At 46.7% G+C, this 58,755-nt stretch overlaps 2 protein-coding genes across 2 annotated transcripts in view; both read right to left on the bottom strand.

The window, feature by feature from the left end:
• Positions 1-7,148, bottom strand: part of LOC138827159 (zinc finger protein 570-like) — a 23,938-nt gene extending 16,790 nt beyond the window's left edge. The window contains exons 1-3 of the mRNA XM_070022640.1: positions 7,038-7,148; positions 4,412-4,539; positions 2,894-2,970 (exon numbers count right to left, since the gene is read on the bottom strand). Coding sequence (XP_069878741.1) covers positions 2,894-2,970; positions 4,412-4,539; positions 7,038-7,148 — 316 coding nt within the window. The remainder of the gene's footprint in view (positions 1-2,893; positions 2,971-4,411; positions 4,540-7,037) is intronic.
• Positions 7,149-11,714: 4,566 nt separating this feature from the next.
• On the bottom strand, positions 11,715-36,970 carry LOC138827160 (phosphatidylinositol 4,5-bisphosphate 3-kinase catalytic subunit delta isoform-like). Its single transcript, XM_070022641.1, has 23 exons — positions 36,887-36,970; positions 23,998-24,144; positions 21,969-22,197; positions 21,659-21,888; positions 20,782-20,961; positions 20,481-20,630; positions 20,062-20,151; positions 17,981-18,202; positions 16,686-16,782; positions 16,469-16,599; positions 16,097-16,147; positions 15,857-16,024; positions 15,653-15,774; positions 15,392-15,535; positions 15,118-15,217; positions 14,856-15,034; positions 14,645-14,757; positions 14,389-14,467; positions 13,924-14,091; positions 13,270-13,393; positions 12,838-12,983; positions 12,403-12,535; positions 11,715-11,852 (listed from the first exon to the last, which is right to left on the bottom strand). Exons 1-23 carry the CDS (start codon positions 36,968-36,970, stop codon positions 11,715-11,717), a joined length of 3,225 nt encoding a protein of 1,074 aa, XP_069878742.1.
• Between the last annotated feature and the right edge of the window lie 21,785 nt (positions 36,971-58,755).

Genomic DNA, 58,755 nt, shown 5'->3' on the forward strand with positions numbered 1-58,755 from the left:
CTAGTAGTAGACAGGTACTTTTTTTTTTTTGTCCATCCTGGGTGTGGGGCTTGACTAGGCACTGTCCTTGAGCTCTTCAGCTCAAGGCTAGCACTCTACCACTTGAGCCACAGCGCCACTTCCGGTTTTCTGAGTGGTTTATTGGAGATAAGAGTCTCATGGACTTTCCTGCCTGGGCTGGCTTTGAACTGAGATCGTCAGATCTCAGCCTCCTGAGTAGCTAGGATTACAGGCGTGAATCACTGGCACCAGGCGACAAGTACTTTTGTAGCATGGTTGGATGATGTTTTTGGGCATGCCTGGCTTATACCTTAGATTCAGGGCCTGAGGGTTGTCTTTGAGCTTTTTTGCTCCAGGCTAGTGCTCTACTCCAAGCCACAACTCAACAGCCAGCTTTTTAGTTGGTTTTGTATTCTTTGTAATCGATTGGATTCTCGTAGACTTTCCTGCTAGGGCTGACTTGGAACTATGATCCTCAGATCTCAGCCTCATGAGTAGCTAGGATTAGAGGCGTGAGCCATCAGTGCCCAGCTTCACTGTTCTATTTCTATATATGTATATGAATTCACCCTCACTCTCTACCATTCCTTATTTCTTTTAATCAGATTAACTATTCTGGGGTCCTCCCTTTACTTGTCCACACCCCTTCTCCCCCACTTGTATTACTCAACTACTTTAAGTTGGTTTCTGTAGACAGTCTTCATACACACACATTATGTGTATCACTGTTATCCAGTGTCTAGCTTTCCTGTTTCTTATTCCAACTCCTCCTTGGCATCCCCAGATAGTACAGGTATGCATACGTATATCTTTTAGAACTCCATTTCACATGACAAAAAAAACACATAACTTTTGCTTATATTAATCTAATTTAGTTCAATTAACAAGTTGATAGGTATAAGTGCCCACCCAGAAAACCACTCGGACACACAGTCATAGAAGAAAGAAACGTTTAATGTCAGCTAGAGGCTGACAGGCTATCTCTTGCAGTATAGAGAGTAGCAAACTACTCTCATAGTTGTAGAGATAGATACAGTGTCAGGAGTCTGAGGGCAGAAGAAGGGGCTAGAGCAGGAAATCTTTGTAGTCACAGCTGGACACTGGAGATACCCAACCATCAGGGGAAGACATTCTATAGCTGGGTGGCAGCCAGGGGAAACATTGCATCACAGAGACAATACATTCTATATCTAGCACGTGGCAAAACCAATATATCCTATAGCTGTCATGTAGCCAGGGGAAACATCTTGGAGCAGAGACAATACATTCTATAGTTGGCACTTTGTGATCATAGAACCAGCGTGAGACCGAGACTAGTATCCAGACCCCATTGTTCATGTACCAGGGGAGTAGACAACTAGGGCAGGGCCTGGCTTGTGAAGCACCCAGGGCGAGGATTGTCAACCCAAACGGGGGGGGGGGGGGGTGAATAAGCTTATAATATCAGTTCCATCCCTTTGCCAGTGAATGGCGTATGATCTTTCTTGTTTATAGCTGAATAAATGTCTATTATGTATGTGTGCCACATGTCTTTTTTTTTTAATCTTTTTTTTTTTTGCCCTGAACTCAGGGCCTGGGCACTATCTCTGAGTTTCTTTTGCTCAAAGCTAGCATTATACCACTGGAGCCACAGTGCCACTTCCGGCTTTTTCTGTGTATGTGGGTACTGGGGAATTGAACCCAGGGCTTCATGCTTGCTAGGCAAGCAGTCTACCACTAAGCCACATTCCCAGGCCCCCCCCCTTTTTTTTGTCTGTCATGAGGCTTGAACTCAGGGCCCTGTCCCTTAGCTTCTTTTGCTCAAAGCTAGCATTCTACCACTTGAGCCACAGTGCCACTTCCGTTTTTTTCTGTTTATGTGATGCTGAGGAATCAAACCCAGGGCCTCATGCTTGCGAGGCAAGCACTGTACCACTAAGCCAACTTCCCAGCCTCCCCTTTTTTTAATCTTGGGGTTTTTTGTTTTTGTTAGTCATGGGGCTTGAACTCTGGGCCTGTGCACTGTCCCGTGTGAGAGCCCAAAAATCCAAGCTGTGAGACCCCAAAAGGATTGGGTGTGGAATGTCTTCTCCCTATATACTCTCAGAAGGCTGAGAGTTTTCCTGGAAAGGTCAGTCAGTCCTGGCTTAGGGGAACTCAGATTCCACCCTAAACTGTGTGGGAGCCTTAGGGTAGAATTAGGTTTATGCAAATTGAAGGCTGTTTACCCATCACCTCCTGGGACTTCCTTTTCTGCGGTTTGAGCCTGCTGAGACTGGGCAGATGACTCATCCACTCAGTGCTGTGGGGCCCTTAGTTCCTCACTGAACCCCACCCTAGTCCCACTGAAACCCCACCCCTCGATCCTCCAGGGCATGGGAGGGGCCCATCTTTTGGCAGTCCTGTAGTTGAGCCACTAGATAGGAAAAGACTGGTTTCTAGATTTTCTGTTCTAATGGATACTTACTTCTAAACTGACATTTATTAGAGATTCTCATCCCTAGCAGTGACTTGCCACATCTTGTGCCCTTATCAGAATGAGGCATGTTTAGTTTTTGGCTATTCATTGTAGTCTGAAGGGCCATCCTCTGGGAATTGGTTTTCCTTATGGCATCTTCCCTTCATGTGAGAGAGATGATGGGCCTTGGTGAAGCAGTAGCTCCCTGTGAAGCCAGATAGACTAGGAAAAATAGATACGGTCTCCTAATAGCAAATACAGGAGATAATCCTTCATGCACTTACCTTAAGATTAAGGGGAACAAAAGTCATTTTGGGGAAATGAAGCAGGATAACGTATAGAAACAGGTCTGGTGTAGGCAACTCAGAAATATGATATCTAGAAATTTAGAAATGCTATTTTTGCTTCAAAGAGAGGCAATTGAATACATTCTTTCCTAAGGGATGCATTTCTCACCCAAGAATTCACAACTGCCTGACAGGATGCCCCAAAATGCAGACAGCAGGATGACTCCTTGTTTCAAGGATAAGGATCTGTTTTATGGCAGGATGCATTCTTACACAGAAACTTATAGAATAACACCTGGTGTAGTTAAAGCAAAGACAAAAGCACCTAGCTTTGCATAACTTAAAGCCATACCCCCCTGCCTTTACCCTATAAATACCCAACAGCTCAAGGAGCTGTGTGTCTCTCTGGGAGTCTCCTTGTGCACGTCTGTGTCTGCGTCCTTGTGTCCCTATGAAAGCACCCACATTCTGCTAGAGTGTGCCCTTGCCCTTCTGTTTGTCTGCTTTTTTGTCTGTTTGTGTTTCCTTGCTTGTTTACTTAATAAAGCTGCCAAGTTTTCTTACCATTGTGACTTGTCCAGACATTCTTTTTTTTTTGGGGGGGGGTCCGGTCGTGGGGCCTGAACTCTGGGCCTGGGCACTGTCCCTCAGCTCTTCAGCTCAAGGCTAGCGCTCTACCACTTGAGCCACAGCGCCACTTCCGGTTTTTTTCTTTTTGCTTATGTGGTGCTGAGGAATTGAACCCAGGGCCTCAGGCATGCAAGGCAAGCGCTCTACCACTGAGCCACCTTCCCAGCCCCAGAAATTCTTATTCTGCGATGGAAGTCAAGGACCCTACGTGAAGAGTTCCTATATTTAAAGGGGAGCTTCACTAAACCTCACCTCTGTCCGGTGACACCTGGATATAGCATGGAGCAGGCTTTAGTGTAGGTGATGACTTCACATCTCTGGGTTCCTGCCATACTTGCATGGCATTACCCGTAAGCATGTGTTTCCAGAGTTAGGGACAGTAGCCCACAGTGTGCTCAGTGCCCACCAGTGACAGAGATTGAAGAGGCTGGTGGTGCTGGTAGGAAATGTTGCTGTGCCCTGGAGTGATAGGTTTAGGGTAAGGCCACTATCACCAGGGACTCTGATAGGATCTCTGGGCTCCTAGGCTTTAGGTAAAGATCTCAAAGCCTCTATTCCAGGCCATGTACATGATCATAAACTAATTTCTTCATTCCTCTTCCATGTAGAGTGCAAGGCTTACAGGATTTGGTTTGAACTAACCTGCATGTCCAACCATTGAACTGGTACCATCAGTAACACTGCCTTGAAGATGACAGGAGCATCTGTGCTATGCACATGACCCCTCATTTCTCTCCCTTCTTCAGAAGGTGGTGACCTACACATGACAGTTTTTCTCAGGCAAGCTGGCTGGTCTAACAGTCCATTCTGGGAAGCTGGTAGATAAGAAGGTGATTGACTGTACACCTGCAAAGCAGAGCTAGACCTCTAGGTCCCTGATGATGGCGGCTGAGACGTGCAGATAACACTGCATTCACCTACACAGCATGTGCACGTGCTACCAAGACACACATGGGAGGTGCTGGGGTAAGATGGTCATTGAGTTGGATGCGTTTGCACCTTGGATGTTAGCCTTGTGTAAAAGAGTGCTTGTCTCATCTGCACTTTGCTTTCTCACATCAATTCAAATCGCTGCAGGCAGTCTGCTAAAGCATGCATGAGGTCAGCTCCACATCTGGAACCTTCTCCTCTCCCCTCACTCAGCATAATTTCAGATCCAAGCAAGCCCCAGTCGGTTGGTGTTGACTTTGGAGGAAGACAATGTTGGAGAGTTGGACAAGGCCATGCAGCACGTGTCCTATATAAACTCCAGGCAGTTCCCCAGGCCTGGTAGCCAAAGGCTCAGAATCAACAGCCTTGTCAAGTATGTCTCCTTTTTGTTTTTTTTACAAACATTTTCACTCAGTGACCCTGGAGAAGAAACTGTGTCCACTTAGGCTTTTTTTTGGAGGGGTGCTTGTTTTTCAGTGGTACCGAAGTTTGAATTTGGAGCTTTAATACTTGCTAGACAAGCACCCTACTTCTTGAGGCATAGCCCTAGTCCTTGTTGCTTCATTATTATTCAGACAGCAACTTGCACTTTTTGCCAGGGGCTAACCTCTGACCACGATCCTGCCAAGATACTGCTTCACACTTAGGTTTTAACGCATACTTACTTCCTTTCTATAAGAAAGGCCAGCCATCACTTGCTCCTGAGGGATTGGAAAACATCTGTGGTCAAGTTGGGAAATGCATTCCTGGAAACGAAGGGCCACTGTCTGTACCCTCTAGGTATTGTGAAATCCCGTGGGTCCCACCTCCACAAACCCTTGCAGTTATGGGTTGCAAAGGGCTGCCCAGGCCCTGGCAGTCACCTCCTCTTCCCTCCTGCTTGTTTTTTGCTGGCAGGTGCAGCTCACTAGCATCCATCATTCTGCCCCAGCAGCTTCTGAGTTTGAAAGCTCAGAAGGGGTTTTCCTCTGGTCTGAGCATTGGATCATCAGCACCATCATGAGAGAAGTGGAGCCCAAGAGGAATGGGGCTGAAAAAACCCCCACAGGTGAAAGAGTTCTGCCTTGCCACACTTGGCTTTAGCCAGAAACCCATTTGCTGCAATTTACATACTGAGCTCTTTTTCTCTGTGTATGTGTGTGTGTGTGTGTGTGTGTGTGTGTGTGTGTGTGTGTGTTTTGGGGGGGGGTGTTAATGTTTCAGTGCTATGCATGGATCTGTTTCTGCTAGGATTACTAATGCCCAATTTTACTGTGTTTGCAGTGGCTGTACTCATTCCATGCAGGGCTCTGCTATAGTTCAGGCCTGTGTTGCTGGCTTAGAGTGGTGGTTTCTTGGGATTGTGGAGGCACCCATTCTAGAAAGAACATCCTCCAGGGAGTCTGGGAGTGTTAGTCTTTTTTTTTGGGTCCGGTCGTGGGGCCTGAACTCTGGGCCTGGGCGCAGTCCCTCAGCTCTTCAGCTCAAGGCTAGCGCTCTACCACTTGAGCCACAGCACCACTTCTGGCTTTTTTCTTTTTTGCTTATGTGGTGCTAAGGAATCGAACCCAAGGCCTCAGGCATGCAAGGCAAACGTTCTACCACTGAGCCACCTTCCCAGCCCGGAGTGTTAGTCTTGTTGAGAGTAAAAGCAGGTCCCTGGCTGGATGAGGTGCCCACACTGGCACTGACAGCCGGCTGGCCTGATCCTCCAAGGTTGGTGGCATTCACTCTGGCTTTTCGGTCACCAGACTCTACCACAGCTTCTGCCTTGCTCAGGCCTCTATGTTCGGTGAATGGACTCAAAGTTGTTTTTAGTGATGGACCGTCTCTACTGTGACCTCAAAGGCAGCAGAAGCCTGAATTCACAAGGCTGATGAGCATTTTAAATGGGTTCAGAAGGCAACAAGTAGTTGTGGTTTGCTATCTCCCATGTAGATAGGACAAAGGAAAAAGATGCTGTATACCTAGTGTTTCCTCAGTGACCCAGCATGGACCTGCTTTTGCTCACTATGCTCTATGCAGATATCCTCTTGGGTATATCACGTGTCTCAGTGTGACATCAGTTTCTAAGTGCAGTTGTGAGGCTTGAATTTGAGCCACACCTCTTGCCCTTTTGCCTTAGTTATTTTTGGCCTTGTGTCCCACATTTCTGCCCAGGTTAGCCTAGATCCCTATCCTAAGCCTCTTTTATTTTTTATTTATCAGTCATGGGGGCTTGAACCCTGGGCCTGGGCGCTGTCCCTCAGCTCTTCAGCTCAAGGTGAGCGCTCTACTTCTTGAGTGCCACTTAGGGTTTTCTGGGTGGTTTATTGGAGATAAGAGTCTCACGGACTTTTCCTGCCTGGGCTGGCTTTGAACCACAATCCTCAGATCTCAGCCTCCTGATTAGCTAGGGTTACAGGCATGAGTTACTGGCGCCAGGCTGCCTCTTCTTGTGTGACTTGGCTGGCAGGCATGAGCTATTGCACTGGCTTCCCGCCCTCCTTCATTTTTCTGATCATAAATGGTAGTTTGTCTGCTCCCATCATGGTCTAGGGACCATTTAGTGTGACTTGTCAACTGCTGACTCTTGTTCATTTCATCTCTGGGATACATGGGGTGCGATGCTGGTCCCAGTCAGCAGTTACTCCCTCTCTCTCCACTACAGATGAATGATCCACACGGCCAACCCTGTGGAACACTCCAACCACGTGGCTGTCCAGCTATAGTTCATTCACTCTGAACATCACTCCTTCGTGGACCTGTCAGGTCACAACCTGGCTAATCCTCACCTGTTTACAGGTAGGAGACTGGAGAAACTCTCGAGCCCAAACACTGGCTTGCACGTAGCATCCAGACGGATACCTCATTTCTGTGTCCTTGTTACTGTCACACAAGGACATAAAGCCCACCCATAGCCACAGAGCAGATGTGAGAGTTGAGGAGCCTTTTCTTGTATTCCATCCTAGTCTCTGAAGGTCAGGTGAGCCATTCCCATCAGCCCCTTTGACTTACCACAGCTGTCAGATTTGCCTCATTTTCAGATCTCTTTACAGTTACCCCCAGTACTGCCATGGTTGTGATCGTAGTGTGTGTCAGCTTCCTGGTTGTCATGATTTATCCTGGGAGTGTTTCAGATCCAGGCCACACATCAGCACACCATGCAGGACCAAGACACAGGGAAGGAGAATGAGATGGACTGGGATCACTTTGTCTTGACCGTAACTATAAACCACATGGAGGTAGGAGCAGACTGGCCTGACTGCAAAGCCTAGTCATGGCCCCTTTGCATCCACATGCCCATGTCACATAGTCTGAATCACAGCTCTCCAAGGCCAGGGGTACTCATTTTCAGATGGGTGACCCAAGGCTCAGAGGCCTGTTAAAGGCCTCACTGCCTGGTAAGTGTACAAACACACATTGGGCTCATTGCTCACTGCTGCTTAATCCCCGCCCCCCAGCCAAAAACAAAACAGTTCTCAGAGGGGAGCTGGGTACCATCCCCAGTGGGATGATGGTACCTCATTTCACTGGAGAGTCCCTGGGGGCATTTCCCTTCCCTCATGGTGATAAACCATAAGCTAGGCTTATACTAATGTTTGTTCCCCAGAGATATGAGGACCAGCACAGCAGTGAAGAGGAAGAGAGTGAGGATGGGGAGGAGGAAGAGGATATCACCAGTGCTGAGTCAGAGAGCAGCGAGGAAGAGGAGGAGGGTAACCCTGGAGACAGCCAGTGTACTTCTTGGCAGCAGCATCTTGAATAGGACGGCTCCATACTCAGCTACTAATGCGCATCCTAGCCACCTGCGATCCACTTCCACCTGTCCTCCATTCTCCAGACTCCACCAGCTTTCCCCAGCCCAGCGGGTCCATGGTGTACAAAGTTACTTAGGCCCTAGGTGTGCAGACTCACCCCATTGCTCATCGTCCACATGCTTGGTGTGTAGGACTTTAGGCTCCTGCTCTCTATACTCCTGCCCAGTCACTCTGCCACTATGCCAGGAGTGGATGCCTCCTCCCTGGCCGTACCTCGCTGCCATGGGGGACCCCGCAATGCAACAGTCCCACATGTGGCCAGAGTCCCCTGTGTGTTGGCCCCTTTATCTCCAAAAAGCAGCAGTGACTTGGTGACAGGGTTAGAAGTGCTTACTCTTGGGCTGGGAAGATGGCTCAGTGGTAGAGCGCTTGCCTTGCATGCCTGAGGTCCTGGGTTCAATTCCTCAGCACCACATAAGCAAAAAGAAAAAAGCTGGAAGTGGTGTTGTGGCTCAAGTGGTAGAGTGCTAGCTTTGAGCTGAAAAGCTGAGGGACAGCGCCCAGGCCCAGAGTTCAGGCCCCACGACCGGACCCAAAAAAAAAAAAAAAAAAAAGAAGTGCTTACTCTTACCAGGTAACCGTGTTTTAGTTTTTGGGTTTTTTTTTTAAGAAAGTTCTAATTTTTTTTTTCTAAACTAGTACATGTACAAAATGGCAGAATGGGGATTAATGTGTAGGTGACCAACAGACTTTTTTTAAATATTTTGTAAATAAACAGGGATTCTGTATGCCCTTTGTGCTTGTGTAGTCCAGGAATATAAAGTTCAGAAATCCAGGGGAGAGGCTGGAGAGGCCTACCCCACACCATCCTTGTCCAGTCTCCTTGTATGGTCAGAGTCACAGGCTTTGGGATGTTGCTCATGGGACTGAACTAGGGGTCCCTGTTTGGAATCTAGAGGTGGCCAGGGCCTTGGAATGCTACCTGTTCTTAGTTCGGTGTTGGGGGTGAGAATAATGCAGTTCCTTGGCTTCTTACATACACTTACCCTGCCCGGCCACCCTGTACACAGTAGCCTGGACTTTGTGTGCACAGCCCTGGAGATAATGCTTTCTCTGCTGGGGCAGGTATGTGTAGAGCTCACAGAGCACCACCATGTGCACACGTGCCACCTGATTTGTTGGGAGTCAGTGCAGACCTGGGAGATCTGCATTCTTCCAAAATGAGAGCCCAAGGCCTAAAGGCCAAGTGTTAGGGTATCCCCCAAACAGCCCTGCCTTGTTCTCCTCTCCTCCCTGGGGTCCTTGTGGGCTGTCCTTGCCATCTGACTGGTGGGGAAATCTGTACTCTGGTAGCCAGGAGCCCTGCTTTTGACTCCGTAGTAAGGTAAAAAGAGAGAAAGTAGTCAGATGTAAACCCATGCAAGCTTTACCCTGCCACAAATGGGGGATCATTTTTGCACACTATCCTGGGCCCCTCATGGTTATTTCTGAGGATACAGCTGTTCTGTGTTGTGTATGGCCACCCTTCTGTGTCCTGCCCTTGTAGCTGTTGTTTAGGTGATGGAAAGAGGCTGACACAGCAGTGTCCTCTTTCAGATGTATATATTGATGATGCTAGGTCGGAAAGTATGTATACTACAGTAAAACTCTGGTTCTAACTCCAGCCACACTGAGCTGATTTCTGCCTTGCTTCTATTTTAAGCCTGTATTCCCTGGTTGCTATTGGAGCCAAGAACATAAGAACATATAAAGGCTTTTATTTCTTTTCACCTGCCTTTACCTCCTTCAAGGTTTTCACAGGCCTGTTTCAGCCCACAGTATTGATACAGAACTTGCCTTCCCAATGCAGAAACATGACACGACTTAAAAAAAAAAAAGAAAATATTCTTCTCACCAGGTATACGGACTGCACACCCAACCCAGAAATGTCGTGGGTGTGCAGAAGCTGCAGGCTGCATCAGGGAGAACCAAAACTTGAATAAATAACACATACACATATACGAGGTTTTTTCCTATCTCAAAGCAAATGAGGTGTTCTGGGGAAATGCAGCAGCACTGAGTTGGGGAGCAGCGTATGGCAACTGGGAACAAAGCAGGGACTCTGCAGTGGTATACCAGTTGCTGCTGGATCCCTGGATCATCAAAATGGAGAAAGCTGGCTCTGGGCTTCTTAAGGTGTGAGCCTACACAGAAGAGCAGGTGCTCTGAGCTCAGCAGTGAGCCAACGGGTCCTGAGTCAGCTGCCAGTGCACCAGGAGCACCACTGACCCATGCATTTTGTGCTAGTGGCACTGGGATGGAACCCAATGCCTCATGCTTGTTAAGCATGCTTTGGACTGGTGAACTGTGTTCTCAGCCCACTATAGGCTTTTTGAATCCTAGGTTCAGGGCCTGTCAACAGAGCGTGTTTTGGAAGACTGAGAAGCCCAGAATCTGACCTTGTAAACTTGCTCTGACCCAGCCCTTTGGGAAGCCCAAAGCTAATCCTGAATTGTTTTGAACTGAATACTTGGAGCACAAATGATTCCACTGACCCATTAGGCCATACTCCTGCTGTATGATGACTCCTTAGCAGGGCTGCAGGTACAGTCTGAGGTGGCCCACTTCCCAGTGCTCTGACTGGGGACACTGGGAGAGTGTTGCTGCCCTGCACAAGCATGCATTTCTATTGATGGCTATTGGTTCCTTAAAAGGTTCTCAAAAAGGTCCTAACTAACTTGGAGAGATTCTGTTCTGTTCAGCCCTTCACTAAAGCCTAAGAGCTCCTTGCCCCATCATTGCACAAAGGACTCCACTGTGGCTTCCTTTCACCTTAGTTTGTGACCAGGTGAGCGAAATCTACCTCCAGGCTTCTCTGTAGGGCCAGCATATATGATTACTCTTGGTGGGAGCCTCATTATCCCCAGCTCCAGAGACTCAGCGAGAAGTTTGGCTGTTTCCTTACCCACAAATAAAAGGGGGCGAATCATGTCACTTCAACTGTGAAGAGCAAGTGTCCCTCACTCTAGAAGGTACCCCACTTCCTCAGGAGCTGCCCCAGAGTTTGGTTGGTGAGGGACACAGAGTGGGCCACATAAAGGTGGCAGAGGTGAGCTGAGGATGGGAGGTACCAAGATCTAGGCAGTCTGGCAGGAGCCTGGGAAGGCTTTTGCTGGAGAAGAATGATCATTGCCAGGACAAGATCCACCAGCTAGAGGATATTGGGTGGCAGTCCTCAGTTGAGAGGAAGGTACCATCTTTTTTTTTTTTTTTTTTTGGTCATGGGGCTTGAACTCTGGGTCTGGGTGCTGCCCCCCTCAGCTCTTTAGCTCAAGGCTAGCACTCTACTGCTTGAGCCACAGTGCCACTTCCAGATTTTTCTGCTTATGTGGTGCTGAGGAATTGAACCCAGGGCCTCCTGCATGCAAAGCAAGTGCTCTACCACTGAGCCACCTTCCCAGCCCGAAGGTACCATCTTGAGGTGCCCAACTCACAGGGCTCTACTTGGAGGGCAATACCCCTTCCCTGCACAAGGTGCATTTCTATTTATGGCTGTTTGTTTCTTAAACACTTGGAGTCATAAATAAATACCAGTGTAAACAAAAGGCAGTTGTGAGGTTCTTTCCTATGAGGTGCAGCTCAGGCTTTTCGGCCCCTTTTAGGATGACTGAGGTGCGTCTACATCCAGAGATAGAGAGGACCAGTGTGTCACACGTAGCCGGGATGGGGCTGCTATTGCCTGTTATCTTTGGACACATTGTGCGCCATCCAGTTCACTTTGGTCTTCCAGCTCTCACGCAGCGCTTCATTGAACTTCACCCGGAAGTGCTTTAGGGCCTCTTCCTCTGTTTTTCCCAGGGCCAGAGAGTCCTGAGACAAGAGTCATCACAGCATCAGACTCCCCACTCTGATTCACAATCCCATCTACCTGCCTGTTCTTCCCCTAGGGGATGGGAGATTCACTGCAGGGAGTTAGGAGGGCTCCTAGCTGACTCATTTCTAAACTGCCCTGGCCTGGATGATTGCCATGGGGTCTTATCCTGACTTTGGACCGGAGGGCAAGGAGGTGGAGGGACATGGCCCAACCCACCACTCAAAAACTCCGATGTGGGGAGAAAGAAGCCATCTTGTAGATGTCAAAGAAGCTTAGCCCATGTAGCCCTTGTGTATACCAAGGACATGGTGACCAAGGAAGGTCACAAGGCGGCTCATCTAACTGCAGCTCTGAGTCTACCTTGCTTGATGGCACTGGTCACTTCTCACCAGACTGTGATGCTGGGATGTGGAAGAGCCATGAGGACCCCTCTAGCAGGAATACCCTATGGGATCCTTTAGCCCCCATATTGCTCAGGCAGGCATTAGGAACCCTACATGGCTATTCTTGATCCCTGCCTGCCTGGTGCAACCCTGCCCAGCCCACCTTGAGATACTGGATGTCTTTGGAGCAGCTGAGATCGGGCAGGCCTGCTGCCCGCATCAGAGCAAAGAGGTGGAGGAAGAGGAGCCCGTGGTGCCGCAGGATGGTGTACGCTCTTTCACAGTAGCCCCGGAACCTGCAGGAAGCAGAGCAGGTGAGGCATCCTTTCTGCCATTCTAGCCCAAGGTCAGCATCTTGCCAAGCAGCTGTCCTTACTCCAGGGCACAGAGCCCTTGGTTCTTCTAGCTAAGCCCCAGATTGCTTCCTGCATGGCCCATGGATCTCTAGAGGGCATCCAGGGCTGAGGTTCCTCTGTTGAGAACATACAGATTCCCTATAACCCACCAGTCATTAAGAGCTAGGGATCAGGCTAAGATCCTGTTTCTTCCTTTTTCCAGAAACCTCTGAGCTCTCCCCAGGGGCCCTGATCACCTTCACCTTTCAAATTTCTCACTGTTGTTTGTCTTCCCCTGCTGAATCACGTGGACAAAGTCATAGGTGAGGATGAATGGGACTCGCTCGCGGTTGATTCCAAACTTGGTCTTGAAATTCCCCAGAAAGTGGCCAAAGTCAATATGGAACAACTGAGGGAAAGGAAGAGAAATCAAAGAGGCATCAAAGAGAGGCATCAAAGAAAAAAAAAAAAAAGGCTGGGGATGCCATTCTGTGGTAGGGTCTTGCCTAGTATGCATGCAACTGGGGGTCCATCCCCAGCACCTCAGGGAAGGGGGAAAAAAAAAGCATAGCAGAGAATAGTTCCCAGGGAGAAAGGAAGCCAGCCTTGCTCAGGGACATCTTCTAGGACACTGAACAGGCTATGGGGTCTGGAGGACAGCTACCCAGAGGGTAGCTGCCTGCTTTGTCCCCTACCTGCCCACTCTCCCGGATCATGATGTTGTCACTGTGCCGGTCACCAATGCCCAACACATAGGTGGCCACGCAGTAGCCAGCACAGGAGAGGGTGAACTCCTCGATGGCTCGATCCAGGGCCTCCCTGGGTAAGAAGATTGAAAGCAGTGGCCACAACCATTTTGCAGCCCCTTTGAAAGGTGGATTCTTTCCCCTCCCTTGAATCTGGCCTTAAAATGCTTTTAATCAGTGGCACTATGCCAGAGCTTTAAGCCTAGGGATAGCTTGAGATCTTGAAGCTACCTTCCATGATCTGCACATGGCCACCATGGAGAGAAGCAGAGGTTGATATCCTAAATCGAAAGAGGCCACATAGAGAGGCAAAACTGACAAGCATTTGACTGACACCATCTTAGACCTCCAGGCTCAGGCAAAGTCCTAGGTGATAGCAGTTGTGTAAAGCCATTCTAAGCAAGGCCAGTAGAACCATTCAGCTGAGCTCAGTGAGAAATAGTGGTTAGTTTTAAGACCTGAAGCTTTGAATGGACTTGCACAGCAATCACTAATTGACCTGCCCCGACCCAGATGGGTTAGATCCTGCCTCAGCTAAGTAGCATGGAGATAGTACAAGGCCAGCCCTTCCCACATGGTATCTCTCAGAAAAGACAGACCTACCCAGGGTTCTTGGACTTGAGCCAGTTGAGCAGGGCATCCTTGTTGAAGGCAGCCGTGGCTGCCATATTGCTGTTGTTCAGCTGGATGTTGGCTATGGTGTCCGAGTGGAGCACTACCTCAATGAGACCAGTACGGTCACCAGTGGGGAGGCAGCCATAGGGGGTCATCCTACACGAGTTGAGGGAGGTGGGAAATGCCATGGTCAAGGGCCCTTCATAGGCTCTTAGGCCCCAGGCATTTGAGGCATACATACAAAACTAATCACAGGGAAGCTGGGTACTGGTGGCTCATACCTGTAATCCTAACTACTCAGGAGGCTGAGATCTGAGGCTCATGGTTCAAGGCCAGCCCACACAAGAAAGTCTGTGAGACTCTCATCTCCAATTGACTACCAAAAAGCTGGGACAATTCTGACCAGGGATCCACCACAGGCACAGTCCCACGCATGTGCAGGGACATCCCTACCTCAGGTCCAGGCCCTCCTGCTTCCACAGGATGTCCATGAGCTGGATCATCTGCAGGGTTAGCATGTCCTGCCGGAGGTCTGCAGAGGCCAGAAGAGGAAGAGCACAAGGTTCTCCACACCTTTTGTGCCCAAGCTCCATAGTCTCAATATGCTGTTGTTTTCAGCTCATTCCCCAGGTGTCCCAAGAGACAGGACAGGACAAGGGAGGGATGGGCGTCCAAGATCTTAGTAGGTCTCTTGGCCCATCTGACTCACCATCCCCATTCTTAAAGATGATGCCCATGTTGCCTGCGTAGCCCGCCTCCTCGCTGCTGTACATGATCCACAGAGGCTTCATCTTGGAGTCCATGAAGGTACACTGCTCCACACTGCGGCCAAACACAGGACAGTTGGCAGGGGTCATCGAGAGGTCCCAGAGGCCTGGATAGGGGGCTGCCCCATGGGAGGAGAGAGGCCTGGGTCTTACCAGACTTCCTCCAGCAGGGTGCTCGGGTCCAGCGGGGACTGCAGATGGGAGAGGGCCTCCATGTAGGTGTCCTGGCGCATGCACAGGTGCATCAGTTCCTTGGTCTGGGGTTTGGTCATCTTCTGGGAGCTCACCTTCACAAAGTCATTGAGCGCCTTCAGCTTGCTCAGAGCTTCCCCCTAGTGGGAACAGTGGGAAGACAGCCTGAGCAGGTGGTTCTAGAGAGTGGAGCCCCACTGGGGCTGGGGCACCAGAGCCTCACCTGTTTCATCAGCATCTTCATGTGGTGGGTACAGCCCCTGCAATAGGCCTCCAAGATGAGGCCGAAGCGCAGGGCCACTGATGGCACGTGCATCTCAGAGCTGGAGGGAAAGGAAAATAGCTGAGTCTCCCCAGATAGAGCCACACAGCCCCTTCCCAGCCCAGAGGAGGGGGCAGGGGAGCCTGGGCTGGACACCCAGGCCTGCTGGACACACAAGGTCAGCAGGGCCTTCCTGGGAGGTTCCCAAGGAGCCAGCCAGAGTCTGTCCAGCTACCGAAGGTGCCAGAAGAGGAAGTGGCCGATCTTGCGGTTGGACAGGGCCCGGTCTAGCAGGAATTTGGTGAGTTCGCAGTCTAGGTAGGACTCATACTTGAGCACTTGTACCAGCTGCAGCAGGTACTGGGAAAGCTCGTCATCCCTGCAGGGGAAGAAGGCCAGAGGTCTGCAGCCGGTGGTTACAAGAGGACAAAGCTGGCCTGGCCTGGAGCAAGCTGTTCCAGTCTGGGCCCAGCCATCACATGGAGCCGGCACTCACGTGAGTTTCCGTAGGGACTTGATGGCAAAGGAGCCCACGTGGCAGTCAGGGAAGCTGAAGTCCAGCAGCTCCAGGGCGCTCAGGACGGGCAGCTCAGGCCAAGAGCGTAGTAGGTAGAGCATCTGGGGAGTGGGGGTGCTTGTGGTCAGGTGGAGCTGGGTGAACACTGCCTGTCCATCCCCAGTTCTTCTCCTGTTTTCCCACCTGTGCCACATCCTCATGTTTGTTCCACTTGGTGACCAGCAGCAGGCGGGCCAATGCCTCTGGGAAGTGCTCCTGGACTTTGTGCCTCAGTTTCCACACCAAGTCTTTCTCATGTTCATATAGTTCCCCAGACCCCTGGCGCTCCAGGATTTCTCGCAGCTGCAGCTGCTGAAGTATACAGGCCATGAGGGGTCCAGCTCCCCCCCCCATCTCCACCCCTTGCCCAGGACCCCCACTCACCTCCTCCTCAGTGGCATGTGCCTTCTCCTCATGATGGCCCAGCTCCAGGATCTGCAACAAACCACGCTGATCTCAGTTCCTGGGCCCCCAGCGCTGGGCATCTGTACTTCCATTCTGTTTTGGGCACTGCAGAATGTTTAGCAGCATCCCTAGTCTCTACCTTAACATGTCAGGATTCCCCCCCCCTCCTATGAACTATGACAACCCACAATGTCACTGGACATTACTCAGTGTTCCCTGGTGGGCAAAAGGCTCCTAGAAATCCCCAGATGGGCAGCAGGCATTGGCCACACATCCTGACATGGCTTGAGTCTGCCCTCTGAGGAGCTGCAAAGGCTGGACCCTGCAGCCTCAGGACAAAGCCTCACTCACCTTCTCCAGGGCAGGGTAGTAAACAGGGTGGGGGGCCACCTCAGGCAAGCAGATAAGCAGTGTAGAAGCACTCTTGGTGTTGGGGTTGCTGCACACGGTGCCCACAGGGTTCAGCAGCTCTCCTTTCTCACCTGAGCATGCAGACAGACGGAGTTGTACAGGGCAAGCATTAGGCTCTCACCACCGGCGCACCGTCAAGCCTCCAGCCAGGGCCCACCTGGGACAGACGGCCACATGTACAGGCAGCACTCTCCAGTCTTGAGCTGGTTCTTATAGTCAAACAGCATGAGGTTGGCCCAGGCAATGGGGCAGTCCTGGAGAAAGACACTGGGAGGTCAGGGTTGGCTAGGTGAGCCAACTCAGGCTCATCTCACAGGGGGAACAGCCTCTAGACCAAACAGGAAAAGAAGACCCAATCCTCTGAGGTCCCTCCAGGGAAGCCAGGGAAAGGGAGGGCCCACTGACTTCCCTCCCTCCCTTCCTTCCTTCCTCCCTTCTTTCCCACCCTTCCTTCCTTCCTTCCTTCCTTCCTTCCTTCCTTCCTTCCTGCCTGCCTGCCTGCCTGCCTGCCTGCCTGCCTGCCTGCCTGCCTGCCTGCCTTCCATTTCTTCCTTTCTTCCTTCTTTTTTTAGGCCAATGCTATGGTTTGAACTCAAGGCCTAGGCACTGTCTCTTTTTTTTTTGGGGGGGGGGGTAATGGTCGTGGGTCCTGAACTCTGGGCCTGGGCACTGTCCCTCAGCTCTTCAGCTCAAGGCTAGCCCTCTACCACTTGAGCCACAGCGACACTTCCAGCTTTTTATCCCCTGCTTATATAGTGCTGAGGAATCGACCCCAGGGCCTCATGCATGCAAGGCAAGCGCTCTACCACTGAGCCACCTTCCCAGCCCCTGTCTCTTATTTTTTATTCTTTCACTCAAGGCTGGCACTCTACATTTGAGTCATACCTCCACTTTTGAATTTTTGCTGATATTAAAGCTCAGAGTCTCACAGACTTTCCTGTCCAAGTTGGCTTGGAACTGTGATCCTCATATGTTAGCCTGCTGAGTAACTAGGATTACAGGCATGAGCCACCAGTGTCTAGCTTTGATTCCTCTTGCTTGTTGTGGTCCCAATGATGAAGCCAGCAAGGCCCATTCCGTTCTTGCCTGCTTTCCTGCTCCTGGCTTCTAGAGAAAGTCCTGAACCTGCTCCACCAGCCGCTGTGTTGGCCTAGCTCACTTGGCATGTATCAGAAGGCCCAGGCATGCCCTGGGCCTGGTGACTCAAGATTTAGCCACAGTCCCTCATATATGGCCACTCGCTGCCCCCTGAAGACACCCAGAAAGCTGCTCCAGGATGCTGCAGGCCTGTAGCTCTGGGTCAGGCTATTCATGAGTTGTTACTTGGGCAGAGCAAGAAAGCAGACCGTAGACAGGCAGGGAGGTGGCGGGGTGGGGCAGGCTCTCCTAGTGGAACCCGTGTCTCAGGCTGCCTGCGTGAGGCATAGTCCCTTCCCAGCCAGCCCTACCTACCGCCTTCTTGGACTTCTTCTTGGTGGAGCGAGCCTTCTTGGTCTTCTCCACCACAGCGTAGAGCATGATACAGAGCCGGGTCATGCGGGGCAGGTCACAGACGTTGATGTCAAACTCTAGCCGCTGCTGCCACACGGGTTCTGAGCACATGCTCACCTCTGAGCTGCACACTGTCTTGCACAACAATTCATTTCCATGGAAGAGTCCGGCCTGCACCACCAGCTGGGGAAGGGGAAGGGCAAGGCCATGGAGCCGAGGCCCTGGGCCCCTCTCCCTTCAGAAGCCACCCATGAATGAATCCCTTCCTCAAACAGCCTTGCATTTTTTACAGGGTTGGGGTGGGGGAAGAAGTACTGGGGTTTGAATTCAGAGCCTTGCACTTGATAGGCAAATGCTCTACCACTTGAGCCATCCCTCTAGCCCTGAAAATGCTCTAGTTCTCACAGGGGTCTGGATCCAGAATTCCTACACAGAAGAAGATGGTCCCGCAAAGACCATGGGCCAGAGTTGGACAGGTGGTCAGAATGGGGAGCCACCGTAGTGCAACATGGACAACTGGATCTCAGACCTGAGATCAGTTTCCTCATTAAGGCTGGGGGACTCTAGGTACCCTTCTGGCTCTAACACCCTCTAGCTTCCTTTTCTTGGAGTCTCCTCCCACCCAACGTAAGTAAGGAGGGTTTTCACTGCCAGCCCCACCAGTGCCTCTTCCATCCAATCTATGCTCTGCCCTGCCAGCTGTCTTGAGAGTGCCTTCTATCCAATCCATGTCCCCCACCAGGCCTACTCAGCCCTGGTCAGCTTGAAAAAATCACTTCAACCCAAAGTGATCAGGCTGGGCACAGATGGCTCCCAGCTATCATCCTAGTCACTCAGGAGGTTGAGATCTGAGGATCACAGTTTGAGGCCAGCCTGGACTGTCTCATCTCCATTAAACTAATGAAAGTAGAGCTGTGGCTTAAGTGACAGAGCACTGGCCTCAAACAAAAGAAACTCAGAAACAGCACCTGAGTTCAAATCCAAGGACTTAACCAGGCAAGAGGCCGAATCTCTGTGGATCCAGGTATCACCTCTTGCAAGTCTATAGAAAGAGCAGCCAGGTATAGGTGGCTCACATTTGTAATCCTAGCTACCCAGGAGGCTGAGAGCTGAGGATCAAGGTTCAAGGCCAGCCTAGGGGAAAGTTTGCAAGAATCTTAGCTCCAAAAAACCACCAAAAAGCCAGAGGTGGAGATGTGGCTCAAAGTGCTAAGAGCTAGCCTTGACTGCAAAAGCTAAGACAGCAACCAGGACCTGAGTTCAAGCCCCAGAACTGGTGGGAGCACACATGCACACACATACATATACACGCCAGGCAGTTGGGCTATGGGGTATATGGAAGTGCTTTTAACAGTATCATAGGCTGCCAGACGGTCCTCACAACCCAGCTCACTGGGGACAGGCCATGTGTCCCCTCCAACTACAAGCACTTCAGGGTGTCCCCTGAGAGTACCCTGTGCCCAGCTGGAGCACCCCCTCCTTGTGCCCCACACCTTTGCAGCCTGTACTTCCTTCATCCCCACAATCTCTACCAAAGTCAAATACCCAGAAATGTGCTCATCCTGGTTTGCATGAATCAGCCTCTGGAAGGTGAGCCACTCCCCTCCCTTCTTCCTGGTGGTTGTTTGTTTGTTTGTATTTTGTATATCCTGGGTCTTGAACTCTGGGCCTAGCGCTGTCCCTCAGCTCTTCAGCTCAAGGCTAGCGCTCTACCACTTGAGCTACAGTGCCACTTCCGGTTTTCTGGTAGGTTATTGGAGATAAGAGTCTCATGGATTTTGCTACCTGGGCTGGCTTTGAACCTCAGATCTCAGCCTCCTGAGTAGCGAGGATTACAGGCATGAGCCACTGGTGCCTGGCCCCCTCTTCCTGTTTTGTAGCAGCTCATAGCCACTTCATGCAAGGGATGCTGGGTAATGTGGTCAGGTGGCTTTCATGGGACACCTTCTCCCTCTTGTTCCCCTGCATCCTCCTCCAACCTACAAACACATTGCTTATGCAAGACACTACTGGCTTCACCTGGCCCAGAAGCTCCTACTTACCTTCATCCTCTCATCTGCATTCACTTTGCTTCCCTGGATCAGATCGATGCAGAATGCCTTCTCCAGGGACCACAGCGACACCAAGGAAGGCTGGGGAGGGGGGAGCAGGGTTTGTCATATGGCCCAAACACTTGTCCCCAACAGCATCCTTCTCCAGAAAACCTGCCCTGCACATTCCCAGGGCCCCCCCTACACCCCAGGATCTGCATAGAAAGGCCACTCATTGCCCAGGCTGCACAGACAAGCCTGGTACCAGAGTATCTGTGAAGATGGCCACCCTTCCCAAAGTCCCAAGTCTCTACACAGACTGACCAAGAGTTCCTGGACCTGTGGCCATCTTGGGGTGTTGCCCGATAGGCTGCTGGACCACAGGAGGGAGGAAGGAAAGAATGGGGGAAGAGAACAACTAAGTGTCTCACCTTCTTTGCAGGAATGGGGGGCGGCTTGGTGCATGGTTTCTGAACCTGGGGGGTGGGGTTGCTTTGCTCATCCCGCATGGTGAGGATGGAGGAGGAGTGGACCATGGTCAGGTGGGGGGTCCGTCCACTGTGCAGGCAGCCACAGATGTACTGGGAAGGGTGCAGGGTAAGGTGCCCATGGGGTATCACTTCCTATCCCAGGCTTTGGGTCTCAAGAAAGACCCAAAATACAGCGCTCCTCCCCCAACCCTGCTATGTCCAGGGTGGAGGATGCAGGAGGACAGAGGGCCCCAGGCCTCACCTGGAACTGGCAGAGGGGGTAACCGCCATAGAGATATTCATGCCTCCCATTCACCCGCAGAGTATAGTCCTCAGGCTGCTCCACTAGGCACTGTGGAAACATCTTGGCCTTCTTCCGGAGGGCACAGGCCATCAGTGCCAGGGGTTTATCTTTGCTGGACACTTGGAAAGTGAAGCTTTCCTGGGGGGAGAGGGAGGGTCGGTCCTGTACCCCACAGGCCTCCTGAGCTCTGGGGACACAGCCCACCCTGAACATGAGTCTCATGGGGGAAACACCAAGCTGGTGCTGAAGATATCTAGCCAACACCTAAATGCTGGTCCAGTGAATTGATGGACCAGTGATGGAGGCCATTGGGTCCACCTGCCTTGTCAAACTTGCCCTGTGGGACATTTGTCTATGCCCTCCACATGACTGGGGACCTGGCAAACGCCATCTTATGCTACTGACAAAAGGTAGATTTGCCAGGTACCAGTGATTCACACCTTAATCCTAGCTACTCAGGAGACTAAGATCTGAAGATCGTGGTTCAAAACCAGCGTGGACATGAAAAGTCAATGAGATTTATCTCCAGTAAACTACTCAGAAAAAGCTAGAAGTAGCACTTGGCTCAAGAGGTAGAGAGCTAGCCTTGAGCAAAAGAAGCTAATGGACAATGGCTAGGCCTTGAGTTCAAGCTCCAGACACACACACACACACACACACACACACACACACACACACACACACACACACACACACACACACACACACACACACACACACACACACACACACACACACACACGATAGATTTGGGGACTTGTGGGTGAATGAGGAGTTTACTGGAAGACAGGATCTCATAGGCATGGCAGCGGTGACACAGGGGCCATGGCCTCACCTCACTGCCCTCGAACTTGACATTAACCAGCAGGGTCTGGTTGGGAGTCCTTGGGGTGCCAGCTCCCAAGCTCCTGGCCAAAGGCTCCAACTGCAGGGGAAAGCTGTACCGCAGCCAGGCCTCCCAGCCCAGCTGCTGGCGGTGTGCGGCCGCCTCTTCGCAGAACTGGCGCATCTTGTCTCGGAAGTCATTCACTTCTGGGTCCCGCAGGGAGTCAAACTCATGGAGGCCTGTTGGATGAGGCCAAGGAGTGAGCACAGAAGCACCGGGGGGGTCCATAGTGGGGTGACAGGAGCCGCTGCAGGGGTACCTTTGCCGATGAGGAGACTGATCTGCGAGTTGATGAGCTTCTTCACATGGTCACATTCCCGGGCCACCAGACGCAGCACAGGCAAGAAGGGCTGGACATCGCATAGCCGACGCTGCTCGTCTTCCAGCTCCTGCTGCTCGGCTGTCTGGTTGACGCAGGTGAACACATAGGCCTCAGGGTCGCTGAGCATGTGGAAGAATGGCTCGTACTGGGCATGGTGCCACAGCACCTGAAGAGAACAGGCCTGGTCAGTCCCCGCCAGAAGGCCCAGCCTGCACAGGAGGGCAATCAAGGCCCTGAGGAACACAGCCTAGGACCCAACCGTGTGGTCAGCAGGCTTCCTACTCTGGCCTTGCCAAGGATGCCAGGATGTGCTGAGATCCAAACCTAGGTGGTGCACACTGCCATCCCTCCACACAGCAGGTGCACAGATGCCTGGCGTGACTGGCAGGTATCTCCCACCCCCAACTGATTCTCTGTCTTTTGTGCCGGTCCTAGGGCTTGAATTCAGGGCCTGGGTTGCTGTCCTTGACATTTTTTTCTCCTCCTTCTCCCCCTCCTCTTCTCCTTCCTCTACCTCCTCCCCTTCTCCTCCTCTCCCTCTTCTCCTCTTCCTCCTCCTCCTTCTCCTCCTTCTTCTTTTGCTCAAATCTAGTGCTCTACTAAATCTAGTGCTCTACTCCATTTCTGGTTTTCTGGTGGTTAATTGGAGATGATAGTCTCACATTTTTTGTTGTTGTTATTGGTCATGGGGCCTGAACTCTGGGCCTGGGCACTGTCCCTCAGCTCTTCAGCTCAAGGCTAGCAATCTAACACTTGAGCCACAGTGCTGCTTCTGGATTTTTCTGTTTATGTGGTGCTGAGGAACTGAAACCAGGGCCTCATGCACAAAGCAAGCACTCTATGACTGAGCCACCTTCCCAGACTCAAATGGACATTTTTTTTAAAGAGTCTCATGGCTTAGTGGTAGAGTGCTTGCCTTGCCATGCACGAAGCCCTGGGTTCAATTCCTTAGTACCACATAAACAGAAAAAGCTGGACGTGGCACTATGGCTCAAGTGGTAGATTGCTAGCCTTGAGAAAAGAAGCTCAGGGCCAGTGTGTAGGCCAAGAGCTCAAGCCCCAGGACTGGAAAGAAGGAAGGAAGGAAGGAAGGGAGTCTCAGGACTTTCATGCCTGAGCTGGCTTTGAACTTTGATCCTCAGATCTCAGCCTCTTAAGTAGCTAGGATTACAGGTGTGAGCCACTGGAGCCTGGCTTACGTGATATTTCTAAAGCAAAGGGTTGTAAGGCTCATCAGTGGTCACAGAATGACTGTGTAGTCCTGGTTAAGAGCCACTGTCTCTACTACCATCTCGTCTAGTACCCAATAATCTAGCCATCAAGCGAGAGGAAGTGCACACTGTTAAAGGGGAAGCTGAATTCAGAAGAACAAGTGGAACTTAACTGAAGTTTAAAAATGATTCTTGCGCTGGGAAGGTGGCTCAGTGGTAGAGCACTTGCCTTGCATGCAAGAAGCCCTGGGTTCGATTCCTCAGCACCACATAAGCAAAAAGAAAAAAGCCAGAAGTTGCGCTGTGGCTCCAGTGGTAGAGTGCTAGCCTTGAGCTGAAGAGCTGAGGGACAGCGCCCAGGCCCAGAGTTCAGGCCCCACGACCAGACCTCCCCCCAAAATAAATAAATAAAAATAAAAATGATTCTTGGGCACTTTACACCATTTAAAATTTGCATCTAAGCCAGGCTCCAGTGGCTCCATGCCTGTAACCCTAATTACTCAGGATAACTGAGATCTGAGAGGATCACTGCTTGAAACTAGCAGAAAAGTCCATGAACCTCATGTCCAATTAACCACCAAATGCCAGAAGAGCTCTGGCAGTTGAGTGAAAAAGCTAAGGGACAACTCCCAGGCCCCAAGTTCAAGCCCCAGTTCCAGCACCCACACACACATAAAGTCCCATCTAAGAACTCCCAAGTCTGAGAAATGATGTCTGTCCTTTCTCTGCACTCCAGACTTGGGTGAAGACCATACCTGCTTGATGGTGCTGAGGTTGGCATTGCGGGACACTGGGAAATTCAGGTAGACCCCAGTGGGCAGCAGGAAGTCCACCATCACGCTCTGATTCTGCTCCTTGGTCCAGAATTCCATAGGGCAGCCCACCCCAGGGAATATCCTGCCCTGTCACTTCTCACAGGCCAGCTGTCCTGAAGAGAGAGAGGCACAGGGGAATGAGCTGGAAATCTGTGTCTCTACAGCAAGAACTTCCACCTGCCCAGGCAGATTATGGCTCCTATGACACCTGGCTTCTGTGTGGATTCCCAGATGCCTCTTACCAGGGGCTGTGATGCCTTGGGAACAGATCCACACACATCACAAGGACACCGTCCCAGCCACCAATAGGAGCAGACCAGAGAAGGCAGGGAGCTGTGTGGACCAACACTGCAGAGCTTTGAAACTTTCTAATCAGGAATCCATTGGGTGTTTTTTTGTTTGTTTTTTTGTCGGTCATGGGGCTTGAACTCTGGGCCTGGGCACTCTTCCTGGGCTCTTCAGCTCAAGGCCAGCACTCTACCACTCGAGTTACAGTGCCACTTCCGGTTTTCTAGTGGTTTATTGGCGATAGGAGTCTCACAGTCTTTCCTGCCCAGGCTGGCTTTGAACCGTGATTCTCAGATCTCAGCCTCCTGAGTAGCTAGGATTACAGGCATGAGCCACTGGCGCTCGGCAGGAATCCATTAGTTTGACAATGGATTTGGCCATGTAACAACTGGCTGAATATCTGAATCATTCCGACCTCCCATCAGCCTCCTGGCCCCAAAGTAAGCCACAAAAATCACTACTGAAGTGATTCAAAGTATATGAGCAACCCCATCCTCCAGTTACCACATCCCTTCCCTCACCTGCCACTTCCCCTTCTAGTCACCATCTGGAATCTACTTGTTTATAGTATGTGTGTTTTCTATACTTTTATTATGCTAATTATTTACAGATGAACAATTCCTAATTTTTTTTTTCATGTCACTACTAAGGCTTGAACTGAGGGCCTGGACACTGTCCTTTAGCTTTTCTGTTCAAGGCTGGTGCTCTACCACTGGAACCACACCTCCACTTCCACATTTTGTTAATTGGAGATATAGGTCTCATGGACTTTCCTGACCCATCTCTGGGGAAGGGGGGGTGGGTAGGGATGGAGAATGATAAACTCGGCTGGCTGGGGCCTGTAATCCTAGCTTCCTAGGAGGCCAACAGAGGGGCCAGTCCAGGCAAAAAGCTCAAGATACCCACACCTCAACCAATATACAAGAAAAGCTGGGCATGGTGATGTGTGCCTGTCATCCCAGCCAGGTGGGAAGCTGGGAAGTGTAAGTAGGAAGATCACAATCCAGACTGGAGGTATGATTCAACTGGTAGAGCTCCCAGCCATGCAAGCAAAATCCCCAGTATCACCAAACCAAACCAAACAAAAGCAAAAAGATAGGGAAAGCAGGAGGCAAAGTGAAATTTCATATCGTCTACTAACCCAATATACCCAAAAGATGGCCATTATCATGTGTAATCAATGGAAAAATTACAAATAAGATACTTTATTTACTCCTTTTGATACTGATCATTGAATCTGAGTGTGGACGACATTGCATTCTGGTTGCTAGGTTTTCAGTTAGATTTAGAAACGTAGGTGATAAGTAGCTTCCTCAGACTGTGTCAACACTCTTCTAGTATTCATGTATCAATTTTTAAATTTAAAAAATAATAAACAATTTTTTTGCAGTACTAGTATTTGAACTCAGGATCTGTGCTTGTCTGGCTAGAGCTCTACCAGTTGAGCCATACCTCTAACCTGGCTCTTTGCTGATTATTTGGGAGATGGAGTCTAAAATACTTTTCTGCCTGGACTGGCCTTCACCCATGATCCTCCAGATCTCAGCCTCCTGAATAGCTAGGATTGCAGGTACAAGCTACTAACACCCAACTAAATTAATGTAAATTAAATATTGTTTCAAAATTTCATTCCTTAAAATAAATTCCTCAATTACAGTACTGCATTAAAAAAATCACATGGGTATAATCTGACAGGTACAACCACATCATCTGCTTTCCTAACTAGCATTAAATTGTTCTTCAACCTGCTAACCCAGGCTGCCTTCCCCAGCCAGTGGCATGGTCATTTGTTTCCAAGTTGGTGGATATTTTCTCTCTTTCTTTCTTTTTTTTCTTTTTCTTTTTGCCAGTCATGGTGCTTGAACTCAGAGCCTCGCCACTGTCCCTGAGCTTCTTTTGCTCAAGGCTAGCACTCTACCACTTGAGCAACAGTGCCACTTCTGGTCTTTTCTGTTTATGTGGTAGTGAGGAATCAAACCCAGGGCTTCATGCATGTTAGGCAAGCACTCTACTACCACTAAGCCATCTTCTCAGCCCCTGGCAGATATATTAATTTGAATTTCTATGATTATCTGCCAAACAGTAATCCTCTGCAAATAGCCTGTTTAATACCTTGGCCCATTTTCTGATGAGGTTAATCTTTTCCTTCTTGGGTTATTCTACATCCCAGCGCTTTGTGGATTACAATCTGGGAATGCCTTCTCTTAATTGGTGTCATCTTTTCAGTTTTGTTAATGGTGTTTTTTGTGGTAAGCTAGCATTTTTTTAATGTTGATGCAGTCAACAAACTTGTTCCTTTCATTTCCTTCCCTTCCCTTTTCTTTCTTTTCCCTTCCCCTTCCCCTTCCCCTTCCCCTTCCCCTTCCCCTTCCCCTTCATCTTCCCTTCCTTCATCTTCCCTTCCTTCCTTCCTTCCTTCCTTCCTTCCTTCCTTCTTTCTTCCTTCCTTCCTTTCTTCCTTCTCTCCTTTATCCCCCCTCCCTTCCTTCCTTCTTTCTTTCCTTCCTTCCTTTGTGATACTGGGTTTAAAATCAGGGCTTCACACTTGCTAAGTAAGCACTCTACTGCTGAGGTATGCTTCCAGCTCCATTTTTTTCTAGTTATTTTTAAAATAGGGTATTGCTTCCTGTCCAGCACATGCCCAGCCTGTGGTTAGCTCCATCAGGCTTCCTGTTATTGCTGGGATGGAAAGCACACACCACTGCATCTGTGATCCCTCCATGGAGAGTCTCTCAAACTTTGCTATCTGGGATAACCTGGGACCACAAGCTTCCTCATCAAAGTCTCCCATGTAGCTTAGGATAACAAGCGTACACCACTGTGCCCAGCTATGAGAAGGACTCTGGTGAACTTTTCTGCCTGAACTGGTCTCAAACAGCTATCCTCCTATTCTCAGCCTCTCTAAGTAGCTAGGATCACAGGCATGAGCCACTGTGCTTGGACAGTCTTTTTTTTTTTTTGGTGCCAGTACTGGGGCTTGAACTCAGGAACTCTCACCCTTGCTTGGCATTTCTGCTCAAGGCTGGAGTTTATCACTTGAGTCAGTTCTACTTCTGGCTTTTTGGTGGTTACTTGGACATACTTGGACAGACTTTTTGGCCAGGCTGGCTTTGAACTTTGATCCCTAGCTCTCAGCCTCCTGAGTAGTTAGGATTTAGAGGCTTTAGAGGCTTGAGCCCCTAGCACCTGGCTTTTTTTTTTTTTAGGTAGGTCTCATGTAGACTAGACTGGCCTTGATTTGGTATCCTCCTACCTCTGTCCCCCAAGTACTGGGATTACAGGCATGCATCCCTATAACTGTTTTTTTCTTTCATGTTACATGGTTTGCTGGGCCATGGAGAACACAAGCCTGGGCTGGGGTGTGGCATATTTAGCATGCATGAAGTCTTGGGTTTGATCCTCAACAGCAAAATACCCTAGCACAAAATAAAAATAAAAGCTTTTGTACCAATAGAAGGTCACATTCTCCTGAATCTGAGTGACTTCTGTCATAGTCACAAGAACACACATGCTTTGGGCGGCGTCCTCTGGGTAGCCATGGCAACGCGCTGGGGCCTTACCCTTGCTGGCTACTGCTGCTCTGAACAGCAGGATCTGAGCCTTACCATGTACCACTGGGCATCACTGAGCCTCACCATTCATCACTGAGCCTCAACAAGCCTCATCATGCATCACTGAACCTCACTATGCATCACTGGGCATCACTGAGCCTCAGGGTTCATCTCTGAACTTCACCATGCATCACTGAACCTCACCAAGCCTCATTGTACATCACTGTGCATCACCGAGCCTCAGCTCACACCACTGTGCATCTTTGTGCATCCCTGAGCCTCACAGCATTTCACCCAGCCTACCATGCACAACCAAGCCTCACTGCGCCTTACTGAGGCATCACCCTGTGTCACCCCGCATCACTTTGTTGGGCAAAACCCTCCTTACTGATTCAAACCTTGGGGAAGGCAGTTGAAAGTCCTGGAGCAGCCATTTATGGTGCTCTACTTCACCCAAGGAGGTGGGGAACCTCTGGCTATTGCATCTGGGGAGGTGAAGATGAGTGTGCACAGGAGCTCCAGGGGTTCCAACCAAGGCTTGACATCCCTGGCTTGCCCTATGCACTGAGGAACCCAAGCCTTCCACTGCCCTTCCCCAGCTGGGAAGGCGGGAAACGATTCCAGATGGCCTTGCTCCTAACAGCACACCACAATGGCCATGACCTTGGTACATTACCAATGTGAAGGGACAGGAGGGAGGGGCTTCTGCCCTCTTTCTGGCCCCAACTCAGAAGGCATGCACACCATCTGAGCCTTGTCCTTAGGGGAGTAGAGATCCAACATCTACCTACCAGTAGGATGTGACTTCCATTTTTGTCTCAAAAATGTTGGGCTGGGAAGATGGCACGGTGGTAGAGTGCTTGCCTTGCATGCATGAGGCCCTGGGTTCGATTCCTCAGCACCACATAAGCAAAAAGAAAAAAAGCTAGAAGTGGTGCTGTGGCTTAAGTGGTAGAGCACTAGCCTTGAGCTGAAGAGCTGAGGGACAGTGCCCAGGCCCTGAGTTCAGGCCCCACGACTGGATTCTCAAAAATGCAAATTGGAAAGCAAAGGAAGGGGTGACATTGTCTAAAAAAAGAAATGTACTCACTACCAGACTTATGAAATACTAAGTCATCTGTACAATACCCTAATAACAATAAAATTACACACACACACACACACACACACACACACACACACACACACACACACACACACACACACACACACACACACACACACACACACAGGGAATTGGGCCAGGGGCTATTACCCTAGCTATTCGAGAGGCTGAGATCAGAGGAGCACAGTTTGAAACCAGCTTGGGTAGGAAAGTCCTACCTCCAATTAATTAGCAAAAAAGCCAGAAATGGAGCTGTGGCTCAAGTGGTAGACCAGCAGCCTTGAGTGAAAAACCTTAAGGACAGCATCCAGACCTTAAGTTCAAGGACAAGAAAATAAAGAATGCAAATTGGCCCATCCAATCTACAAGATGTACTACACTAATTAATTCCTGTACCCTGGCACCTGGCAAATCTCTCCCAGGAGCCCATAGATATGTACTAAAAGACAGTGATTCAAGAGGAAGTGTACTCATTACCTCACTCATGTAACTGTAACCCCCTGTATAGTATCTTTACAATAAAAAAAAAAGACAGTGAGAAAGGGTTTATAGAAGCACCATTAACAACAGCCCCAAGACTGGAAACTTCTCTAGTATATATCAGCACAGGATGGAAAATTAAATTGTTTTCCCTTCCCAATGAAATGTTGGAATGCAACATGATGCATAATCTACAAATACATACAATCATATAAATAAATCCCACAGAACTAGGGACTAGTGGCTCATGCTTACAAACTTAGTTACTCAGGAGACTAGGATCTGGTGGATCACAGTTGGAAGGCAGCTAAAAGACCACTAGAATCCATTTCCAACTAACCAACATAATGCTGGACTGTAGGTGTGGCTCAAGTGGTAGACCACCAGCCAAGAGCAAGAAAGCCAAGTGAGAGTATAAGACCCTTAGATCAGATAAACGGATAGATAGATAGATAGATAGATAGACAGATAGATAGATAGATAGATAGATAGATAGATAGATAGATAGATCCCACAGATAGATGGATGGATCTAACAAGCATAAAACCTGGAACAAAAAACAGGCTTATGATTGCAAACATAGGACAAACCTATAGTCCTTTTTGTTTTTGAGATAGCATTTCTCTCTCTATAATCTAGGCTGACTTCAAACTCAGGATCCACCTGCCCCAGCCTCATGAGCGCTGGGATTACAGGCATGCATCACCATGTCCAGCTTCAAAAAAATTGATGTTATTTTTTGTTTTTTCTTTTTGTTTTTTGTTTTTGTTTCTTGTCAGTCCTGGGGTTTGAACTCAGAGCCTAGGTATTGTCCCTCAGCTTTAGCTCAAGGCTAGCACTCTACCACATAAGTCACAGTGCCATTTCCAGCTTTTTCTGTTTATGTAGTACTGAGGAATCGAACCCAGGGCTTCATGCATGCTAGGAAAGCACTCTACCACTAAGCCATATTCCCAGCCCTTGATGATTTTTTTTGACATGTGACTTCTTTCTGGGTAGCAGAAAAGCCAGACTGCCAGAACCATTTTCTGCTTGTAGGGGCAGAACTCAAGAAGAGAACAATGAATAGGAAAACAGAACTCAACTACATGGAGAGTACAGCCTGGGTCTTTCATGCAGAAATCTTTAGTTCCCTGGGTATAGCCATACCTGCAGCTAGTTCTATCCCTGGCATTTACAGACCTATCAGTCAAAAAACTGTACCTCTATCCCTTTGTGTGTGTCTTTTATCTTATGGCAACTGAGTTCAGATTTCTGCAAATAAGTACTGAACACAACATGCTCCTCAACTGGAAGCATCTAGCATTTGCAAGATTCTTTCCCTGGAGGCGGGCCCATCCCTGATAGCCAATCCCCACCATCTCTGCCTAGAAGAATCTGGAAGAATCCACTTGACCTGCTGGGAGGGGGGGGCATTCAACCTGGAAGCCCCTAAGTGAGCTGTTGACAAACAGAAAACCTAAACTACTGGTTTTTCCACAAGACAAAAAAAGCAAAGCTCTTAGGTATCCACTGCAAATCCATTCATTATAGGAACACATGTCCCAGGAACTAAACAGGAGCTCTCTGGCTTGTTAGCAACCCCTGGAGGATGCTCCGTGGTCCCTGGCCAGCAGCAGGGGTCACACAAGGAAGGATGCTAAGGGTCCTTTCTTCAGCATCCAGGGAGAATAGCCAGGGCTTTCCAAGGCACTGCCAGCCAGAGACCAGGAGGCCAAAGACTGAAGGAAGAAATACCTTCCACTGCCCACTAGTGAGCACCACAGATAAGACACATCATAGAAGGGTGGATGCAGAGGAATGAGGAGCAAGCATGGGACAGAGCCTTCGAAATAGGAAAGATATAACAATATGCATAATAAAAAGCGCTAGGGAAAGATCAGCAAGGATACCTCCTCAGGAATTCAGGCCAGGGAATCAGGGCCAGGAAAGAATTCACCAGAGGGTGGCAGGAAGATGAGTCCCTTGGAGGAAGCAGGCCAGAAGTACCTGATGTGGACGGTTCTAGACTCTCTAGGTTCAAGGGCAGAGCCTAGAAGGCGGCGCTAGGGAGGGATGAGCACTCAGGCAGGATACTGGGTGGAAATTGGGGTGCAAAGGGGCGGGGAGGGGAGATGGGCACAAAGAACAGTTCAGGCTCTCACAAGTAAAAGCACGTTCCAAACAGCCTGGTCGTGTCTGGAGTCCACTGGGGGCTGGTCTATCCCACCAAGGGTGGCACCCAGATACCCCGGATTCCATCTTCAAGAAAGCACAAAAGGATGCCAACCAACAGGGAGGGGCTTGCACCCCACAGCCCCCTCCAATCACTGGAATGATCCCCTAGCCTCGCCCTCGGCGTGTGTATTCATGTGTGTGTGCATGTGTAGGGAGGTGTGCACTGTCTGCTCAGGACCTACCCTTTCCCCGAGGCCCCGTGCGCCCCGACCCCAGTGGCCATCCACCATGGCCCAGGATGACCAAGTCCAGCGCTGGTGCCAGGCCCCACGCTGCAACCCAGCAGATGCCCCCGCGGGTGGGCTCCAGACCCTGTGTCGGTGCTAGGGGCGGGGCTCGGTTTCCCTGGAGACTGTTGCCCAGGAGACGTGACAGACAGGTCCTGAGGGTGCCTGCGGACTGCACAGGGCAACTGGAGATGTGCTCTGAGGGCAAGTGAGGGGTGTGGCTGGGGGCGTGCAGCTGTGGTTCAAGTGGTAGAGTGTCATCCTTGAACAAAAAGATACACAAGAGTGTGAGGCATTAAGTTCAAGGCCCAGTACTGTCATAGAAAATAGATAAATAAGCATCACACAATGAAATCTTCCATAAATCACACCTAAGTAGGCAGTGGCTGTGTTGACAAGGCAGACAAAAGCAGACCACTCACTGGTGTCTGCTTCTTACTCCATTGCACACACCCTGGATGCCACTGCATGTTGGCACTGCAGGACAATGTAAGAAATGGCAAACACTTCACACCTAGGGTATTCCAGTATCACAGCTGGGACCTTGGGCTCCAAAGGATTAAGCAATCCTCCCAAGTCACTCAGCAGATAAAAAGAAAATCAGCTGATGAAAACCCAGTCCTGACTGGGAGGAAGGTCTTATGCTGCCATGTGGCAATCCTTCCGTGACCCAGGTCATACCCTGCTGCACTGTCACCCAGAAATGCACAGCTCCCCAAAGTTTCAGTAATAGGCTTCTGCTCTTGCGTCCCTATTTGCAAGAGAGCACTTCTGGCTTTTACAGCAGAAAATAAAAAGAGCCAGGCCCCAGTGGCTCACACCTGTAATCCTAGCTACTCAGGAGGCTGAGATCTGAAGATCTTGGCTCAAAGCCAGCCCAGGCAGGAAAGTCCATGAGACTTATCTCCAATAAATCATTCAGGAAATCAGAAGTGGTGCAGTGGCTTAAGTGGTAGAGCACTAACTTTGAGCTGAAGAGCTGAGGGAAAGCATTCAGGCCCAGAGTTGACGTCCCATGATCAATAAAAAAAAGAAAGGAAAGAAAAGCAGCCCCATCCCACAAAAACTTTGGGTTCAGTGAGGCAATTATGGTCCCTAAGAAGGACATGAGGACACAGGGCAAAACTGAGTTCTAAGGTTGAGAATGTGGCTTAGTGGTAGAGTGGTTGTCTAGCATGCATGAAGCTCTGGGTTCGATTCCTCAATACCACAGACACAGAAAAAGGCAGAAGTGGTGCTGTGGCTCAAGTGGTAGAGTGCTAGCCTTGAGCAAAAGAAGCTCAGGGACACACTGTGCCCAGGCCCTGAGTTCAAGCCCCAAGACTAGCAAACACACACACACACACGTCCCACCACCACCAAAACATGGAGTTCTATTGCCATCTGTGTGTGTGTGTGTGTCTGTCTGTGTGTGTCTGTGTGTGTCTGTGTGTGTGCCAATCCTGGGGCTTGAATTCAGGGCTTACTGTTTTTGCCAAAAGCTGGTGCTCCACACTTGACCCATAACTCAAGCTAGTTAACTGGTGATAAGAGTCTCAGGGACTTTTCTGCCTAGGCTGGCTTTGAACCTCAATCCTCAGATCTCTGTCTTCTGAGTAGTTAGCATTACAGGTGTGAGCCAACTGTACCTGGCCTGCTTTCCCCTTTCAGTCCCCTGTAAGTCCAAAACATGAGGGGCTGTGTAGTCAGGTGAGTCATGGCCCTAGACAGGGAAGGAGGTCCAGACAGGGGGAAGGAGGTCCAAGCAGGTAAGAGTCTGGGTGAGCAGGAGTGAAGGAAAGCAAGAGAGTTGAAGTTTTCTTTTCCATCCTAGGACTCCGGGTGATGAAGAGGGGGACAGATACTGCTGCCCAATCACAAAGTTGGATAAAGAGGGGCAGAAAGGTGCCTTGGAAATATAGTCCTGCAGAGACCACTGGGGACTGAAATCTTGGCCTGAGATCACCCCAGGGACGTGGCAGAAGCAAGAAGGGGAGCTCAATAACTTCCCCCAGAAAATGAAGAAAGAAATACCGTACCCCCCTCCCCCCCAAACATCTTAACACCTGAACATGGCACCTTAGATGGAAAAAATGTCACTGTAGATGCAGCCATGATTTCCTCTTGGCCCTATACCAGAGACCATGTGTTTGCAGATCAAAGAAGAGGCACAAATGGAGAAGCCAAGGGAAGCCAAAGGCAGGTGAGAAAGGATGGCAGCCACAAGCTAGGGCCACTGGGAAGGAAAGATGCTCCCAGAGAACCTCACCAGAGAACAGCGACCACTGGTGCCTCCATTTCCCACCTCTGGCCTCCAAACCATCTAAAAAGACATTTTGGTTATTCAAAGCCAAGTGCATAACCCCACATGACAGAGACCACAAGAAACAAGTACAGCGTCTCCCCAGGACGCTCCCAATCCCAAATAAGCCACTTGAGAGACTACTCTCTCCCACTCACTACCCAACTCTTTGGGCTCAGAAAGCAGGAGCCATAGGAAAGCTGGCCTCGCCAGGAGCAGGATGACCCTCGCCCATGTGGCATGGCTTAGCACGGCATGGCAGGGGGTGGCATTCTGGGGAAGAGAACCTTCTCATGCACCAGCAGCCAGCCAGATGGGGAACTTTCTCAGACCCCAGGGACTGTCCTGGCTCCCTGGGAATGCAGAGTGGGGGTTAAATTTTGCTGTACTACACAGAAAGTATTTGGCTGCAAAGAAACAAGAGGTAGGAGGTACCCTCTTGGTTTTTGTTTTGTGTTGTATTGTTTTTTCCACGTTGAAATGACAGCATTTCTGATATGATGGCTGGGGATTTATTTCCACCAGCTTTGTTAATAATCATGTGTGTGTGTGTGTGTATGTGTGTGTGTTCTAGGGCTTGAACTCAGGGCCTACGTACTGTTGCTTAGCTTTTTTTTGCCCAAGGTTGGCACTCTACCAACTTAAACCTTCTGCCTTTTTTTTTTGGTGGTTAATTGGAGGTAAGAGTCTCATGGACTTTCCTGCCCAAGATGACTTTGAACTGTGGTCCTCAGATCACAGCAGCCTAAGTAGCTAGAGTTACAGATGGGAGCCAATCATTCTGGTTTTGTTAAGTGTTCACTGCAGGAGAGAAGGGCAACTTTGCAACCTGCCATATTATCATGACAAAGACCATATTTCTCTCCCTGCCATGCAAGCCAGGCTTCTACCATCTTCCAAGCTGGCTGCTCCATATTTTATCATCCCATGTGTCTCTTTTCCCTGACCACCGCTCAGCTAGACCGTCCATCCCCTCTAGCCACTTTGCTGGGAACTGTGTGTCCCTCCACACCTTACAAGGTTCTCAATGGCTTTTCTAAAGCGCCCACATTAAGGAAACATTTGCTAGGGTTATGCCCTACCATCAGCCCACAGAAGCAGCTGACCCTGGGGATGGGGGTGGGGGGGGTGGGGAGTTGCCCAAAATGGCTTTGAAAATAATCACCCAACCAATCACCCAAGGTAAAGTGCTTCTTTCTTCCTTTCATTTTTCTTTTCTTTCTTTTCTCTCTCTCTCTCTCTCTCTCTCTCTCTCTCTCTCTCTCTCTCTCTCTCTCTCTCTCTCTCTCTCTCTCTCTCTCTCTCTCTCTCTCTCTTTCTGTCTGTCTATTGTGCTTGAACTCTAGGCCTGGGCACCGCCCCTCACTTTTCAGCTCAAGGCTAGCACTCTACCTCTTGAGCTGCAGTGCCACTTCCGGTTTTCTGAATGGTTTATTGGAGATCAGAGTCTCATCGACTTTCCTGCCCAGGCTGGCTTTGAACTGAGATCTTCAGATCTCAGCCTCCTGAGTAGCTAGGATTACAGGCGTGAGCCACCAGTGCCTGGCTTTGTAAATTATTTCTTGGGTGTTTTTTTTTTTTTTTTTTTTTGGTCGGTTGTGGGCCTGAACTCTGGGCCTGGGCACTGTCCCTCAGCTCTTCAGCTCAAGGTTAGTCCTCTACCACTTGAACCACAGCGCCACTTCCGGCTTTCTCTGCTTATGTGGTGCTGAAGAATCGAACCCAGGGCCTCATGCATGCAAGGCAAGCGCTCTACCACTGAGCCACCTTCCCAGCCAGGTCAATTGTTTCTTAAGCTGCATATTCAACTGCAATTGAAGAAAGCCAATGTGAGGCTGGAAACCAACTTTACACACACACACACACACACACACACACACACACACACACACACACACACACACACACACTCCTCGTGGCTTTATTTGTGCATCTGTGTCCCATGAACCCTAGGAGGAGGGAAGGTCTGGACGATTCCCTGCCTATCTTCCTGAGGCCTTGCTCTTAGCACACCCTCCGCTCCACACACAACTGTGCCCCCAAGTCTCAGGGGTTAAGGGTATGGCTTCTCAGGACAGCAGGTGCAACAGCCTGGCTGCTGAGAGTATGGTGGAGTTGGAGCCCTGCTGGTCCCTTTTAGGAAAGCCTAAACCAAAGCAAAGACACTGGATGTACCGTCAATCCATAAGTAAACCAGGGAAGTGAGTGAAACCCAGTAGTGGGCGGCTCAGATCTCCCCCCTCCCTGACTTTTCCCACCTTTCATCAGTCTGTTCCTGTCTCTCTAACCTCTCCAGGGTAGAAAGAGGCTGCTCAGACATCCCCTCCCCCCCCCCCCCACAATCCATGGAAGGTCGTCCCCATCTCAAGGCCTTGATTTCAAGGATGACACGCCCAGGAGGAAGCCTAAATGAAAACAGGAAACTTAAAAAAAAAAAAAGACTCATCCAGACTAAATCAAGGTAAGAGTTTTTTTAAAAAAACCAAACAGATCCGGAAATGCAAAACCGGAGATGGCTTTGCCCCAGCCACGGGGGCTTAGCAGACGATCTGGAGGACGATTTCGCCCTTGAGGGGGGTGGAGCACTAAACCCCAAAAGTAGCCGGAGAGGGAACTCGGAAATTACCCCCAACCCAGCCCATCATCAAAGCTGCCAGGGTGCTAGGCAGTATGCCCGTACAGTTCGGGGCTCCCAACGGGGACCCGTTCGCTGAGCTGCAGTGGAGCCTGAGATGGGTAATGCTACCAGCTGCTGGGCACCCATCCTGACCCCTGGCCTCACCGATCAGGCGCGGGGGAGCTGTGTGCGTCCCTTGGAACGCAAGCTCCAAGGGTTGTCAGCGTCCCCGAGGACATCTTTGGCAGAGATCTCTCGACTCCCCAGCCCCAGGATGCCCATAGTCCGCTGACCAGACACAGGAGGCGCCTGGGACCAGAGCGCGGGCACTGTGCACCCCAGGTCTGGATCGCACCGGGGGTCCGTGCCCCCAGGTTCACCCTGGGTCCTCATTGCACAGACCACGTCTGCGCGCGCGCACGCGCGCGCGCGCGTGCGTACCACCCCGGATCCAGAGCGCACGGACCGTTCCCGCGAGTCCACACTGGGTCCGGAGCACGACTGGGGTCCAGACTCCCTTCGGGAGTCCCGAGGACAGAGGCTTTGGCCCCCTGATCGCCATCGATCCCATCCTCTCCACACGAGTCCCAGCTCAGCCCGGCCACGCACTTACCCATCGGGCGCAGCTGGCACGGGCCGGGGCAGGGCGGCTCTGCGGGACGGGGGGACCAGTGAGGCTGGAGGCGAGGCTCCAGCGCGCTGGGCGGCTGACAGCCCAAACTCCCCCCCCCCCCCAACTTGCCACTTAGTTTCCCTTCTACTCGGAACAGGAAAAACACCGGGTCATCCGGGTCATCCTACGTTCCCGCCCCACCCCGCCCCGGATTCTTGCCACCTTACCTTCCTCCCCTCTCACAAGCTTTCCACTAGTTCACAGGCAAACCACCAGACAGGCGGCCCCAGCACCCCTATATTTACTGGTCAGAGAATAGAGGTGGGGAGGAAGCGGAAGGACCCAAGAGAGAGTGGGGTCATTGCAGTACCATACCAAAGGAGCACGTTAGCAACACCACAAAGGTAGCCCCAGGCCCAACGCGATGATTTCAAATCCCACTAGGATCATCCCTCAGGAAACCTGCTCAGGACCCTTTTTGTTTCTTTTCTTTTTTGTTGGTCGGTCATGGGGCTTGAACTTGGGGCCTGGGCGCTGTCCCTCAGCTCTTTAGCTCAAGGCTAGTGCTCTACCACCTGAGCCACAGCACCACTTCTGGTTTTCTGGTGGTTTATGGAAGATCAGAGTCTCAAGGACTTTCCTGCCCGGGCTGGTTTTGAAACTCAGATCCTCAGATCTCAGCTTCCTGAGTTGCTAGGATTACAGGCGTGAACCACCAGCGCCCGGCCCTCAGGACTGCTTTACTAGGCATGGAGGTGAAACAGTAATGAATAATAATAACCCGGGAAGGGTAGCACACATCTGTAATCCTAGAGAACCAGGAGGCTGAGATCTGAGAATCATGGTTCAAAGCCTCAAAACCGTTTGTGGCAAGAAAGTCCCGGAGACTCTTACCTCCAATTAAACACCAACCAACCAACAAACCAGAAGTGTTGCTGTGGCTCAAAGTGGTAGGGTGCTAGGTTTGAGCTAAAAAGCTCAAAGATGGTCTGGGAATGTGACTTAGAGGTAGATCGCTCACCTAACATACATGAAGTCCTGGGTTCAATTCCTCAGTACCACATTAACAAAAAAATAATAAAATAGATTTAAAATAAAACAAAAAAATCTTAGAGACAGCACCCAGGGCCTGAGGTAAAGTCCCATGACTGACAATAATAATAATAATAATAATAATAATAATAATAATAATAATAGAACCCTGGACCTTTGTTACACAAAGTTGTTTTGGTTTCTTTACAGAATTGAGAATTGAACACAGGATCTCTAGCATGCTCTCCAAGGGCCTCAAGGGCTAAACCCAAGACAGTCCTTAGCCTTTTAGTTCTTATTGTGGGGTTACTTTGTGATTATCGTTGTTTGCTTTATTTCTGTTGGGCTTTGTGCTTGTTGGGCAGAGACCTCCTACTTTGTCCTGTCATCAGCTCATTTTGCTCTGGCTTGTCTTGTGTTGGTCCTAGGGATTGATCTCAGGGTCTGGGCACTGTCTAAGAGCTTTTGTGCTCAAAGATAGCATTTTCTCACGTCAGCTTTTCTGCGATTTCCTTCCCCAGGGCTCATTTTTGAACCACGATCCTCAGAACTCACTCTCCTAATTAATTAGGATTATAGGCGTGAGCTATCAGTGGCCTGGCCTCTTAAATCAAGTGCTGGAAGTGTTTCCTAGACTGTTTCTTCTCTTAGGTCTCCACAACATCAGCCAAATTAATCTCTTTACGGTGTTTTGCCATTCCTAATCTATGGATACAAAATCTGAGGCTCTGAAGATCAAATCACACTCAGAGACCACAGAATCAGCACTTGGACACCTTCCAGATCTTTTAACCAGGCATGTGGCTTCTTCTAAGTTTCACCTTCCTGAAAATAACTGTCAGAACTTATATCCTTTCTGCTTAGAGTACCAGGATGCTCAGAGTAACTAAGTTGGACATTGAAGAACTGTTACAATCATCATGATGGTTCCTCTCATTCCTGGTAGAATGATGTCCTGCCTCTTCCTCTCTGTAGTTCTGATCTCTCTTGCTTTATTTTTAACTGGTGTCTCGTGTGTGTGTGTGTGTGTGGGTGGGTGGGTGGGTGGGTGGGTGTGTGTGTTGAACTAAATGAAACAAGATAGTTATATCAGAGAATTTATAGCAATCCTAAGGAAAATGGCCCATAGCTGTGAGAAAGCTGACCCATACTATCCTTTTCTCTGAAGGCCAAGAAGGATCCAGACTCCATGTGAGGGAAAAGAGGTCTCCATTCTGCAGGGTGTGGCTTGTTAGTGGACAGCAAGCAGGGATAGCCCTCAGGCCTTCTGCACAACTTCCCCTGCCAGGCCAACCAACTTCTGCAGCATCCCCCACAAGCAAGTGGCTTTGCTCAAAGCAGCCTTGAGTGGTTTTGCCACAGACACCCACACATGCCCACAGCCAAGTTTATCTCTGGGCAGTGCCAAGCATCTGGTTACAAACTGGGGCAAGTGACAAGCCAATCTATAAGAAGCTTCAGGCACTTGCCTCCATTCCCCAGCCTGGCACAAAGCCCAATCCCAGCTACTCAGGAAGCTGAGATCTGAAGATCACAGCTCGAACCCAGACTGGGCAGGAAAGTCTTATCTTCATTTAACCACCAAGAAGCCAGACATGGAGCTGTGGCTCTAATACTATTAGCCTTGAGCAAAACATGCGAGGCATAGTGCCCAGGCCCTGAGTTCAAGTCCCAGTACTGGAATACACACACACACACACACACACACGCACACGCACACTTTGTTAAGGGATTTCTGGATTTCTACCCAGTTCCTTTGGCTTCAATTGAAAAAATATTAGTAACATTTACCAGTTATGAGCTAGCACCTTCCCTGAGCTCCAGGAAACTGCTATTACAGTGCTGTGTGACCAAAAGGAACACAATCTCTTTGTGCCTCCATTCCCCTTATCTAGGAGAGTACCCAAGTTTTAGAACTTTTGCTAAGATTCAATGACTTAATTCTGCAAATTGTACTAGACAGAAAGAACTCCTAGGAAAGTGGGAGGTTTTCAGTTTTTAATTCTAGATTTTCTAGAGTTGGGGGCAAGCAAGGTGGCTCACCCAGTAGAGTGCCTGACTGACAAACACACACTCAGAGTTCAAACCCAGCATTGCCAAAAAAAAAAAAAAAAAAAAACACATTCTAGTTTAAATATTGGGTTATTTTTCAATTCTAGAATAGTCTTTGGGCATTGTATAGTTGCTCTGGAATAGTTCTTTACCACAGCAGCAGATGAAGTTTGTGACACATTTCTGTGCTGCTGTCAAGCTTCAAAATAAAACAGGGAGACAGGTACCCATGGTTCACACCTGTCTGTAATCCTAGCTACTCAGGAGGCTGATATCCAAGGATTATGGTTTGAAGCCAGCCTGGTAAGGAAAGTCTGTGAGACTCAGCTCAAGTGAACCACCAAAAAGCCGGAAGTGGAGCTGTGGCTTAAGTGGTCGAGTGCTAGCCTTGAACACAAAAGCTCAGGGACAGCACCCAGGCCCCGAAATCAAGTTCTAAACAAAATCAAAAGCAAATACAAAGAACCCAGGGTTGTGTGTGGGAAAGTAGCTCAATGGTAGTGTGTGAAAGACGCCAACTGGGTTCAATCCTGATTCCAGTTGGGGGCTGGATGAAAGGGGTCAGAATGACCCAGAGGGCCCAGGGGAGGCCCCTGGGGAACCAGGCCTCAGGACTCAAGGCTAACTGATGGGTTTATGGACTCCAGACAAGTCATCAAGTTTTGAAAAAACACAAATTCCTAAAGCCCAGGCTATTTTGCTTCAAATCTCAACCTTACACCTACCAGCTATACATGTACACAAGAGTGTCTGTGATCACTTCAGTCTGGGGTTCCATCCCATGTTCAGGAACAGTGCCTAGGCTCTGAGTTCAAGTTCTAGTACTTAAACATTTAATAGTGTTCCTGAAGCCGGGCGCTGATGGCTCACGCCTGTAATCCTAGCTACTCAGGAGGCTGAGATCTGAGGATCAAGGTTCAAAGCCAGCCCAGGCAAGAGAGATTGTGAGACTCCTATCTCCAATAAACCACCAGAAAACCGGAAGTGGCGCTGTAGCTCAAGTGGTAGAGCGCTGGCCTTGAGCTGAAGAGCTGAGGGACAGTGCCCAGGCCCAGAGTTCAAGCCCCACGACCAACCAAAAAAAAAATTGTGTTCCTGGCCCAGGACAGGAGTAACTGCTGGAGGGGGCTGGACTCCACCCCCATCCCATGCACTCATAGCCTGTGGGTGACCCAGGCTTTGCTACTGTTGACTCCTGCAGCCTGCTGTGTTTGCTCTGTACTTGCTACAGTTGATTCTAGATTAACGATGGCTGGCTACTGGCCTGCCTCCTCTCTCCCAGCAGGGAAGAGAAACTTTGAAGCCAAAAAATAAGCCACAGTGAGGTGAGAGCCATGGGCACCTGGCTGTTTTTGTATCTTTTTGAGGTGCTTCTACATTGGATTTATGAACATACCTCTCACCCTTATGTCTTTATTTTTCACTCCAGGAGTTTGGGACACAAAGTCTAGTTCCATCACTTGAGCCATGCTTCCGGTGTTTTGTGTCTTAGTTACCAGGTCTGCTTTTGCCCAAGCCTGGCCTCAGCACGAGTTCCTATCTCCCTCTCTTGAGTAACTGGGATTACAGATGCAAAACACCCAACCCAGCTTGGTTTTTTTTGTTGTTGTTTTTTTTCAGATATGATCTTGTTAACCGTATCCTGAATCGGCCTCCAATCCTGATTCTCTTACTTCAGCCTCCTAAATATCTGAAAAAATTACAGATAATAGCCATTGCACCCAGCCAGTGGGGTTTAGAGCTTGAAGTCAGGACCTGGATGTTATCTCTGAGCTGTTTTGTTCAAGGCTAGTATTCTTCCATTGGAACCACAGCTCCACTCCTGATTGTTTTGGTAGTAAATTGGAGATGGGAGTTTCACAGATTTTCCTGACTGGGCTGGATTTTTACCACAATCCTCAGATCTCAGCCTCCTGGATAGCTAGAATTACAGCAGGAGCTACTGGTGTCCAAGCCAAACTTCCTTCTTTTTATAAAGACTCAGTGCCAGTGTGACCTCATCACAAATTATTACATATTCAGCCGGGGGCCAGTGGCTCACGCCTAGGCCCAGAGTTCAAGCCCCACAACTGACAAAAATAATTTAAAAGAAAAAAAAAGAAAATCTAAAAGTAGTGGCATGAACCACTGACTTCTGGCTAATCTGGTTTTTTTTTTTTTCACTGTACTTACTCCTGTGTGGGCTTTGTTATTTTTTTTAATCTGGTCTTTAACTTTCCTACTGAACTGAAAGTTATTTTATTTTCTTCTCATGTTTCTCCAGTGCCTCATTGTGTTTGGAGCACAGAATGTATATAGTGTGTATTGAGTACCTTTTCTTCTCTTTGTTGTGCTTTATGAATTGTTCACATTCTTCCATGATAAACTTTATGTTTGAGAACAACCAAAAATGACTCATCTACACTGTTTGTTTTCAGTATTTCTTGTGATTTTCAATACCTGAAGCATAAGCATTAAGATTTATTGCATACTTGGAAGACAAACCTTAAAACCAGCTCCAGGCTGGGAACATGGCTTACTGGTAGAATGCTTGTTTAGCATGCATGAAGCCCTGGGTTCTATTCCTCAGTATCACATAAACAGAACAAACCAAAAGCAGCACTGTGGCTCAAGGGGTAGAATGCTAGCCTTGAGCGAAATAAGCTGAGGAACAGTGTCCAGGTCCTGAGTTCAAGCCCCAAGACTGGCAATAAACAAACAAAACAAAACCCACCAATCAGCTACCTCACATAGTATTTCTGGTGTTTTATTCATTCAGATAACCACAACCATAAGGTTTTATTTCCTTTATAGAAATCTAGCAAGTCAATAGCCTTATGAAGTGGCACCAGGATAAACAAGATAAGCTTAAAAGTATGAAAGGTCATGAATGGGAAGTGTTTGGAGATAATGCAAATACAAGCATGAACTTTGCTTCTGTAAGTAATCAAAGAATGAAAGTGACTTAGATGCATTAATTTTAAAACATCATTTATATTTGCTTATCCACAAAAGAAATTATGGAAGAACTGAATCAGATGAATTTAATATACTTGGAAAATTGTGTTTCAATACCAAGCCAGAGGAAACTGATATTTTGTTAAATTACTACCAGTGTGATATATATAAAGATAGGTATAAAGAGTCACAGATTATTATTTCTAACAGAATGTGTTTAAGGGAGAAGTTCTATGAATACAGTGAATGTAGAAAAGGCTTCAGTAAGAAGCTAAGTCTCCTTAAACATCAGAGCAGACATGTAAGAGAAAAAGCTTATGGTTGTGGTAAATGTGGCAAAACTCTTCCCCAAAAGCATAGTTTATCACACATCACAGAACTCATACAAGAGAGAAACCTTATGACTATAGCCAATGTCAGAAAGCCTTCTCTCAAAAATCACAATTCACATCTCATCAGAGGACACATACTGGATAGAAACCATATGAATGTGGTAAGTGTAGGAAAGCTTTTTCCTAGAAGTCATATCGCATATCTCATTGGAGGACAAACACAGAAGAAAAGCCCTATGGATGCAGTGAATATGGGAGGGCCTTCAGTGAAAAGTCAAAATTCATTATCCACCAGAGAATTCACACAGGAGAGAGACCTTTTGACTGCAGAGATTATGGGAGAGCCTTCAGCACGAAGTCACAACTTGTTACCCATCACAGGACCCATATAGGAACAAAGCCTGTGGATATAATGATTGTAGAAAATCCTTCTTTGAGAAATCAGAACTCATTAGCCATCAGACAATTCACACTGGAGAGAAGCCCTATGCATGCAGTCAATGTGGTGATACATTTAGAGAGAGGTCAAGTCTCATTAATCATCAGAGACAGGAGAGAAACCCATGGATGCATTCAATGTGGGAAAGCATTCTCCCAGAAGTCATATGTCATATCACATCAGATGACACACATAGGAGAGAAACCCTTTTTATGCAGCAAGTGTGGAAAAGCCTTCTGTAGAAAATCCCAGCTTGTAAGCATCAGAGATCTCATATAGAAGAAAAACTATGAATGTGAATGTGGGAACACCTTCAGTGAAAAATTCTTACTAATTATCAGAGAATTCATACAGGAGAAAAACGCTATGTGTATAGTGAATTCAGGAAAGCCTTTTGTCAGAAGTCACACCTGAGGACACACCAGAGGACACACACTGGAGAGAAACACTATGAGTGCAATGAATATGGAAAAGCCTTTGGTGAGAAGTCGAGTCTTGCAACACATCAGAGAACTCATACAGGAGAAAAACTCTATGAATATAGGGAATATAAAAAAGCCTTCTCTCAGAAGTCACAGCTAAATACTCACCTGAGAATTCATACAAGAGAAACCCTATGAAGGCAGCCTTTGAACAAAAGTATTGTTTGAGAAGGCAGAGCTAAATAGAGATTGGAGAACTCATATAGGAAAAACACTTTATGAATGCAATGAATGTAGAAAAGCCTTCAGTGAGAGATCAAGTCTCATTAATCATCAGAGAATACATTAAGGAGAGAAACCTTTTGAATGCAGTGAGTGTGGTAAAGCCTTCTGCTAGAAGTCAAACCCTATACCTTATGCCATAGATATAGCTATGGGTACTAATATTCCTTAATTTTAAATTAAGGTTGACAGGCATTCATGCTGAAGTATGAAGATTTTTAAATGTTTATAAATTGAATCACTGAAGTATCAGAGAAGGAAAAATTTCAGCAGTATGCTTTATTTTCTACTGTCATATATAGGTTTTGCATCTTGGAATTACATATAATTCTTTCTTGTTGGTTATGGGGCTTGAACTGGGGGCTTGAGTACTGTCCCTGCACTCTTCAGTTCAAAGCGAGCTCTCTACTGCTTACGCCAAGCACTACTTCCAGTTTTGTGGTGATTAATTGGAGATAAGAGTCTCACAGACTTTCCTGCCTGGGCTGGCTTTGAACTGTGATCCTCAGATAGCAGCCTCCTGAGTAGCTAGTATTACAGGCATGAGTCACCGGTGTCCGGCTTGCATATAATGTTAATGGGAGCATGAAATGTATATCCTTACAGTGCCTCTGATATATGTTAAGACATTATATACTATTGGTTTTTCTTTTTTCTTTTTTTTTTGTCGGTCGTGGGGCTTGAACTCTGGCCCTGAGCTCTGTCCCTCACCTCTTCAGCTCAAGGCTAGCGCTCTACCACTTGAGCTACAGCGCTACTTCCTGGTTTTTCTATTTTAATGCTATGAAAATTGAAATGGAGCATGGCTCATTACTGAACAGGTAGATTAAGTAATAATAATTACTCAATTTTTCCTTATCATTTATTGGCATATATAGGAATCACTTTATTGTTGACCTTTCTCATCACCAACATTATTATTTTATTAGTTTCCTGCATTCTTAGATTTTGGGAAACATTTTATAGAATCTTGTATATGAAAGTAAGAGCCACAAAAAAAAATCTTTTCTTATGTGCCAGGCATGAAGGCACATACTTGTAAGCTCATCAACAAGGAGACTGAGCTAGGAGCAGTTCAAGTTCAAGGCCCTTTCTCAAAACAATACAAATCAAATCTCATTTAGAGATATGTCTCCAAACCTAATGTATACACATCTTAAGTACTATGTAATACAAGTATCACTTGTATTATATTTATTCTGATTAAATGTAGACACTTTGGTGCTACCATTTTTGATGTTCCATAACTGTCTTGTAAAAAGTGTCTACTTTAAAAAATTAGATGGAGAAACCAAGTATTTAAACTCATTGTTTAAATGTAATATAGGGAGAATTTTGTGGTGAAAAAATATTCTTGAAATATCAAGGAAATCTGTTTTGCCTTCCTTAACCTTTCTATGTTAACTGGACTAGTATCAGCAAACAAGAATTTAGTTATTTCATCATTAAAATATTCTACATTTCACAATTTGTATTATCATCATGTAAACTTACCCTTATGTGAAGCATGCTGTTTTTTTAGAAATGACTGCAGATTTTTCTTTCTGTAATACTGCCAACAAATACTATAATTTTTGAGTCATAATGAAATTGAGAAACATCTGATAATTGAGCTTCATTCCAAACTTGGAAAAAGTAAGACTTCTCTTTTGCTCAGTTGTCTTACCAATATAGACCATTGCAGCTTTTCTTTAACAATATTATTTCTTTATCAATTTTGCAACATTGCTGGAAATTTAGGACTAAGTAATGGGAGTAAGTTCTAAATCAGCATACCAGAATTTTAATATCCAAATAATCTTGTCTTTTCCTATTGTCATTTTTTTTGTCAGTCCTAGGACTTGAACTCAGGGCCTTGACACTGTCCCTGAGCATCTTTTGCTCAAGGCTAGCACTCTACCACTTAAGCCACAGCACCACATCTGCCTTTTTTATTTATGTGGTCCTGAGGAATAGAACCCAGGGCTTTGTGCATGCTAGACAAGTACTCTACCATTAAGCCAAATTCCTAGCCTGTAGTCATTTTTAGAACATTCATTTTCCCAATTTTTATTCCTACTCAAAAGCATTTAATATCTAAGATGTCTTTAATACCTTAAAGCCATGTTACTAGATAATGGATGAACCTTGACAGATGAACAAATAGTAACAAGGTGATAGTCTAGTTTATGACGTTTCCTCATTTTTTCTATTTTTTGTGACTTCTTCATAGCTACAGAAGCCTTAGATGAAATCAAGACCCAATTTCTTCTATTTTACTCCTAGATTATTCCACTAAATAATCAGTTAAACTAAGAAGGCCTCTATCAGATAGTGGAACTTAAAACAATACTCAGTATGTTGATTGAATATTTGAAAGAAAAGAAAATGATTTAAGGGTTGTTTCTCAGAGGAAGATACTTATTGCAGAGTAATCGATTCATTATAATAGTTTGTGTGGAGGGTTCTAGGTATCTGTGAGCCCATTGTTTCAAAGTGTCATGAGGGAATCTTGATTCTGAGTTTGTAGATTTTTTTTAGTGTCCATTTTGAAATAAGTGGTAAAATATAAAAACAAGTCAGGTATCAGTAGCTCACACCTATATTCCTAGCTGTTCAGGAGGCTGAGATCTGAGGATTGTGGTTTGAACCCAGCCTGGGCAGGAAAGTCCATAAGACTTTATCTCCAGTTAATCACCAAAAATCTAGGAGTGGAGATTTGGCTCTGTGGCTCAAGTGATAGAAAACTAGTCCTAAGCAAAACAAAAACATCTCAGGGATAGTGCCCAGACCCTGAGTTCAAGCCCCAGCACCAGCACATACAAAAAAACCAAGTCTCCACATTTCCCTTTATTGATTACTACTTCAATTCCCCATGAAAAAGAAAGCTTTAAGGTTGTACTAGTTTTGCTTGTGATTTCTCAGAAGTGCAGGAGTCTATCTTTACCTTGAGATAGAATACTAACAGAGGCTACATGGAGAAGACTTCTCCTTTCCTTATCATCTTCCCATTCCCCCAGTGGCCTGACTTAAATACACTTGTACAAAGAGCTATTTTCACTGTATTCCCTTTATTTAAGTAGTGGACTTTTGTAGGTCTGGATTGTGGATTTTTTATATCTGACCTAAGAGGATGTTCTGTTCAACTTTTCTTTAGAGGCTCTGAAAGTTCCTGATTTCAAAATGTCACTTATATAACCCTGGGAAATGGAGTAAGCCTGAATACCAGATTTATCTAACAATACCTTTATTGAATAGCAGAACATACAACAGTGGCCTCTGAGATCTACCCTTGAGATGTAGGTTCTTCATTCCAAGAATATATATATATATATACATATATATGTATACATATACATATATACATACATACATACATACATATATATACCCTGTTGTTGCAGTGAGCTTTCAGTCTGCAAATACAGTACTAACAAGTTTCCAGCAGTCTAATACCTAGCCCTTTCCTAAGTACTGATGACATATCATGATCCTCACAGCTACATATATATTTCCCTAATTTTCATACTGCCACATAGTGAATATTTTTAAATGAAATTCTGATTACACAATCCCATGTTTAAATACTGTGTGGCTTGTGAAATAACTGTGTAACAACATCATTATGATATGCCAGGGCTTTTATATACACCCATATGTATTTCATCATTTCTGCACACTCTTTCCTCCTTTGGAATATTTTCTGGCCTCCTTGAAACTTCATCTACATTTCTGCAATCCTTATTCTATGTTTTTGTGAATCTATTGTAATCTTGTTGATGTTTACCCAATATTTGATACCTGTTCATATGAATCTGAACATGTGTTTCTCACATGATAAGATAGCTATTGTATGTTTTATCTTTTCTATTAGATGGCTGTGGAAAATGTGGATTTAAAAAAATCTGTAAAAGCCAGGCATTGGTGGCTCACGCCTGTGATCCTAGCTACTCAGGAGGCTGAGATCTGAGGATCGCAGTTCAAAGCCAGCCCAGGCAGCAAAGTCTGTGAGACTCTTATGTCCAATAAACCACTAGAAAACCAGAAGTGGTACTGTGGCTCAAGTGGTAGAGTGCTCGCCTTGAACTGAAGAACACAAGGACAGCACCCAAGCCCAGAGTTCAAGCCCCACAACCGACCAAAATAAAAATCTGTATAACTTTTGGAAATTGGAGCTATAATACTTAAGTATAGATGCTATTAGTGGTGGTGCTTTCTACCTGATGAGTAAATGATGTTTCATTGAAAGAAGAATGAAGCCTTCATGGAAGCAAGGCCCAGAAAAAAAAGTCCCTAACATGGTACCTGGTTTTCCTTGTCATGATATCTAGATATTTCTCTGCTCTTTCCATTTCTCAATTATTGAGTACTTCTGTGAGACACTCCAAATAACCTTTTATTTTTTTAATTTTTTTATTGTGAAAATGCTGTACAGAGGGATTACAATTACATAGGCAAGATAATGAGTACATTTCTTATCAAGAATTGTAGCCTCCTCCTTTGTTTCCCCTTCCCATCCCTTCCCATCCACCCCCACTCCCCCTACCCAATCCCCCCGCCCCCGACCAAAGTTCTAAAGATTGTTTTTCGACATAAGGACTTATACATCTCATTGTTGCAATGGGTCCACCTGTATCCCTATTTAAACAATTTGTTTTTTCCCTTCCCCTCCACAAATTACACCAACATCAAATACAGTGAAAACAGGGGTTATACCGTGGGGAAGGGACATAAAAAGCAACAAAGAAATAATCTTATAAATATGTTAGAAACAATAGCAAGAAAGAAAAAACATTTGGATATATATCTTGGGGTTCATTTCCCTAACATCAACTTATCTGACCATTTCTGCTTGACTCAGAAATATACTAAATATTGCAAATAAGGGAAACCATGGGACCTATGCTTCTTTGGGCCTGCCTTACTTCACTTAATATAATTTTTCAAAGCTTTTCCATTTCCTAACAAATGGGGCAATGTCATTCTTTCTGATGGAGGCATAGAATTCCATTGTGTCTATATACCACATTTTCTTGATCCATTCATCTACTGAGGGGCATCTGGGTTGGTTCCATATCTTAGCTATGGTAAATAATGCTACAATAAACATAGTTGTGCTGGTAGCTTTAGTGTGGTCTTGTTTGTGATCATTTGGGTAAATGTCCAGAAGTGGGATTGCTGGGAGAGCTCTATGTGGAGTCTTTTGAGGAACCTCCATACTGCTTACCAAAGTGGTTGAACAAGTTTACACTCCCACCAACAATGCAGTAAGATTCCCTTCTGTCCACATCCCCTCCAACACTGTTGTTATTAGAGTTCTTGATTTTTGCCATTCTAACTGGGGTGAGGTGGTATCTCAATGTTGTTTTGATTTGCATTTCTTTTATGGCTAGAGAGACTGAGCATTTCTTCATGTGTCTATTGGCCATCCTTTCCTCTTCAGAGAAGTTTCTCTTGAAGTTTTTAGCCCAATTATTTTTTGGGCAGTTGTTTCTTTGAAGATTTGTTGTAGGGGATTTAATTTTTTGAGTTCCAGGTATATTTTAGATATGAGACCCTTGTCCGTTGTGTGACTAGTGAAGATCTTCTCCTAATCCTTGGGCTTTCTATTGATCTTGCTAGCTATGTCCTTTGCCATGCAGAAGCTCTGCAATTTTATGCAATTCCATCCAAATAACCTTTTAATAAATTCTTTTTTTCTTTTTTTTATTGTGAAAATACCATACAGAGGGGTTACAATTACATGAGCAAGGTAATGAGTACATTTCTTATCAAGCATTGTTGCCTCCTCCTTTGTTTCCCCTTACCCTTCCCATCTCCCCCCACCCCTGCCGCCTTTTAATAAATTCTATATCTGCTTTAGATGGTTCACATTGTGTCTGTCCTTTTACTCCAAATGTTCCCACTTGCAGGAAAGCAGACTGTTTTAAAAGTTTCTTTGGAGGCAGACACTAAGAAGTTCAAAGTACAAACTGTTAATTTTGAGACCAATAATTGCAAACTGATGGGAAGATAGATGGGAAAGAATCAAGCAGAGGAAGAAGTTAAACTGTACTCTAGGGTGTCTCAAGCTATTGGAAGCTCTGAAACAAATAATTTCTTCAGTCCTAAGTGATCAGGCCTAACCTGGTGATGAGAGGCAGGCTACCCTGGAAAAGAAGTAGCGTTAGGTAAACGGGCAAACTGACAGCTGGAGTCTCGCTGTCTGCTAATGGCTTCTTCTGCCATGCATAACAAGTTGAATGCCATTTTTTTTAAAAAAGCAGAGTAATATGACGAAGAATAATTTGATTGTGAGAGACTATAATTGATAGTTTTAAAAGGCCTTTTTTTACACCATTTTAAATTATTATTAGGTAGTTTTACAAAAAGATTACAAGTCCATAAGTCTAAAAGGCCTTTTTGAGAAGATGTATTTGAGTGGTATATTAGTTACATTTGTTACTTTGACCAAAATACCTGCTAGAAAAAGGATTTATGTTTTTGATGCCATTTCTGGGACTTGAACTCAGGGCCTGGGCACTGTTATTTTTCTTTTCTTTTCTGTTTGTAGATTGTGGGGCTTGAACACTGGGCCTAGGGGCTGTTCCTAAGCTCTTCAGATCAATGCAAGCACTCTACCTCTTGAGACACAGCGCCACTTCTGGTTTTCTAGTCGTTAATTGGAGATAAGTGTCTCACAGACTTTGCTACCCTGGCTGGCTTTGAACCACGATCCTCAGATCTCAGCCTCCTGGGTAGCTAGGATTACAAATGTAAGCCACCAGCACCCAATTGTTTTTTGGGTTTTTGTTTTTTGTTTTTTGAAACCTGTCCAGGAGCTTGAACTCAGGGCTTGAGCACTGAGCTTCTTTTTGCTTAAAGCTAGTACTCTACTACTTATGGCTTTTGGGTGATGTAAATAAGAGTTTCATGGACGTTCCTGCCTAGGCTGGCTTCAAACCAAGATCCTCAGATATTAACTACTGAGAAGCTGAGAAAACAGCAGTTAGCCACCAGTGCACAGCAAAGGTTTTTATTTTGGTTCATGGTTTCAGAGGTATCATCAGAGATCCCACGAGGCATGGCAGAGCCTAGCACTTCACATCATGGTATCCAGGAAGAAAGGAGCAACAAACAGAAAGAATCTAGGATGAGCTAGAACCCAAGGATTTGCCTCAGTAATCTACTTCTTCCAACCAACAAAAAGTTCCACTACCTCCCAATGATCTATTCAGATTTTACATGGATTAAATGGATTTAAACATTAGAAACCTCATGCTTATCTTTGGAAACACTATCATAGGTACCCTGAGTATGCTTTAATAATCTAGGTATTTCTTAGTCAAGGATTAATCATTACTATAATGGAGGAGGGGGCTCAAGCAGTAACACAGTTGACTAGTAAACATGATGTATTGCGTTCAAATTCCACTACTGTCAAAAAAATAAAAAGTAAAAGTTAATTATAATAAATTGGATATGCTGGCTCAATCTGTAATCTCAGCTACTTGAGAGTCAAGAACAGGAGGGGGCTGGGAAGTTGGCTCAGTGGTAGAGCGCTTGCCTTGCATGCCTGAGGCCCTGGGTTCGATTCCCAGCACCACATAAGCAAAAAGAAAAAAGCCGGAAGTGGCGCTGTGGCTCAAGTGGTAGAGCACTAGCCTTGAGCTGAAGAGCTGAGGGACAGCGCCCAGGCCCAGAGTTCAGGCCCCACGACCGGACCCAAAAAAAAAAAAAAGAACAGGAAGATTTAGGTTTAAGGCCAGCCTGTAGGATGCTTGTGAGACTCCCTATCTCTACAGAAATATCTGGGTGTGGTGGTTTGTCCCTGTTATGCTATTCTAGAAGTGTTAATAGGAAGTTCACTGTCCAGGCAGGTCTGGGCAAAAAGCAAGACCAGTAGTAGAATGCCTGCTTAACAAGCATGGGTTCCTGAGTTCAAAATCCATTATTAGCACTATCAAAACAAAACAACAACAACCATCACAAGTAAAGACATATTATGTTCTTAATCTAGGAAGAAAGGAATAACTGGTAAGAATTATCTTTATATTTGAAAAACAGAAGGAAAGACAAATCATTCAACATCAGCAACAAACAATTATATATATATATATAATATATATATTCAGACATATACATATGTACTATATATGTATATATGTATCCTTGTTGGTACTTTTGTTTCTTCTATGTCTTTCATTTTATTTTTTTTCTTTTTTGGGGGTGGGTGGTCCGGTTGTGGGGCTTGAACTCTTGGCCTGGGTGCTATCCCTCAGCTCTTCAGCTCAAGGCTAGCGCTCTACCATTTGAGCCACAGCGCCACTTCCAGCTTTTTTCTTTTTGCTTATGTGGTGCTGAGGAATCGAACCCAGGGCCTCAAGCATGGCAAGGCAAGCGCTCTACCACTGGAGCCACCTTCCCAGCCTCTCATTTTATTTTCTTACTTTGAAATTTCTAAGGGTACCTCACCCCCTTTTTTGTAGACAGGGTCTCTTTATGTAGAATAGGCCTTCTAAGACATGTGCCACACCTGGGGCCTTCTCCTCCTCTTCTTCCTTCTCTCCCTCCCTCTCCCCCCCTCCTCCTTTTTAGGTCAGTACTAGGGTTTGGACTCAGAGCTCCATACCTACTAATGCAGGGGTTCTACTGCTTGAGCTTTGCAAACCTCCCAACTTCAGCACCCCCCCCCCTTAATTCTTTAAGGGTGTTTTGGGAATTAGGAGTTAACAATACTTTTATTTCAGCACATGAAAAATGTGCCACCTCTTATGGGCTCCTTAATTGTATTTTTTTAAGTATTATTTTTGTCAGTTGTAGGTCTTGAACTCATGTCCTGGGCACTGTCCCTGAGTTCTTTTCTCTCAAGGCTAGCACTCTACCACTTTGGGCCAACAGTGCCACTACTGGAGTTTCCTACTGGCTTTGAACTGTGATCCTCAGATCTCAGCCTCCTAAGAAACTAGCATTACAAGCATGAGCCACCGATGCACAAGTTCAAAGGTTACATTTCAGCCTCCTAGTAATGGTGGATACAGGAGAAGATGCTTTGGCAATGAAAAACAAGCTGCCCGTTTCTACACATGAACCCCAGGTCCCTAAAAATGATCCAATTCAACCTAAGGAAGAGGAAGTCAAAATTGAACCAGAATACAAAGACAGTATAAAAAAATGAGAGAGACAGACAGCTCCAACTGATGATGGGAAAACCAGAAGGCTGATCTGTTGAAAGCCCTTTTTCATAAGAGATGCTTTCTCGGGGCTGAGAAGGTGGCTCAGTGGTAGAGCGCTTGCCTTGCATGCATGAGGCCCTGGGTTCGATTCCTCAGCACCACATAAGCAGAAAAAGCCAGAAGTGGAGCTGTGACTAGCCTTGAGCTGAAGAGCCAAGGGACAGCGCCCAGGCCCAGAGTTCAGGCCCCATGACCAAAAAAAAAAAAAAAAAAAAAAGACATGCTTTGTCTTGGTGTGTTGTCTAATGCTATTGCCATTCTATTCTTTTCTGTATACATCCAATACATGTTTTTTCTGGTATTACTTTTGTAAATAGCAACTATAAACATAAATAAGTGATTTAACAACATAGACATTCTAAGTAGTTTTGGATTTGTTTTTTTTTTCTTTGTCTTAATAAAGATAAGATTTTTTCCTGATTACTGTATTATGACTTCTTGCTAAAGGCTAAGATGCAAATGCTGATATTTTTGGAGAAATTGTACATACCACTTATCATATGTAGTAATGCTGAAAACTTTGAGGTGCTTGTGGATCATTGGATAAACAGAATGGAGCAACTTAATGTGACTTAAAAAGCCCCCAGAGCTGGCTGTGTGGCACACACCTGTAGTTTCAGCACTCAGGAGGTGGAAGTAGGAGCATCATTTGAACCCAGGAATTAAGAGATTTCTAAACAACATAGCCAGACACACACACCTCCATCACAATCATCTTTTTAAGCCCTTTACTAAAGTAGTGGCATCTGCTTCTCTTTTGATGGAGAAACTACAGCAGCTGTGGACTGTGACATACAGGTTATTTTCCAGGGCACATTGGGATGACCTTTGAATTTGGGCTCTGGCATTATCTAGTTGTCCCTTAGGTCAGGGCTAATTACACAATTTTTAAAAAAATATGTGCAATGAATTGCTCAACGCCTTCCAAGGATTCAATGGGAATGTTGTGGAGGTGAAAAGTCCAAAGCTTGAAATTCACAGTAATATCTTGATAAACCATATTTTCTGTATTACGCGTTTTGTTTTCCCATATACTAACCCAGTACAAGTACCATATTTTATGACAGTGCTTATGCACAGTGACAAGCACACATTTTTCTGGCTTCACTACTAGTCTACATTACCCAGTTTTGTTTTGCTTTGATTTTTTTTTCTTTTTTAAAGAAATTACATGGTAGTTAGTCTCTAAGAATACAATGCTTCAGGCTACCACTGTGAATAAACAGAAATGTAATCAAGGATTTATTTTTTTTTTTTTTGGTCGGCCGTGGGGCTTGAACTCTGGGCCTGGGCTCTGTCCTTCAGCTCTTCAGCTCAAGGCGAGCACTCTACCACTTGAGCTACAGTGCCACTTGCGGTTTTCTGGTGTTTTATTGGAGATAGGAGTCTCACGGTCTCTCCTGCCCGGGCTGGCTTTGAACCACGATCCTCAGATCTCAGCCTCCTGAGTAGCTAGGATTACAGGAGTGAGCCACCAGCGCCCGGCTCGATCAAGGATTTTTTTTTAAAGGAAAAAAAACTTATGCAGCTTTTCAAAGTTGATTTTTCAAAATTGGTGTTTATTTAAAATAATGTGCTTGAATGCACTGTTTTTTCCAAGTGGTAGAGTGCTAGTCTTTTTTTAATTATTATTATTAATGTGAAAATACCGTACAGAGGGGTTACAATTACATGGGCAAAGTAATGAGTACATTTCTTATCAAGCATTGTTGCCTCCTCCTTTGTTTCCTCTTACCATTTCTTCGCATCTCCCCGCCTCCCTCCCCCCCCCCGCACTTCCCCCACCTCACCCCCACTCCCCCCACACCCCCCAACCCTGGCCAAAGTTGTAAAGTTCGTTTTTTTGACATAACGTCTTGTACATCTCATTTTTGCAATGGGTTCACCTGTATCCCTATTTAAACTATTTGTTTTTCCCCTTCTCCTCCACAAATTATACCAACATCAAATACAGTGAAAACAGGGGTTATACTGTGGTTGAGGGATATACAAAGCAACAAAGAAATAATCTTATAAATGTGTTAGAAACAATAGCAAGAAAGAAAAAAAAACATTTGAATCCTTATCTTGGGGTTCATTTCACCTAAAATCAATTTATCTGACTGTTTCTGCTTGTTTCGGACATATACTAGTTATTGAAAATAAGGGAAACTATGGGACCTATGTTTCTCTGGGCCGGGCTTACTTCACTTAGTTTCATTTTTCCAAGTCTTTCCATTTCCTAACAAATGGGGCAATGTCATTCTTTTTGATGGAGGCATAGAATTCCATTGTGTCTATATACCACATTTTCTTGATCCATTCATCTACCGAGGGGCATCTGGGTTGGTTCCATATCTTAGCTATGATAAATAATGCTGCAATAAACATAGTTGAGCTGGTAGCTTTAGTGTGGTCTTGTTTGTAAACATTTGGGTAAATGCCCAAATGTGGGATTGCTGGATCATAGGGGAGTTCTATGTGGAGTCTTTTGAGGAACCTCCATACTGCTTTCCAAAGTGGTTGAACAAGTTTACATTCCCACCAACAATGCTGTAAGGTTCCCTTCTGTCCACATCCCCTCCAGCATCTGTTGTTATTAGAGTTCTTGATTATAGCCATTCTAACTGGGGTGAGGTGGCATCTCAATGTTGTTTTGATTTGCATTTCTTTTATGGCTAGAGAGGTTGAGCATTTCTTCATATGTCTATTGCCTATCCTTCTTTCCTCTTCAAAAAAGTTTCTCTTGAAGTTTTTAGCCCACTTATTTATTGGGCAGTTGTTTCTTTGAGAATTTGATGTTGGGAGATTTAATATTTTGAGTTCCAGGTATATTTTAGATATAAGGCCCTTGACCATTGTATGGCTAGTGAAGATCTTGCTAGCTATGTCATTTGCCCTGCAGAAGCTCTGCAACTTTATGCAATCCCATTTGTCCAACCTTTCTTTGATTTGTTGTGTTTCTGGGTCTCTTTTAAGAAAATTTCAGCCTGTGCCAACAAGACCTAGGGTTTCTCCTATTCCATCCTGTAATGTTTTCAGAGTGTCTGCTTTGACTCCGAGGTCTTTGATCCATTTGGAGTTGATTTTGGTGCAGGGTGATATATAAGGATCTAGCTTTAGTTTTCTACAAGTAGTTAACCAATTTTGCCAGCACCATTTACTGAAGAGACTGTCTTTCTTCCATTCTATTTTTTTAGCTCCCTTATCGAAGATTAGATGGCTATAAGTCTGTAGGTTCATTTCTGGGTTTTCAATTCTATTCCATTTGTCCTGGGGTCTGTTCTTGTGCCAGTACCAAGCTGTTTTGATTACTATTGCTTTGTAGTCCAGTTTGGAATTTGGTATTGTTATTCCTCCAGCACTGTTCTTTCTGTTGAGGTTCATTTTTGCTACATGGGGTCTTTTATTGTTCCATATGAATTTTTGGATTGCCTCTTCTATTTCCTTGAAGAATGAGGTTGGGATATTAATAGGTATCACATTGAATTTGTAGATAGCCTTGGGAAGTATTGCCATTTTCACGATGTTGATCCTTCCAATCCAGGAGCATGGAAGGTTTTCCTACTTCCTAAGTTCTATTTTGTTGAATACACTTTTTATGATCATGTTTTGGTAATGACAATCTTACTATTGAAGAAAGTGAAAGGTTTACATGTGTTAGCTCAGCATTGAAGCTGTCAGGTGTTTTGCACCTCAGGGCAAAAGAAAATGATAATAATCATTACAGTAGTTGTGTTTTATTGTATTTTTGTATCAAGCATAGGCTTGACAAGGTAGAGAGACAATGGACTTACTTGGTCCATTTTGGAGACAATTCTTTTTCAGTGGGTTCACTCTGCTTGACTATTTTCCATGTCCCTCCAGTGATGCTACCTATCATTTTACTCATGGAGAATTAAAAAAATGTAATAGTTTTCAAACATGTGTGTGCCTAACTGAATAATTCTGCTATATGATATGCAAGTTCTAAATGGATGGATCCACAGCTGAATTGTTAGGCTGTGCTTTAAACTCTTCTCACCACAACACATTAAAAAGAAAAAGACATTTTTTTCCTCTCTTGTACACCCAACACTTGTTGGCCTTCTGTAATTTTTCTTTCATTGATGTTTATCTATTAACCCATGACAATGTTTGCTGGTTTGCTTTCAGTTGAAAGTTTCATAGCAGAGGGAGTTTATCTTCATTGTTGGATTTTTTTCTTCGTGTGTACGATAGTCCCAGGGCTTGAACTCAGGGCCTAGGTGCTGTCCCTGAGATTTTCTGCTCAAGGTTGGCCCACTAGCACTAGAGCTGCAGCTTCATTTCTGGATTTTTTTTTGCAGTTCATCGGAGAGAAGAGATTATGGATTTCCTACCTGGGGTCAGCCTCACACAGTGATCCTCAGATCTCAGCCTCCTGAGTAACTAGGATCATGGGCATAAGCCACTGGCTTCTGGCTCTACATTTTTTTTCAGAGAATGTTTAGCAAATGGAATTTCACATGTCACCCAAGCTTACCCTAAACTCCTGGGCTCGCCCAATCCTATGCTTCAGCTTCCCATGTGCGGGGATGAAGGGCATAAATTGCCTATCATTATTTTGAATCCTTTGGCCACCTCTGGATTCTTATTTTTTCTTATCCTCCTCCTCCTCCTCCTCCTCCT

Source organism: Dipodomys merriami, unplaced genomic scaffold, assembly GCF_024711535.1.
Source record: "Dipodomys merriami isolate MVZ:Mamm:240054 unplaced genomic scaffold, mDipMer1.0.p SCAF_151, whole genome shotgun sequence".
Classification (NCBI taxonomy): Eukaryota; Metazoa; Chordata; class Mammalia; order Rodentia; family Heteromyidae; genus Dipodomys; species Dipodomys merriami.

Excerpts from the sequence above, each read along its gene's own strand:
- LOC138827160 (XM_070022641.1), bottom strand. The coding sequence starts at position 36,970 with ATGGGTGCCCAGCAGCTGGTAGCATTACCCATCTCAGGCTCCACTGCA. Across the intron at positions 16,025-16,096 it reads CACATGCCACTGAGGAGGAG|CAGCTGCAGCTGCGAGAAAT; the intron begins GTGAGTGGGGGT and ends TGTATACTTCAG. Across the intron at positions 11,853-12,402 it reads AAGACATCCAGTATCTCAAG|GACTCTCTGGCCCTGGGAAA; the intron begins GTGGGCTGGGCA and ends CTCTTGTCTCAG.